Below are 72,089 nucleotides of genomic sequence, written 5' to 3'. Positions count from 1 at the left end.
ATGCGAGCGAATCAGATGAAATCATCCTTACGGTTACAACAAATCGTTAGACCGTCTCTCCGAAAAGGCTGTATAATTTTTCAACGATTTTTCAACAAATCGTTAGAGATGTACCACAGTGCAAGATTTTTTCAACAAATCGTTAGAGATGTACCACAGTGCAAGATTTTTTCAACGATCGTAGCTTTGATAAAGGAAACCCTAATTTGATTCAATTTTATGTATTTGTTAATGTAGATTTCATTTGTAGATGACGGATGACTTTTTATTAATGAATTGAATTGTTTCAAAAAAAAAAAAAAAAAAAAAAAAAACAAGAACTCATATGATCGACTATATTATTCATTACATATAATTTAGTGATCACAATAGTTAAAGTCAACATGGTGCAATAGCTAAAAGAACAACGGGGGAAGCTAAGTATATGAAACCGTGTAGGGCAAAGTGATCAACTATTAAAAAAAGATATTAAGTCGAAATATTTTTATACATTAGCTAAGAGTTTTATCACTATAACACCGATAATCACATGATTTTGCCATAAAAAATATGAATTAATACACAGGTTAAATGAATTAAAAAATGTGAATTTTTAATTAAAGGTAGGACAATTATTTGATAATTGACCAAATAGTGTATATGATAATTATTTTAAGATTAAGGGAGTATTTTAATAGTCATTAATCAAATAAAAAAATTACCGTAGTTTTTTTATTTATTTGCTAAATACTTTTATCTTTTTTTTTATTATTATTTAATTATTTATCTTATGAAGTAATCAAAATATGAAATTTCTTATGATTACCCCATAGCTTATGTGACCGATTACGCGTAAAAGAAATTTGGGAGGAAAAGTCAACCAAAATTATGCAAGGAAGGCTCTATTAAATTTGACTATATAGTTTACACAAGTAATTTTATGCCATGTAGTCAAAAGTCAACAAGTACTTAAGGTATTTAAGTTATAGAGAACCTTAATTGTGGTATTAAGGGTTCTTTTTCTTTGTTGCTTATTTGGACTTCGGATATCATAGTATGATTTTCAAATTTTCATTTTATTCTTTTAATAATTAATTATCGTAATCAATATACTTTATGTAAACCAAAGTTGACAAATAATACAACATTGAGCTATTGAATTGAGAACTTAAAATTAATAAAATAATACTCGAATGGAATAATTTGTATATCCTACCTTTCAAAACAATTAATAATATTATTATGATTTTTTACACTATTATCATATTAATTTTGACCATGTTTAATATTTAGTATAAAACATTAAGTATCATTATTTTTATTATTGTTGGATTGTGGGAAGTAAAATATAATTAAAAAAAAAACTAGTCGTCTTCTCTCTATTTTTTTCTCCCTAGGGTTCTTCAAAAAAAAAAAGTGTTTCATAGGTCGAAAATAGTCAAATTTCTTTGGCTATTTCCGACTCTTTTCCTTAAGTTTCTTTATGTTTTTGTTATTGAGTTTAATAAACCTACACTCTTTGAAGGTAGTAAGTATCACTATAGTGGATTTGAGTGTAGTAAGTGCCCCTATGGTGGGCTTTGTTTTTGTTTTTTGAGTTTAGTATGGTACAAGTTGTTTCATAGGTAAAGATTTGTTCTGTTCACCTTATTTCCACTTATTTCAGGGTTAATAAGTTCAGATAAGGGTTAATAAGTTCAGATAAGATAAGTTCAGGAAAAATAAGTTCAGATAAGTTTAGATAAATTGTGATAAGGGTTAATTAGGGCTGCCAAGTTTAATTTATAACTAAAATAAGTTCTAATAAGGGTTAATAAGTTCATATAAGATCAGATAAGTAAAAATCAGGTGATAGAACACACCCTTAATCATTCAATTACAATCAGATGAATCAGACGGAAATTTTCTTCATGGCTACAACAGATCGATAGATTTTCTCATCAACAAAGGCGGAAAATCACAGCGATATGAAAGAGGGTGTGAACAATGTACAATTTGCAACAACGATCGTAGCTATGCTCAAAAGATGTTTTTATTTGATTCTATTATCATACTAAATTGCAACAAATCTCTTTGTAGATGTCGTATGATTTTTTATTTATAAATCAGTTGTTTCAAAAAAAAAAAAAAAATATTATTGTTGGATTGATTTCCATTTACATTATTAAAATATATTTTTCTTTGTGTTTTTTGATAAAAATATAATTAAAATAACTTAAGGTCAAAATAGTACATGTACAAATTTCAGCTATTCATTTTAAAACATCTATTGTAAAACGAAGGAGCATATAACGAGGGGTGTCAATTCGGATGATCGGATCGGGTCTGATATGGTCGGATCGAGTCGGGTCAATTTTTAAAGTTAAGTCATACTAAATTGTTATGTTCACGCAAATCCAAATCTAAATCGGATATTTTTCGGATCGGTTTCTGATCGGGTCAGATCGAGTGTGCTTTTGACACCTCTATCTATAACACTGCATTTAGCCATTCATTGTGGATGATAGGCAAATGAAACAATAAATTTGTTAAAACATCTTTAATAATTAATTCAAAGAATTAGAAACTTCCATGCATGCTCACATTTTTTTCCCTTTTACATCTTTTCCATAATATGCCAACCCCTTTACCTCTTTCTATTAATGAAATATGCATATACGTTAATGATTAATTCACTTTGGCAAATATTTAGCTTTGATAAATGTTAGAGAAACGCTATGCAATCATTATTGTAAGATACATACGGAGTAATACGATATTGATTAAAACATACTACGTATCTCTTACAATGAACGTCGCTTTTGGCAAATGACTCGTATTCATGGGTGGATTATATGAATAATACTATTTTTTTTTTTTTGGGTGAAATAGAGCAGCAGAGCTCCAAAAACAAGAGGAAAAACAACGAAAGAAAACAGAAACAAAACAAACGAAAAACATAAAACACAAACTAACAGTCTAACCAACTAACAAGCTCACACCAATCCTAAGGAATTGGAACAAGCCTAGCCCTTGCCACCCTACTCAAATCCTCCAATAAAACGGCCTGAAGATCCTTCGGAACCGCCTCAAAAATCACTATCTTCTGATCGGAGTTCACTCCGAAATTAGCCAACCAATCAGCTGCTCGATTAGCTTCCCGATAGTAATGATCGACTGTAACCTCCCATCTCTGTCTCGAAATAAGAGCTTTACATCGTCGGATAATATGAATATAAGGGGAGTTAGATGGACACTCATCTAACAAAAGGCAAACTACAACCTCCGAATCCACCGAAAGCTGAACTCTCATATGGCTGCCATTCTACGCTATTGCAAGCCCTTTAAGCACACCAAGAAGCTCTGTTTTCGTGTTCGAGCACGAACCACAATTAACAGCAAAGACGTCGAACAACTCACCATTCTGACCCCGAATTAATCCTCCAGCCCCTGCTCTTCCAGGATTACCTTTCGAAGCTCCATCCGTATTCAAGCACACCCATCCCACACTCGGTAATTGCCATCTGATGAACTGTTCTTCTCTTCTCTTCTTACCTTCTCCCAACATTAAAGGAGATTTGTCCATCGCTCTTCTAATATCGCCTACTCGAGAGTGAATAAAAGTGATTTGATCTAGAGGAATGCTAGGAGCCCTATTGAAACACCGTTCGTTCCGCCACCTCCACAACCACCAGCAGGTGACATCAAAGTTAATTAGCCATTGATCCTCCAACTTTGTCTCATCTTCGTCTAGGTTGAAGAGCAACCAATCCTGAAGTGACTGCTCACGCAGCAACAATTCTTCCCTCCAACCCAGTTCGCGCCACACTACTCTAACAGCAGGACACCGCCTAAGAATATGTTTCGCATTCTCCTCTACCTCCCCACAAACATAGCAGCGAGGATCATCAGTAATCTTGCACAAAAATCTGTTTGCATTGGACATCAATCTGTCTTGAATCGCAAGCCACAAAAATAGCCTGATACGTTGGGGAACACCAGCTCTCCATATTGGCTTCCACCCTCGAACTTGATTAACAGTTGGAGTAGTAGCATTTTGCACAATCTGTAAGGAAGATTTAATTGAAAAAACCCCCGACGGAGAACCATTCCAATAAATCTCATCAATTTCCTCTTCATCCAGTGATAATTCATGAGAAGCAATATCACTTAGCACTTGTTTTGGGAGATAATCTGCGAATACTTCATATTTCCAACCCCTATTATGATCCCATAATTCTTTCACAGTGAGATCCAATATTTCCGGAGGTGGATCAAGCACAACCTTTGAAATTAGAGGTTCCTTATCCACCCAACGATGGTGCCAGAATAAGGTTTGGCTGCCATGTCCCACAGCCATTCCTATCCCCTTCTTCAGAATATCAATGTTATCAATAAGTCCCCTCCACGCATTAGACACATCATGTTTCTCCTTGAACATCTTAATATCATATCAACCCTCGCAATATTTATATCTTAGCACACGAGCCCACAAAGAATCAGGCTCTGCTAATACCCTTCACCCCAGCTTAGTGAGAAAAGTAGCGTTTGTTTGTCTCATAGAACGAATACCAAGACCCCCCCTCCAATCTAGGTTTCATGATTTTCTCCCAGGCAACCAAGTGTATCCTCCTTTTCTCCTCACTGCTACCCCACAAGAAATTCCTAACCTTTCGGTCAATCTCGTCACAAGTGGTGCGTGGAATTTTGGTAGTCTGCATCGTGTAGCATGGAATTGACACAAGGCATGCTTGAGCAAGTGTGTTCCTCCCTGCCATAGACAACGTTTTTGCTTTCCATCCTACTAGTTTAGAATCAATTCTATCCAGCAAATATTGATATTTTTCCTTTGAATCCCTACCATTAATGGTAGGTACACTAAGGTAAACACCCAAATCTTCTGTTTCATCAATACCCACCGCATTGCAAATTACGCCTTTGATATCCCCATGAGTATTACCAGAGAAGAAAACACGAGATTTCTCATAATTGACCTTACTTCCAGACGCATTATAGAACCTATCTAAACAAAATTTCATAAGTTGGGCTTGTTCCACACTCGCTTCACAGAATAAAATCAAGTCATCAGCAAAAGCAAGATTAGAGATAGCTGGCCCATTCCTACTTGCCCTCACAGGTTTCCATCCCCCAAACCGCACTTCATGCTCAATCAAGTGAGCAAGCCTTTCCATACACACAACATATAAATAGGGTGAAAGGGGATCCTCTTGTCTGATTCCACGGGTTGGAGAAAAATTTTCTGTTGGCTCACCATTCCATAAAATCTGCAAATTAGCCGAAGTAATCCAGTTCATCACTATTCTACCATGGACTGAGGTAACCTCAACTCCATCAGAGATTCTCTAATAAAACTCCATCTAAGCCAATCGTAGGCTTTCTCGAAATTGATTTTAACCTCCATATAGCCTTGCTTGCCTTGCTTCCTTCTAATCGTATGCAACATTTCTTGAACAATGATGATATTGTCTGTAATTTGACGCTTTGGAACAAAGTTGCATTGGGTGGGAGAAATAAGCTTTGGTAAAATAGGCTTCCACCTATTGACAATGACCTTTATAACAATCTTGTACACTATATTACAAAGACTAATCGGGCGAAATTGCTTCGGGGTTTGAGGAGAATCTGTCTTCGGAATTAGGACCAGGAAAGCATCATTCAAACCCTCCGGGAAATCCTTTCCTTCAAGCACATCTCTTACTAATCGGATCACACTCGGGGCAACTAAACTCCAATAATTCTGGAAAAAGAGAGGTTGGGAGCCGTCTGGCCCAGGGGCCTTAAAAGCCTTCATACTCATCAAAGCCTTTTTGACCTCACATACAACAAAAGGCCGGGTAATGCACTTCCTATCCTCTGTCTCAATTTCTGGAAAATAATCAAATAGGAATCTATCCCCTGTAAACTAATTCTGTTCTTCTTGAAATAAATTGCTCTAGTATTTGATTATCAAATCCTTCACCAAATGCGGATCATTGACCCACTTCCCATCTTGATCTTGTAAAGCCTAAACTTTATTCCTCTGTCTTCTGATAACCGTTGACAAGTGAAAAAATCTCGTATTTCGATCACCATCCTTAATAGCATCCATCCGAGATTTTTGGAACCACAAAAGCTCTTCTTGATTTAACACTTCATCTAATTCCCTCCTCAAACGACCCTCAAGCTTCAAAAGATGACGATCCCTTCCTTTAGCCAAAATTTTCTAAATTCCTTCTAGTTGTGCCCATAATTCTGATTTTTTACGAAAAATATTATGGAAGGACTCCCTATTCCATTTGATCAAGTCATCAGCAAGTTTCTTTAGCCCTTGGATAAGAGGAACCGAATTATTCTAAGAGGAACTAAGCAACTCTTCAAAGCTAGCATTATTCATCCATCACTACTAAAATTCGGCTAAATTGCGACCGTTTTTCTACGACCGTCTGAAAAACGGTCGCAAATTATGAATTTGCGACCGTTTTTCTATGCGGTCGCAATATTACGACTGCTTTGACAACGGTCGCAAATTTGCGACCGTATTGCGACCGTTTTTAGCTTTTTAGACGGTCGCTAGCATGTTTGAACAATTAAAAATAATTCTAAATTAAATTAAATCGTTTGCGACCGTCAAAGACGGTCGTAATTGTCATAATCTGTGACCGTCAAAGAGACGGTCGTAAAAGTCATAATCTGCGACCGTCAAAGACGGTCGTAAATGTCATAATCTGCGACCGTCTAAGAGACGGTCGTAAATGTCATAATCTGCGACCGCCTCTGAAACGGTCGCAGATTTCTAATTTTGCGACCGTTTTAACGGTCGCAATTGTTTTTTTTTTTTTTTTTTTAAAAAAAATAGGGTATAAAAGGGATTCCAACTCACACTAACCCTAATTTTTTTACACAGCCGCTGATCTTCCTTCATTTTCCTTATGTCTTCTCTTTCCTTCTCACGTTCCTCCTCTCTCTAATTCATTTCCTCTTTCACTCTCATCTCCTATTTTCTGACTTTCATTGCCGAGAAACCAAACAAAGCAACTAAATTTCCTCCTATTCTCCATCCCGTATTCTTTCCTCTTCTCCTTTTCGTTCTTTTTCCTTAGGATTTTCGCTCCATCTCTGTTTCTTTGTTTCTTCTTCATCTTATCTTTTTCTTAGGATTTCTGTCAACTAATGAAGTGTGGTGTTGTATTCTCGTCAAAGTTTGGTATTAATGGTCAAATTCGACCATAAAAATTCCAGATCTGGAGTTTTTATGGTCGAATTTGACCATATAAACCTAAAGAGGAAGAAGTTTTGTGAGAGGTATGTGTTTTTTCTCTGAATTTTTATTATATTTTGTTTATTTTAAATTTTTGTTGTTTTATTTTGTTCTCTTATTTCCATGATTGTTCAATTTTTTTTCCGATTTTTGTTTGTGTTTTTGTTTGAGTTTTGGTTCGATTTTTGTGTGATTTTCGACTTTTGGTTTGAATTTTTGTTGATTTTGTTCGAATAGTGGTTCAATTTTTGTCGAAATTGTGTGATTGTTCGAATTTTTGTGGGTTTTTTTGAGTTGAATTTTTGAAATATTGCTTAGTGTTTGTGGGTTTGATTTGTGTTCGTATTTTTTGTTGATTTTTTGTTTAATTTTTGTGCATTTTATTTGTGGCTTAAATTGTTTTGAGTAATTTATGTTGCTTTTTTTTGTTTCCGATTTTTTGTTTGATTTTTGATTGTCTCGGGGAAGAAAGGAACTGAGAGACAACTTCTTTGCTTTGGTGACAACTTCTTTTGGGTAAATTTGTTCGAAATTATATGGGTTGTTTTTGTTGGTTTAATCGGATGTTTGTTAGTTAAATTTATGGGTTAATTTTTTTTTGATAAATTTATGTTTTTCTGGGTTAAGGGTGGGTGTGGTGGTGAATATTGGTGGTTGAAGGTGGGCGGCTAGTGGTTATTTAGGGTGGGCAGTGGTGGTGGTTTGGGTGGGATCTAGTTTCGGTGGATCTGGGTCAAGGGTGGGTGGGTGATGGGACTGTTTTCTCTTTTTTTTTTTTTTTTTTTGTTTTTTTTAAAACTTTTTGCGACCGCTTATGACGGTCGCTAATTTCAAGATCTGCGACCGTTTCATAAAGCGGTCGCAATTATTAATATCTGCGACCGTTTTATTAACGGTCGTTGAAAATAGTAAAAACGGTCGCAAAAAATCTGCGACCGTCAAATGGTCGTAATTTTGTTTTTTTGCGACCAGGAGAATAACGACCGGCATGTTACGACCGTTGACGGTCGCAATTATGTTTTGCGACCGTTTTTGCTAGTTTCTGCGACCGTTTGAGGCGGTCGCAATTTGGCCGAATTTTAGTAGTGCATGCCGCTTGAAACTTAAAAGGTTTAAGCGATTGAGGGATAGGAGAGAAGCCAATAGTACTAATCAATAGAGGAAAGTGGTCAGAGCTGGCTTTAGGGAGAACACATGCAGCTCCTTCAGTAAAGTGTAGCATCTAATCTTCGTTAGCTAGTCCCCGATCTAGTCTAGCAGATTTAAAGGTGGATGGAGTATTACCCCTAAACCACGTATGTTCAGGGCCACTAGAATTCAACTCAATAAATCCAGAATTTTCTATCCAATGAGCAAATTCCCTGCAAAGACGAACCATCTCAGAGTTATTCACTCGGTTCCTTTCACTAACACTTCTTGTCTCATTAAAATCGCCAGCAATCATCCAAGGACCACTAAATCTGTCTTTCGGTTTATTCAACTCTCTCCAAAGTTCTTTCCTCACCACACTAACCGGACTTGCATATATAGCCGAGAAAACCCAAGGATCATCACCATGCTTCTTAATCTCCACAGTCAAGTGTTGGGTATGACTGTCTAAAGTTGTTATCGACACCTGTTCTTCTCTCCAAAACAGCCATAATACTACTTTTGTTACTTAGCAAAATAGATGAATTGTTCTTAAATACGAAGTAGCTCTATAATAAGAGACTTGAGAATTATCGATACTATTTCGTAATTGTATTATCTTATTATCTACATTTTACTCCTTCTGTTCCTAAATATTTCAAAACTTTTGAAAATTTGTAAGTAATACATGGAAATGAATGAACTAATAATGTACAAGTGGAGTTAATGGGGGAATTTTTATGTTTTTTGGGAGAGGGAACATAAGAATAAGCGTGGTGTCATATTATTAATAAAGTAAGAAGTGCTACAATACAAGTATAAAAAATTGGACAAAAAATGAAAAGATAAGTTCTGCTATTCATGGCTTTTTGTGGAAGAAATTGGATCAAGGGAATCAAGCTGGATTAATTGGGGGCAACTGTTTGACAATATACATACTAATTCAAACTTTGGCCCAAGTGATTAGAGGTGTCAATTCGAATAATCGGATGGAGTTTGGGTCGGGTCTGTTCGATTCGGATATGTTCGGGTCAATATTATTCTTTTAACTTGGATCGGGTCAAATTCGGGTCATGGTCTATCGAGTTCGGGTCAGATATGGGTCGGGTCAACTCCAGATCGGTTCATGTTCGGTTCGGATAAATTCGGATCAAGTTGAAAACGAGGTTAACCGGGTTAATTTCGGGTCGGGTGAATTTGGGTCGGGTTGATTTCGGTTCGGTCAAGTTCGGTTTGATGAAGATAAGGTTGATCCGTTGATTCATTAATTGGTCAATTTTGATTCAATTCCTTTCTGTGTTTGGCTGGATTCTAATCGAGTTGACCCGATTCATAACCAAATAAGGTTATTTTCAAATTAGAGTTACTATTGAGTTTTTACCTTATTATTGGGTCAATATCAAGTCATTCATGTATCATATTTTTTATCGGGTTGAAAGAAGAGGTTTTAATGTTCAAGTACTACAAATTATTTGTACCAAATTTTAGATGAGACGAATCTAAAGCTTAGAAAGTAATTTTACATAATTGGTATTTACATGAAGTAAACTTGTTACTCTGGATTATTTCTTTGTAGTAAAAAAAGTTCTTATTAATAATTAGTAAATATAGTAGTATAAGAACTTGAATAAAAAGATCAATAATTAATTATGGTCGGGGTTAAATTCGGATCGGGTAAAAATTAAATCGAGTTAAAATCGGGTCGAGTTAATATCAGTTCAGGTCAAAATAGATCGGATTAGATCGGTTATTAATCGGGTTAAGCTCGGGTGGGGTCAAATCGGTTCGGTTTGAGTTCAGGTCGGGTCAAATTAGATTCAGGTTAAGTTCAGGTCGAATCAAATTGGTGCCGGGTTAAGTTCAGATCGGGTCAAGTTCGGATTCGGGTTGAGTTCAGTTCGGTTACAGATCGGGTTTGGACCTTGACTTTCTAGGATCAGATCAGTTACAATTCGAAACGGATAGTTTTTTTTCAGATCGGTTCGATTTTGACACCTTTACAAGTGATGACCAACCGATTAAACCATAATCCCGAGACTAAAAGTTTGGCATCTAGTAATCCACGGATCTACAATAGAAAGGAGAATCTTTGCTGCATAGAAAACTAGATTAGAGTAACTCCAATGGTTATTAACTAAGATGAAAGTTCGTGTGATGCACAATTTTTTATACATAAAATATTTAAATCACAGGAAAAAATAATTTGCTATTGTTTGTTAAGGATAATTTTTTTAATTAATTTTATGTAATTTATTCCCCATAATAAATATTTTGATAAGAACATTAAAAAAAAATACACATAAATATATGTAACAAAAAATATATATACAGAAGTATTATTAAAAAAAAATAAAAAATAATCATGAATTTCATTTAGAGAAGCTATTACATGCGGATGCTCGCACGTAAATTTTTGTGCAGATGGCTTGACTGATATGTTTTACTTGTAAGCTGATATGTTTCATGTGTTGGCTATTATGTTTCATTTGTTGGCTGATATGATTTTTGTGTTGGCTAATATATTCTTTTTGTTGGTTGACATATACTTTTTTTTCCTTTTGTTGGATGATATCAGACATGATTTGGCTTATATGTTTCTTTAGTTGGCTGATATGTATATTTCAATTGTTGACTTATATGTTTTATTTTGTTGGCTAATATGTTTATTTTGTTGGCTTACCTGTTGCTTTTATTTGCTGACTTCATCCTTTTGTTCGGTGATATGCTTCATTTGTGGGCTGATATGTTTCTTCGGTTGGCTGATAAGTACCTTTTGTGGCAAATATATTCTTCTTGTTAGTTGATATATTCCTCTTGTTGGCTGATATATTCCTTTTGTTGGCTGATATATTTTATTGATGTCTGATATGTCTTGGCTGATATGTTCATTTTAATGACAGATATATGTCCTTCATTGGCTAATATGATTAACAACATACGTATATACTTTCATTTCCCCCCTCTCTCTCCTCTTTCCCTATCTTCCTCTTTTTCTTTCTCTTGTTTTAAATGAAATGGATTCTTTCTCTCTCCTCTTCCCCCCTCTTCCTCTTCTTCTTTCTCAAATTAAATCAGCCACAAATCCCACAGCACCCACCAACCACCGAACCACCGAAACCACCCAGGACCTTAACCTCACGCCACCGCCCAGCCAGCCACCACCCTGACCCACAACCCTAACCTTACGCCACCATCCAGCCACCAACAACCCAAGACCCCTCAACACAAGCCATGCAGGCACTCAAATCGCAGCACCACCACCACCCATTGATTAATCACGTCATCTTTATGGAAGAAATAGAAAAGGAATCGGATTTCTCGGCTTGTTGCCGACCTCCATACAGGCCCCAAACGAGGTGGGTCCCTCGTTGTTGAAATTGGGTTTCCAACTTCTTTGATTGATCTATTTGTAAAGAATCGTGATAAATTGAAGAAACCCAAATCAAAGCATCACAAATCTATGAAGAAGAAGAAGAAAACAAATCTCGTTCCCGCTACTGTTGCTACCATCACTACCGCACCCAATAGTTTGTGTTTCATTTATCTTCTATTTCGATAAAATCACCAACTTCGTTCACAGCCATATCTACTCAATCTAATAAAAGTAGACACATAAATGTTAATGAAAATAAAATTGATATAAAATTAATCTTTAAAATTTTATAACATAAATCAATATATTTAGCAATAAGTGAAAAATTGTTGCGAAATTGATCTAAAATTGTAATTGTACAAAAACAATTCTATGCATTGGAATTTTTTCAATGGAGTAAACTTTTCCTTCAATCAATTTTGGACAAAAGTGTTGAACAAAGTTGACTTTAGTGAACGTAATAACCCTGTAATTAAAAATAAAAAATTAAGTTAATTTAATGACTTGATTAAGCTACCTAAATCACAAAAAAAAAATTATTTTTATCATAAAATTAATTAATAAAACTAAAAAGGTTACTTCAATAAATGTAAACGACTTATATATAAAGATATAATACCCTTTCGTCCAATAAGACCATATCCAAACTTATTAAGCTATGTATCTTGTTTGCTGAAGTTAAGTATGTCAAATAGGAAACATGTGAGAAACTTGTACTCTGATTTTCCAATCATTTTGCTTAAATTTAAATCTCTAACTAAATTAGATCTGCATAAACAAAATTCAGTAAACAAAACATAAACATATAATCGTTAAGTATGCTATATAAACACAATGTAAGCAATAATTACAAATGTAAATTTAAACATGGATTTTAAAAATTAAGCTAAGAATTACCCAACCGTTGATGATCTAAAACTAACACAAAATTATTAACACAAAATTATGCTAACATTTAGTTTTGTATTGATACGAAATTTTTTTAGTGTCATATGATGCGTTAATTTATAGCATTAGGTATCACAAATTTTTATTTAATTATAATTAAGGTATGATTTTTAGTTTCTTATTATAAAAAATATCAAAAAATTTCTTATAATGATAGGTATCATTTTTTATTGTAGTCGTTTATCACTTAAATCTAATATTATTTCTGATATGATTTTAATTAATTAATTATTAAATATCTTTTTTGAGATTTATCTTTTCATATTTTTTTTTTTTGGATTTGTTGTACTAGAAGTTATGATTTAATAAATTTCTCTTTTTCTATTTTTTTTCTTTAATTTTTTGCCATTAATTTAAAAATTAATTTTATTTGTGGTTTTTAACCAATGTGGTATTAAAATTTTAGATATATCATATCTAATTCGTTACTTTCACCTAGGTAGCGATATAATTTTTTAATTCAAAAATAAAATATAAATCTCTTTTATCATTGGTCGAAATAATTAGATTACTTATATGGCACTCTAAATGCTCTTGAAAAATTACTATATAGCTACTTTATTTAAATATTTTCTAGTTTGGTGCCTGGGTGATGCCCAGATGGTATATAAGATTTAGGATAAACTTTTGACGTGAATGTTAAATACGGTCATTTAATCGCTTTTGATAATTTATATAGTAATGTATTTTTTGTATTTTTGCTTGTGAATAGATATCTATGTTATCATTGACTTGAAATTTTTATATGAACTTAAATTATTTTTACTGAATTGAAACTTTTTTAGCAAACTAAATTATTTTTAGTGAACTTCAATTATGTTATTATTAATTTGAAACTATTTTTATTAAACTTATTACTTTTACTAAACTGAAAGTATTTTTTACCAATATTCACTACTCCCATCGTGTTTTAATAAGTGTTACAATTTGACTTTTTTCACTATTCACATAATGGTTTTGACTTGATTAATTTGTTAATATATAAAAAAACTAATGTTAATACATTGTTGGATTCGTTATAATGTATATTTTCGTAATATCAATTTTCCTATGATTTTACTAACATATAATTAGATAAATTAATGGTCAAAGTCATGTCTCGACATGCGTGTTTGACTGTTTGGTCAAACTGTAACACTTATTAAAACACGGAGGGAGTATTATTTTTTAAAATAAATTAATAAATTATAAATGAATCTTATTTAAAAGAAATTTTAAACGAATTTTGACTATATAAAATATTAGAAATACATCGACAATAAAACTTTATAAGACAATTTTATCTTAAAAAATCTATCCAAAATTATCTTACTTAGCATCATATGTGACACAATAATACCTAATTTTCGTGTACGTGGCATGACACTTGGTGAAAACCTCGAATGCCAAGTGTTGCTGTTTCGTGGTTTGGCTGCAGGACCAGCTTTATTTATTAGTGATATGATATGATATTAGATTAGATTAGAGAACTTCTTGCAATTTAGAAAACTAGTTAGATTTATTAACGAAGACTAATGTAATTTTTTTAAAAAAATATTTGAATTTATTTAATGTATATCCTTAAATTCTTGTATTATGATTTATGTTACATAAATATATTTTTGTGTACTGTTAACTAATTTCTAATTTTGTTGATACAAATTCATGTTTTATATAAAAGAAAAAATAGCATTTACATAAAATTGTAAGGGGAAAAAAAACATTTTGGAGGGAAAACATGTCATAGATTTATACCAACTGTCCTATTTGGTGATCACTTTAATATATAGTAGATTCTCTTGCTGCTAGATTTACTATTGGAGCTAAAAATGAAGTTAGCTTGATCAAGCAAATTATTTAAATTGAAAAAAAAAAAGTAAGAAGTATATAAGTTCTTCAAAAAATATATATATTTTTTATTTTAATCTCTTGAAAACTGAAGAGTTAGCAAGAAGAGGAAGGAGTTTTCATATAAATAAACCTGTAAATAGTATTAAGTCTGGAATATGAAGTAATAAACATTAATTAAGTTTCCATAGTGTATTAAATAAGGTATATATAGTGGAGCTGAGTTAAACTAAACTAAATTGAAAAATAAAAATCAATCTAGAAGAACATAACATTATTTATTAGGGCTTGTTTGGCATCACTTTTGGTTTTCAGTTTTCTTTTTTTTGAAAACTAAAAACCAAAAACAGGAAACAAGAAAAAGGTGTTTCCACTTTTCTGTTGTCAGTTTTCACAATTATCTTGATTTTAATAAGTTAAAATAATTTTTGATTCATTATATGAAATATATCATATATTTTCAAAAAACAAAAAAAAACAGAAAACCACAATAATGTCAAACGAACCCTAAGTTAATAATTTTTATATAATAAACAATTTTATTGAATAAAACAAAAATTACTTAATGAAACAATCTCAAATGAATATTATATGTTCATTAAGATGAAGAGAACATGGATTTTAGACTACATTATATTTTGCCTGATGCTTGGGCCGTTATCATTTCATTATTATTATATATGATGGATTTCACATTGAATACTCACACACACACATGCATTACAATTACAAACCCTTCTCATTTTCATCCCTCCACCACCTTTCTATCTTTCCTTATTCCCAAAGCCTTTCTCATCACACAAACTCAAACAAAATGGCCAATATAATTCAATACATTCTCCACTTCACTATTTTTCTTTGTTTTTACCCTACAAAAATTACTTCAACAACTGTTTCCAAAGAACAAATTGCATGCACAATGTGTGAAGTTTGTGAGAACCCTTGTCAACCACCACCAGTAGTAGTAGAACCACCACCTCCGCCACTGGCCCTACCCGAATGCCCCCCACCACCCTCCTTGACACCCACAGTTCCAAAGGATAACCCACCACCTTACGGCGGTATCTCCGTGCCCACTATGAATTATTACTCTCCTCCACCACCCGTTGGCGGTGGAGGTGAACGTGGTGGTGGTGGTGGCGGTGTTGGACCTTACAACGTACCCTCGCCCCCGAATCCAATAGTTCCTTATTTTCCTTATTACTACTATGGTCCACCTCCTCCAAGAGATCACTCTAGTTCAACCTCTTTAAAATCAATGGATCACTTCTTTGTTACTTGTTTCCTCATTTTCTTAAATTTATTTTTGAGATAAAAGGCTAAATATGATTTCCATTTTTGATATACATAAATAGTATATCTATTATAGTTTTTTTCATTAATAATAAGGTGGTGAAGGTTGATAAAGCAGAAGAATTGAAGATGATTGATCGATCGACCTTGCAACAATTGAAGAAAAGAGATTGATGATGTATCAAGATCAGCATTTCTTTCTCTTAATTCAAATGTAGGTTTAATTATTTTCTTTTTAGTTGTAGTAATTATATACCGTCTACATAATTTACTAAATAGTATACTTGTTATATTATTATTTTTTTATGCTCTAATGTTGTAATATTTAGTCACCATTTCATGAATGAGATAATGTTTTGAAGGTGATATTAATTTGAGTAGCATGCATTGTAATAGTATTATACACATGATGTTGAAATTTGAATGCTTGAATCGCACTATGTCTTATTTGTGATCATAATTTCAATTCCTATGTTGATACGGAAACCCCTTATAAAAAACACCATTGGTATTTTGTCGATCCACAACTCACATCTTAGTCATAAAAATCGATATATTCGACTCAATAATTAAGTGAAATACATTTGATATCCATGAAAAGGGAAATTTTGATACCCGGCCATTAAAATGATTAAATGTCTACTCATACATATTAGTATAGTAATTGATTAGTGGACTATAATTTGACGGTGATTCAAAATAATGCATTAAGTAGTAGTCATCAATTACTTAAATAATTAAGCAAATTTGCAATTTAATTACAATAGTATGCTTCCATATGATGCTATTGTAAGATTTGTAACAGAATTTTGGATGTACATAGAATAATTTTATGTAAAAGTACAATAAGCTGTTAGATTATTGGAATCATTATGAACCGATTCCGAAGGTTCTGAATGCAAAAAACAAGAAGAGATCACATGGGGATGGGGTTAGCTAACTCAGCTTCAAACGTATGTATGGAAGGATATTAGGCGGCGCCGTAGCTAAAGGGTACAATTTTTGCATTTAACATTACGATACGTTAAGGTATGCTACATTATATTAAAACTTGAAACTTTGAAACTATATCCCCTTTGTTTTAGTATGAATATGTATGATACTCTAAAGTTTTACACATTCTCTTTTATATAAAAGGTAAAATTGGAAATTACCTGATTTTAAGTCTATATATATATATATATTTTTTGAAACCGATTTTAAGTTTATTTATGAATTAGTATCTTACTTTAGTTAATTTTTATCACATAAGTACATAACACCTTGAATTAAGTTTTGTTTTACAAGTGACACCTTAATGACAAATTCTGGCCAAAAAAAAATAAAAAAAAAAGTTTTTGGCGTTTGACTTTCATCTTTCTACCAATGGTCTATCTAAAGACTAATGGTCATCTACAATAGGTCACAACTTTAAATTCCTCCTACATTGGTTAATAATTAGTACACCCTCCGTCCCCAAAACTTCGACCTTTTTGGCCTAATTTTAGTCCCAAAATGATCGACCCATTTGCATTAAAATACCCATCAATTTACAATAATATTTGTGCAAAATTAGCTTCCCATATAAAATTTTGTTTTTTCATGTATTTTTAATACTTTAGCTCTCTATTTTCTTACAAACCCCAAGTAAATTTATCTTTTTTAATATGTTTTTATTTCTTTTTATTTAAGTTTCTTAATAACCAAAAAATCAACCCAAAAGAGTCGAAATTTTGGAGACGGATGGAGTAATGTCTATGTGGCTCATGAAGGGAAAAGAATTTGTAGAGATCCTAGGTCTTAATACTTGAAGACTCATTGACTCATATTCTCCGTAATTAAAAAAAAAAAAAAAAAAAAAAAATTGTACTCTTCAAGGCAATACGGGGATCGGGGTAATTATTTAGGCACAAATTTTGACAAACTAGCAAGTAATGAATAACTCTTATCATAAGAAGGATCAATGGGACGGTGATGTCTTAATTCCTTCCATCTCCTTTTGTTTATCACTTTTGTCATGTGTCATGGTGTTCCTAAATATTTATCACATTTTATATTTTCATAATTACTACCTTCGTTTCATATTATTTGCAACAATTACACATTTTTCCTTTCTATTTTATGTCAAATTGTTGCAAATAATATGAAACGGAGGTAATATTAAGAAATATAAAAAGACTTTTATACCCTCATTTTCTTTGTCCTTATTAAGTCATCTTGATATTTTACTCAAATATTTGCCATAAAATTTGTGTCAACTTTGTTTAATTTAATGTTTTACACTCTTAAATCTCTCAATTTCTCTTTTTCATGTACTTAAATTATTTTTTTAATTAAAAATATCTCTTTCCCATGCATTTTTATTACTTTATTGATTGAAAATTTCACTTTTCCATATATTTTCATTACTTCACATTCTCCACCTTAATTCCCGTGATTTTTCTTCAAAAGAAACAAACAAAAGAGGACGGAGGGAGTACAAGTAATATAGTACTACTATACACTTTATTTATTTATTCTTTTTTTTGAGGGAAACGAGTTAATAGGCTTATTATTGCAAATCAAGCTCCGCCAAATTTACGAGGCTTTGGGGGAAAGAGTTCATACTATAGACTTTACTCTTATACACCATTGCCTTGTTTGTTATGCAATTATAAACAACGATAATCTCAATAGATTTTAATAGCTAGTTATGAATGAAAGGTCAACTTTATTTGACAGGTTATTTGTAACTGGCGTGAAATGGTTTGGTTGCTAAATAAAACTTAATATTAACTTGCATTCACTAAGCCAATTACCAATGCTTTGTTGCCTTGTTGGTTATGAAGTTCTCACATTATTAGTAAGAGCATCTTCAATGATTATAGCTAGTAACTTACTTGTAATATAGAAATTCTTTTACCTATTAGCTTGACTATTGGAGCTAAAAAATGAAAATAGCTTGGTTAAACAAACTAGCTATAAAAAATATTAGCTTAAATTCTTATGTGGCATAACAAATTAATTTGCTGATTAGCTTATCATTAGAGTTGCTCTAACTAGTTGTATAGGCCAATTACTATTGCTTTTCAAGAACTCATGTGATTTTAGTCGGTTAATAATAGGGCTCCATTTTTTACTTTTGTAATATTTATATACACCACTTTGACCAATGTTTATGCTAAATAAATACTCCCTCTGACCCTTTTTTACATTCCTATTTGTAAAATTACACGAGAATTAAGTAACTTGGAATAAAACAAAGAACAATAAAACAAAGTACAATGGGAATTACAAGACATTAATTAATGTCTTTGAGTAAAACAAAGATTGAATAATATTTAATGCTGCACATGTCATGAATCCTTTGAAAAGAAAAAGGACCAATAATAATTTTTGGTGGAAAAAAAAAGGATCAATCATATTCATCTAAATTGATGCACATGGATTCTGGAAATAAGAGTGAGAATTAGAAAATAAGAGTGAGAAAATAGAGAAAATATTAATTACAAAACAGAAAAATAGGGATAATTTGGGATATTTGGTAAAAATTTACTTACTAAATACTAAAAAAGAAAAGTAGGAATGTAATTTTGAAATACTCAAAAAGGAAAACAGGAATGTAAAAAAGGGACGGAGGGAGTAAGATCAAATATTAAAATGTGTGTAATTGTTAGATTCATTTTAGTGTATAGTTTTCAAATATCAAATATTGATAATTTATATATTTATTGCTAATTGAAGACATTATTGGACAAAGTAATGCATTAACAAGTATGTTGTTCAAATATCAAATTTTTATAATTTACATTTTTTTTTTTTGACACGACAACTTTCATTCTTTGATAATACATGAATACTTCTTTTTTTTTTTTTAACAATTTCTTTTACAAAGAATTAGATATTTAGATTATAAATTATCTCAATTTCATTTCAGTATCAATATATTAGTTCTTAGTATGTCTGGCTTAAGGAGGTATATAAAGTATTGGAATAATTTAATTGTTAGAATCAAGTGTTGAGATTTTTTTTTTTTTCAATAATTCATATCAAAATTGGTTGTTGTTATATTTTTTTTAGCAACATTTAAAATAGTAAGTTGGCTAATCTATAAGGCGATGGAAGCACATGAAACAATCGTTGTCTAACATATCTTTGAAAAACGAACAATTTTAAAAACTACTATGTTTCATAGGCAATAATCTTATTGACGTCATTTTTTTGGGCAACATTTAAAATTAATGTTGCCCTTTGTAAGAAAAAGGCAATATTTTGTGATGGTGTGGTCTTATATATTCTAGAGCAATATTTTTTAAACTGTTTCATAGTAATATAATATAGATTGTCAACATCTAGGTAACAAAAATGAATTGTTGCCTTTTATTATAAAAGATAACAAATGTCAAAGTGTTGCAATGTTATGTGTTGCCTATTCTCTTTTTTTTTTTTTTTTTTTTTTTTTTTTTTTTTTTTTTTTTTTTTTTTGCAGTGCATCCACCTTCATCCCTCACCAGACCTAGTCAACACCACCTCCAACCTCAGTGGAGCCATCGAACACCCTCATCCCTCACCAGACCGCCGAATCTCCCACCTAAACCACTGAACAATCGCCACCCCCTTGAAATTTTCCTCTGCCTAGACCCAAACCCTAACCTCACAACCCTCTTTTTCCTCTAACCATTCTTTCTCCGGCCTAGGTCGTTTGGTCCAAGAGGGGTGGTGGGTTTAGGGTTTGAGGTTCGATTCTGGTGGGGAGGATGCAGAAGATAAGGAGAGACAGCGAAGGAGAGGGCGGAGAAGAAAAGGAGAGAGGGAGGATCGGTGATTCGGTTATCAGGGTTTGGGGTTTTCGACGGTATAAAGTGGTCGTGGGGTTGGGTTCGACGGTCTGAGGGTTTGGGTTCGGCAATCTAGGGTCTGGGGTGGTTAGGGTTCTAATTTCGGCGGTGGGGGATAGGGGTCGGGTAGTAGATCGCCGGCAGTGAAAGGGGTGGGGGATAGGGTGGCTGGTTGGTGGAGATGGTGGTGTGGGTGGATGCCTGGATGGGTTGGTAGTTGTTATTTTATTTTTTTTTAAGTGTTACTTTTTAAAAAAAAAAATAACCATAGTTAATTTTAATTAATTATTTAATGAAATAAGGTTATTTGGGGGGGGGGGGAATTCCTAACTAAGGTCATTTTGTATAATAATAATAATAAAAAGGTCACAATTGGTGCATAGTAAAACTTGGGGGTAACCATTAAGAATTTCCCATTTATTAACTTTTAAAAATATCGTGTGTATAATAATTATTATACATCCATTAATTATAAAATAGCCTAAAGTGATCAAAAGTTACCCCTGAAATGAATAAAAGTTACCTCTAATATGCATAAAAGTAACCCAATACAATTAAAAATTATCTATACTTTATTAGTAAAGAATCACATTTTAATGACTAAAAACTTATTAGTGATTGAATGTAATTAAATTACCTTTATAAAACTTTTCTTGTTGTGCATTTATATAAAATTGTATTATGTTTAAAATTACCCAAAAAAGGCAAAAAAGTTACCCTAAAATTAACTAAAAGTTACCCTTATACTGCTCGATGTACACTAATATTAGTGAAAACTGGGTGTATACAAAAGTTTTTCATTATTTATTTACCCTGGAATTTAATTAGGGTGCGTTCTATTCATCTGATTTTTACTTATTAGAACTTATCTGATCTTATTTGAACTTATTAACACTTATTAAAACTTATTTTAGTTATAAATTGAACTTTGTAGCCCTGATTAACCCTTATCACAACTTATATGAACTTATTTTTCCTTATCTGAACTTATTAACCCTGAAATAAGTGGAAATAATTTAGGTAAATACGGAATAACAGCTGAAATAATATTTCCTGCTTCGTATCAATCTAATATATATACTACCTCCCGGTTCATATTACTCGCAACAATTTCCTAAAACGGCCGCTTCACGTTACTCGCAACAAAGTGATTTCTTTCCTTTTTTAGTAAGTTTTTTAGTATAATTTTACAAAATTACCCTTACTTTTTTTAAAACACCCTGATTAAAAAAACTGATTTTATCTTATTAACTTAAACTTTAACATTAATTAACTTAACTATTTTCACCAAAATCAATCCTCTTCCATCTAAATTCATCTATCATCCCAATTCCCAGCCACCTTCTTCCTTCAACCACCTTCATCATCCTTCATCTTCTTCCTCATCCCCATTATTTTTCACTCTCTTCCTTCATCATCAAATTTCTTCATCTTCTTCCTCATTCCCATTATTTTTCTCTCTCCTCCTCCAACTCCATTCGCAAGGTTTTTCCAGATCTGAGGGTTTCGTGGGTTCGTGGGATCGGTGGGTTCGTTGGGTTAGTGCATGGGTGCAATGACTTGGTGGTTTTGCGAGATCGGTGGGTTTGGCTGCTGGCGGTGGTCGTGAGTGGTTTCAATGGGTTGGTGGGTTCAAGGGTTCGTGGTTTTGTGGGTTGGTGTTGGTCGTGAGTGGTTTCTCTGGGTTGGTGGTGGTGGTGGTGGGTTCAAGGGTTTTTGTGGTTGTGGGTTTTAATTTTCAGATCTGTGGGTTTTCGTGGGATTGGTGGTGATGTTGGTGGTCTTGGTTTTCGTGGGTCGGTGGTGGTAGTCGTGGTCGTGGTTTTCGTGGGTTCGCTGGGTTGGTGGTGGTGGTGGTCGTGAGTGGTTTCGGTGCTGTTGGTGACTTGGTGGTGGTGGCGGGTGGGGCAGTGTTGTTGGTGGTGGGGGGTTAATCATTTTAATTATTGTTAAATTTGTTTTTTCTTTTTTTGGGGGGTTGGATTAATAGTTAAGTAAATTCCCTTATTTTTTAATAACTACACTTAAAATCTTTTGCCTAGGTTTCCGCAAACTTGTACTTTGTTGCGAGTAATCTGAAGCGGAGGTAGTATATATAAAGGGGAGTTTTTTTCCCGAGTTTTTAGAGAGTCACGTAGGATCTAATTTTCTTAGTGCGTTATGTAGGATTATAAATTTTAGTAGAAGCCAATTAAATAAGAGATTGTTAAAATATTTTATAATTAAATAATTCAAATGCTACGTAAGCAAAATTGGCGAATGAGATTTTTAAATTTAATTTAATTAAATATAAAAATATTATATTTTAATATTAGGAATTTTATCTAAATATATAATCAATGTTAGCACATTAATTTAAAAAAATTGTTTTAAAAATTCAAACAAACCGTACATTGCACGGGCTTCATCTAGTATTTCAGAAAGATAAAATAAAATTTCAAGCTAATAGATAATTAAATATCGATCCAAAAAAAAAAAATATGCTCATTTAATCAGATAAATGGAAATTAAATCTAATATAGTATACTTGATACTAACTAGCTAATCGTAATGTTAGTATGTGGTAGATGTAAGGTAATAGACATATATGACTTGATTATTTGCATGCAAACAATATATATATATATATATATATATATATATATATATATATATATATATATATATATATATATATATATATATATATATATATATATATATATATATATATATATATATATTTGTTGGTACTACTACAAGGAGTTTCCCAAGACTCGATCCCGAGACCTTGGTTAAGGAGCAAGAGGCCCTTTACCACTCATGCTAACCTCAGTTGGTTGCATGCAAGTCAAATTAATCAGATAACTGCAACATTATATAAATGAATCATAAATCAGAATCGAATAAGAGGAAAACTTCAATGGAAAGAATTAAGATGCTGGCACAAAATTTGAATGCTAAATCAGCCATGTATATTGATAGAATGAACCTTGATATGATAGGCAGAACCTACATATATGTATACCTCTAATTAATATTTGTAAACATTTGACAAAATTTCCCTAATATATGTACTGTACTTAAGATTTGATTTGATCTGGTCTTACTGTATCAGTTGATCAAGCTAAAAGACTAAGTCTACAAATCAGTACTCAGCACTGTGCCAACAGAAACAACAGCACCAGAGAAATCATCCTGAATCATGAAGAGAAAGGGATAATCAGCCACAAATTTCTGCTCTGATGGTGTTGTTGCTGGGAAACGATGTGCAGGGCCATTGAGAGTTGTGGAAGTCACAACAGAAAAGATGTTCCCCTCGCATTAGTTTCAATTCGAGTCTTCTGGGTAACATCTGTGACATACAATAGTTCCGAAAGAGGAGAGTCAATAAACCTCATGAGCTCATTCTTGCCTGCCTGAAATGGTAATGTCAAGCCTAAATGTTGCATTTTACTTGACAATGACATCTCACTTTCAATGTTGAAAGTTGGGAATGAAAAATCTGAGATTTCCTTTTTATGTCTATTGACCTTCTTCTGGAAAACTTTTGTGCCCATTTTCATTTCTTCTAAGAATTGTGAGAGGCTTATCTTTCTTCTTCCAACAAGAGATCTCCCATTGGAAAGGTCAGTTTTCTCCGACGGAACAAGGATGTAAATTGAGAAGCTTCGAGGATCTTGTCCTGCTGCTATTTTTTTGCCTCCTTTTATTGGCATTCTAAGAACCTCAGAACCCTCAAATTCTCCACAATAATACAGTGAACGTTGCGCTCCTGAAGGATCCATTAATGTTTCATCTGAATTCTCCAACTCAAAGTGTAATGCATTCGCCAAAATCACAATCGTGTCATTGTAGTACAAGGTTTCTGGCAGAATAGTTTTGATCATCCCTTCAGTTTTTGTCCTGCTCCATGAGTTGACTTCTTCCTTCACTTGTTCAGCCTTCAAAACACAGGCGCAGTAACATTACATTAATAAGGAATTCAGCATTCCATATGAGTGCAATTCATACATTTACAATATAATTTACTAGAATCAAGTATTAAGATGAGTAAATGTGTGCACTGGAGACTGAAACAGAAAGTTTGGTATGCGTACATTGTACAACAAATCAACACTCTTAACATCAGCATCATGGACATTTTCAAGCAGCTCCTTATATGACTGAATTAGTGGACATTGTTGGTCAAACCAAACGCTATTACTGAATGAGATACTAGGCCCCTCTCCACCCTTGAATGGCCTTACAACATCAAGGAGCTTCATGGAAGACTTGTTCAATTCCTTCTCTTTCAAACAAAGCAAATTAACAAATTGATCACGGGTTAGTCCTTTGGATCCTGGAATAAGCATGTTTAAAACAGCACTCGTCGAGACAGGAGAGCAGAAAAGGTTCTCTTGAGGTGTCTTATTTGAGACATCTAGCAAGATGTGCCTTGCTACATTGAAACTGAAATCTTTTTTGCAATTCTTGCTCGAATCTTTAGGAGATATGCTAGCCAAGTCGACAGTGAAGTTGCGTTTGCTATGTTTGGTGTAATTGCGCTCCTGCTGCTGCCCAACTGAACGCGTAGCAAAAGTCCCCTGCAGTATTTGGTAACATGATGAACATCTAGAATCTAGAAAAGCCATAGACAACGCAACAAGTTTATGCAACGAGTTTAGAGCCCTGCCCATTAGCCATATAGCCGATGCATTCATCAGCCTTTGAAATTAAAGCCATTTCTACCACCATTCATCCATAGAAACAGTTAAGATTAATAATTAGATTACTCCAACTACTCAACTAGTATCATGAAAGGGAAACTGTTTTTTTGGTCATTCTAGAAACTAAAGAATTGAAATGACATATTATAACTATAGTACTGGATTAATTTGACCACTTATGCTCATTAATCATGAACTTAGAGCTCAGTCAAATATGTTTCTGCTATAACCTGTTATGATCGAATCAATCTACACAGAATATTATTGGGTATGTGTCATTTGAAATTTAAGCATAATTCTTCCAACAATATATACCTATGACTAATCGACTATGTATGTTACTCGAACTCATATACCCATATTTAACACGGGCATGTATCCAAGTGTTTGACTCAACTAATTTTTGAAGATTTTTCTAGATTTTAGCACAAATGAAGTGTCCAAATGTTTTACCACTGTCCAAATGTCTAGGATTCGACACGGATACACTCGGGACAAAATTCCAAGTCACATTATGTAATCACTGTTAATTTATTAATACAAAGTTCATCTAAAAGAAGCAACATATTCCCATAATTCAAGAGTGCATATAAAATTCAATTATACTCTCCTTTTCATAGTATCATCATGCATTATAAAACCCAGAAAATTGATTACATTACTAATAAAATTCAAACTAAAAATTACAAGTGCATTCAAAAAAATGATCGAAATTAATGATTCTTATCAATAAATTATGAAAGAAATAACGCTCAAAAGTCTGACCTCGAAACAAGGATGCAACAAATATCATTAGATTATAAAGTAGAAAGAAAGACTTACATAAAACTTGGCATTGTAATTATTTCTGAAAATGTTGCTTGAATTTCGGAGAAGAAATAAAAGAGGAGAAGTGCTCAAAACTCTTGCAAAAGACAGAATCATTCTTGAGGAATTAATTGGAGAAAGTGGTAATTGCTGCATAATTGTGTTTAATTCGCTTAATTATTTTGTGTTTTTTTATTCCTAGTTTATGAATTAAGTTCTTCAATACTATGCGTCTTTATTTCAAGGTTTTCTTCTTCCCCAATCCACTTTGTGTTCCTGTATATTTTGCTCTCTCTCTTCTTCTGTTTCGGTGGAAATTTTTTAATTTTCAATTTGTCACGATTTATTGAAATTAAGCATAATTTATTTGCACTGGCGGACCTAGAAATTTATAAACGAGAGTCCACAATAAGCTTCCAACTTTAGCATACCAACGTACTTCCTTCGTTCCAAATTACATGACATGTTTGCTTTACTACGTTTGTCAATGCAAAAGTTCAATTTAATATATCTTTAATTGACAAATTCATATATTTTCTGATATCTCATATCTCTAACATTAATTATATTATTGTACAAAAATACTAAAAATTGACTATTAAATAAGTACACATTGAATGAATCTAACAAGATTTCACATAATTATGTTTTTTATACCTATAAATCACAAATGTTAGTTAAAACAAAGTTAATAATGAATGGTGTCAAAAGTTAAAATGTATCATCTTATTTATAACGAAGGAAGTACAAAGCAATAAAATGTCCAAAGTACATCAAAAAAAATCACCGGAGTCCAACAACCTTTACCGGCGGCAAGGAGGCATCGGAGGGCGACAGCAAGGTTCGTTAAACTGAATCCCAATTGGCAAGGTACGTTTTTTTTGCTTCAATGGTATATTGGTATCTTGAGTTGGAGATAGAAAATTAAAAAAGGGCTTTTAGGCTTTACGGAGTATAAAAATGAAAGAATATGGTAAGTTTAACTCCTCTACACAGAGATTCACATGATAGCTATTTTTTTTTTTAATACTTCGTATATAAAAAATAATTAACTAGAAGTGTTTTCACGTTAATGTTGCTTTGTACTTATGGATATCAATATTTGGGCTTTAAACGGGAGTGTAGATTCATGGGCTTTTTTTTTATTATTGAAATAGGCCTATACATTTGAATTTTTTTTTCCAAAAAATGGAGTTATTTATCCCTACACCCTAGAGTAAAGAGCTCTACCTACACCCCCCATCAAAACCCCCTACCTCCATACCCACTACACACTAATAGATTTTACCCCCTAATACAAAAATAAAATTAAAAAAATCAAAATCTTTATTTGCATTTTCTCTTTCCTCACCCATTTCTTAGCCATTTTCTCTCTCCTCACCCATTTCTCAGCTAATTTCTTTCTCATCAAAAGCTTTAATGGAAAATAATTTACAAAATTATCACAAATTATCACAAGAATTTGTTCAATCACTTTGAAATTCATCAAAAAAAGGCGAAATTCGAAAAAGAGTAAGTTATTTTGTTCAAATTTGAAACAAAAAAGAGTATATAACCTAGGTTTTACTAATTTTTTGTTGCGATTGCATTTCAAGAACATAATTGAAAAGGCAACCATGAAAAATATATCAATGTAAGTATAATACTATAGTTCCAGTAATTTTTGTTCAAAAACTAATAAATTAAACCAATACATTCTTCAATTTTTTTATTTAATTTTTTTTTTTTAAATTTTGGCATAATAAAGGAAACCGTTTCAGAGAAGAAAAACAAAGATTTTTGAGAAATGTAAGTATTAATAAATTTAGTTTGTACTTATCTTTTTTTTATTTATTTATTTTTATAAATATTCATTTTCATTTTGATAAATGTTTATTTATATATTAGTATACTGTTATTAACATATTAATAGATTAATAATATAAATGTTCATTCATATATAATAGTTTATTTATAAGTTCATTTATATTTAAATGTTCATTCATATATTAGTATATAATCATTCACGTAATAATAATGTTCATTCTTTATCATAGTTTGGAGTGGAAAAATATTTTAATAAATGTTTATTTTTATTTTGGTAAATGTTCAATCACATAATAGTATATGGTCATTCACTATTTCACATATTAGCATACAATTATTAAAATTTTGATAAATGTTCATGTTTTCATCATCTTCTTTAAATATTACGTGTTCATTTCAATTTTGAATTTCAATATATGTCTTTTCTCATATTATATGGATATATCATATTAGGACAATCACATATTGATAGCTTCAAAAGTGTTTATTTACGTATATATTTTATGTATACGGTCATCGATTATGATCTTTCATGGTCATTTTCAAACTAATATATGTTCATGTATGTTAGTATGTATCAATAGATGTTCATATCCAATTGAATTACGTAAATATGTTCATTTATGTATTAATAGTTGTTCATTTTCATATTAATAGATGGTCATTTCCACACTAATATATGTTCATTTATATATTAATATATATTCATTTATATTCTAATAATTGTTATTTTTCATATCGATCATGTTTTATACTCATCCATGTTTATATTCATATGAAAATTGGTTCATTTTCAACATTTATTCTTGCTTAAATCTACAATAAATTGTTTATTAGTTAAAAAAGAATCGTACATAGAGAGTTAGACCGCACAATAGCAAGGAAAAAAAGAAGATGACAAAAAGAAAGAAACCAAAAGGGCATAGAGTTGCCAAGCAATGTGAACCAATATCACAAGCATGAATTTTTCTATTTGGATTGAGAAGTTTATTGTGTTTGATAATATATGTACAATTGTATTATACATTAATTTAATATCCAATTGTTCAATTTTTTGTGGTATACAATTTCATTTCATTTTATTAAGAAGGAAATGAACATTTTTTTTTTCTTCGAGTACTGATATAAATAGTCATCTACAAACACAAATACAAACAGGGCCGTCCCTGGGGCAGGGCATTAGGGCCCAAGGGATGAAGGACCCAATTACAATTGGTTCAGTTTTAGTTATGGCCTTATAGGAATTTGAATAAATTCTTAGTTTTTTATTTTTTATTTATTTATTTATTTTTGATTAGATGAATAATAAATGCTCTTGTTTTCATGTATTCCATTATGGATTCAATGTTATGTCCAAATCTAGCTAATTTCTGTAATTTTAGAATATTATACTTTAATATGACATATTTTATAATGGTTTTTATTTCGTAAATTTGATATTTTGTTTTCTGTTTCAATTACGTAAATTTTAATTTTGATATTTTTTGTTAATTTAAAAGTTAAGTTACTCTAATATGTTTTTTTATTGTACCATACTCCATCGATTCCCTTATTTTTAGTCATTTACTATACCTATGTAAACAAAGAAAAAGTGATAATGACGACCATATATGTGGATAATTTTGATAGATAGAGAATAAGAAGTTTATTAAAAAAAATTAAAAAAAAAATAGAATTGGGCCTCATAAAGTAGAGTTGTGGGTGAAAAAAAAATTAAGTAAAGTATAAGGACTACCATAAAAGTGAGTAGTTCACAATACAACAGAAGAAATGTTTAATAGTCATCTTTGGATGCTTAAATTTAAGTTTTAAATGTGTATTTTTAAATATTCAATAGCTATAATAAAATTAATGTAATATTTTGAAGAAAAAATATTCTATATATAATTTTTTTTTTTTTTTTTTTTACCTTACTGTATAATTTAGGGCCCAATTTGTTATTTCTCCCATAGGCCACCAGAATCTTAGAAACGGGCCTGACACAAAAATATAATAATTTGAATATTTCATGTCGTATTAGCATAATTAAACATTTAATAATTATTCTAAAGAAATGAACATTTAATGATATATAAGTGAACATATACAATGATGAAAATGAACATCTTATAGGTGATCCAGAACTGAAAAAACAACCAAGATGACGTCATTAAAAAGGAGTGGGGGTGCAGGCAACTCTGGCTACCCGGGGTGTAGGCAAAAATTTGTACAAAAAATGGGGATGCATGTACTCACCAAGTGAGCTATATAAATCCGCCAATGTTTATTTGGATGTTTTTGAGCCCACTTAGGACGCATTTGAGATTTGTTGAAGTAGAAAAGAGTTTATAATCTCCTTTATTTTGTATACAGGTAAACTAAGAAAAAAACTCGAATTTTACTCAATTTGAGTTGAAACTTTACCAACTAAACATATTTGGTAAAGTTTGCATTAGACATAATCCATATTTCAATTACACAATACTCAATAATATGAAATGCGTCATGTATCACATGAAACAGTTTGGAAGCAAACATTACCAATTACATACACAAATCAAAGACATACTAACTTTAAAATTAAGTGAGTGTTCATTTTTATCATCTTCGACATGTTATAGCTAGCATGTTTACATATCACCCTAAATCTTAGCATGATTTGGCCAATTGATCACCAAAATTCACGACGAAGTTCCCTTAGGACTCTACCATGAGGAGAATCAGGATCACCCCTAATCTTATTCCACTTCCATATCTCAACAGCCCTCAGTAACGAAGCCTCGGCCGTATCCTGCTGCTCGGGTGTAAACAGGATCAATCCGAGTTCCTTCCCGTAATACGACGTCGGACTATCCGTAGCCTGCGTTACAGGCTTCCTCGTATCAGCAAAATCCACTTCTGATAAAGGAGATGCCTTGTGGTCTTTGAAGTAGTTCTTGTTGTCTTCCTCTTGGGCTCGATTTTGGGCTTTTCGAGCGTCTGTGTCATCTGATTGGGCCGGTTGGTTTGACATTTTACGCCTCTGTTGAATGTTGGGCTCTGATGAGTGGCCCACTTCTGTGTGTCCTATCTTTTGGGATGAAGAAATTGGTGACTTTGGTTGGACTGGTGGATCAGGTTCATCGGTGGCTGTTCGAGGCGGTGCGGTGGCAGCCTTGAATTTCACTGCCTCCTCTGCATCTTTTCCCTATGACAAGAACATAGATTAGATTGTCAATTTTTGTTCATTGCACTTGAAATTGACTAATTTATCATATTTATGTCTATGTGATGTCAAATATATTACATTATGAAAAACATTGGTGTATTTAATGGACTAATACAACTATTAGCAAAAATGCAAAGTAAACAACACATAAGTCATCTAATTGAAAAAAAAAAAATAAAAAATAAAAAAAACTATTACTTGATGCATAAGGGAAATATGATGGGGCCTATTCGGGTAGTTTTGCTTGGCCCCAGACTCTATTGTATAAAACCGTCCTAAAATAAGTAGAGGTGTCAATTTGGATGATCGGATCGAGTCTAATGAGGTCGGATTAGGTCAACTTTTAAAGTCGAGTTATACTAAATTATTATGTCCACGCGAGTCCAAATCTAAATCGGATATTTTTCAGGTCTTAACACCTCTAAAAATAAGTGACATGTATTGACTTAAACAGTTTTTCAAGATGCAATTTCATTAATTGATATATCTTTTATTTTTAATATTACAATGGAATGAATTGATAAGTCTATATTCTCAAAATATAGATTGTAACAAACATATATACATAGTAGCAGGACATTTGTTCTTACCTCAAAGTCTTAAATACAGTCAAAATACATTACAAAAATTAAAATAAATCATGATTTTAACTCGGCTTCTTAATATCGACTTAAATCGTATGTGAGAATGCTACCTATCGACTTAAATCATATATGACCTACTAAAATCTAGGATGGGTGTCTATTGTAATATATTGTATCGTTTACCTGTCCAAATGTCAAATGCTAATACTAGTCATAAAACATGCTAAACAAGACATACCTTACTCTTAAACACCTTTATAATAACATTAATAAGCATAATACAGAATATGTAACAGAATTGATGATTTTATAAATTGAAAGAAGAGATTAAGGAAAATGTGCATACCTTAGGAGCCTTACTATCTTCACTAATTAATCTTTTAGCAAATGTCCAATTTGCCCCTAAGTTGTTCTTGCTAATTACAGCAGCTCTTAATCTCGATTGCAACATCTTTCTATTTCTGGAATTTGGTTCTTTTCTGTTTGAATAAAGGTGGCTAGTTTTGATGTTTATAAGTTGAGCAATGAGCTTATTACAAAACATGAAAGATTTTAAAGAAATTAATTAGTGGATTTAATGAAGTTCTAGAAGGTGTAATTAAAGATACTAGAAATAATCACGCTTTTGACACGAGAGACTAGATGTCAATCGTGGCATTTCATTCTGGTGACTTCTGGAATATGTCTTACGTGTCTTCTAAATATTTTGGGCTCTAGAAATTTCCAGAATATGAAAACATACAGCCTGGTCCATCCTATGACTGAGCTTTGTATTATTTTCATGTTTTCGGCTTGGGCTTGGGCTTGTATCTTACAATGCCCTTGTTATAAATGGTTTTTCAATTTTTATTTTTTTTAATTGATTTTTGGGTTTTACATTTTTCATTTAGTCAAACAGTTAAAAATTTTGTTTGATAAAAGGAATTTTCAGCCATGTGAAAAGCTAGCTTTAAGTTAAAACGAAAAAGTTGCTTGGGCATAGCTTTTAACTTTTTGATGTCAAACAGATAATGTAGATCAAATTAGTTAATGTCAATAGTCAGTCAAATCAGTTAACCGTCAATAGCCAATCATTAAATATTTGTGTTTGTTTTGGGAGTGAATACCTTTATATTATACGAGTATTGTTTTCTTCCTTACGAATAAATCTCAAGCAATAGTGCCAAAACATGGTAAGAAATAGTGTCAAAATACAAAATGTAACCAACTATAAAAATCTATTTATCTATATATATACTAAAATAACAACCGCTGATGTCATTATTGCCTACGTGTCACTTTTTTTTTAATTTTTTCCCTCCAAAATGTAAGGATGATGTCATTTTTTTTTCAAGCTACCCTATTTAACATAGCTTTAAAAATATATTCCATTTGAATTTTTAATTTTTAAATTTTGGGTTTTCAACACATATTATGTTATTTAGTTATTTACGAGTTGTTAACAATAGTTAATAATATAATTTAATTCAAATTTCTTAATTAAAAATGAAAATTATGCACTTTTGAAAATTATATATTCATATTTCATTAGAAATTAGTTAGGAAAAATGAGAAAGTTATTTTCTTTCACTACGTGTTAAAAGTCTATGATTCAATTCTTATTTTAAAACCGTGCATTGTACGGGGTTAATCTAATATATATTCAAAGTGCAAACATTATTCAAAACGTGGTAATAAATATACTTTCCATTCAATAAAAATAAATAAATACATAAATAACAATTGAAAAATGAATTTTATATGCATCTACACTGCTGGATACAGTTCATAAGAGATTATGAATGGCTTTGATGATGTTTTGGTGGGCCAATTCATTGCAAATTGACTCAAACTTAATAAGGTCAACCAAGCTAGCTAGCCCAGTTCGTACAAGGCTCATAAACTGGAATTTGACCCACGTGGCCACAAACCATCCTCTTAATGGGCCCATTTAGGTCGAGATATTACGGGCCGTTACCGGGTAGCCCGGAATCGTTTAAAATTACACTTAAAAACAATATTTCTACCGTAAATATCTGATGCATGTTCATAACTGAAAAGACCAACCAGATGTTCTTATTCATTTGGATGTTTGAATATAAACCCAAAGGTCCAAATATGAAACGTTGCTTTCTTTCATCGATATTTGTTCTCTTTTCCGTTTTTCTAAATTTATACATTTAATATTTGAGTAGAATTTTTATGTATTTTTATTTTTCCCACTTCTTTTTCATACCCAAAATGACCAATTTAGCATTCATTAATCAGAGTTTGAACGTTTACTGTGATGAGCGTGATCCAAATGAAGATGTGCTTAAGCTAGACCATTTTGTTTAACTGTCACACTTTTCTTTCACACTTTTTCTTTCTATGAGTGTTTATTTCATGTTAAGCCATATCACAATGAAAATGAACTTACATTTTAGAGGACGTGTTCGGCGCTAGCGTTTGAGTAGTTTTTAGTGATTTGACTAGGTCAAACCACTACTTAACAAAAAACATAAGTGTTTGGCAAATTAGTAGTTAGGGTAGCTTTTAGTGATAAAGGTACTTTTTATAAAAAGTTAGAAATACTAGCTTTTAAAATTAAAGTTAGTTTTTGAGGTAGCTGTTGAAAATTTTATCTATAATATTAAATATAAAATATTGATTTTTAAATGTAACAGCTAGTTAACCACTACTCTACCGAATACTCATATCTAAATTTTCTATCTTCACAGTTGATAGCTTAATGACAGTTAAAAGCTATCTACATAGCTGACAGCTACCGTCACAGCTAACAGCTACCTTCACAGTTATATTTTGCCGAACATGCCCTTAGACTATTCGTTTTAATTGTCACACTTTTCTTTCACGACGGTTTATTTCATTTTAGGCCATGATCACAATGGAAATGTGCTTAAATTTCAGACTACTCGTCTTAAATGTCACACTAATCTTTCATGATAAATTTATTTTATGCCACATTAGTCATGAAACCCTTAACTCATGCAATTAGTGAATATTTGGAAAATAAGGATGTGATCAAAACACGTCAGGCAATATTTGCGAACAATAACCTAATTCATGTTTGCGGATGATATGAAATGAGTATGATCACAATCAAAAGGTTGAAAATACGTCCGCCGCTTCTATTTTTGTACAAATTTTCACAACATACAAATAAAGCAAAAAAAATTTGCAAAAAGGAAAATAATGATAAAAGAATAATATGATCAAGATACTCAAGCCAAAAATCCTTTGATAATTCAGCAAATTGCCAAAATAACACCACACTATCTACTTTTACAACAATGCCCTAATTATAAATAAATAACAAATCCGAAAAGGAAAAAAAAAAAAACCCTTAACCCCACAAAACTTGAAGCCTATTTCGGCAGGGGTAAAATTGGAAAAAGAAAAAAACAGGACATTGGAAATAAAGATAAGGGGTAGTAGGAAAGAGTAAGATTACGTTGTTGGTCCTAGTCAGAGAAAAGGGTATTATCGGAAAACATAAAATATTCTCTCTCCTAAAAAAAAACTAAGCATAAACAGAGCCATAAGACAAAGCCATCAAAAGCATAGCCGCTTGTTCAACTTCACCTAATTTATCTCTTAATTTCTCAGCACTTTGCCTAAATCCTCCTGAAGCCATTACTTTAATCTTAAATGGTGGCATTCCATTACTGCTACTTCCACTACTATTACTACTGCTTCCACTACTTTTGTTGCTGTTGTTGTTACTCATGTTTTTGCTGATTTTCTTCTTTTCTACTTTGCCTTTGTCGAGCCCGAGAAGCGCCCTTCGTCGCTTGTGGTATTTGATCCCGCATGCATTGCATAACGTCTGCGGAGTACAAACTCAAATGATTAATTACATTAACACGACTAGGTAATGCGAAAGTGAAAACAAGAAAATGGGTTTAACTTACTTTAGGACCAGCAGGGCCGCCTCGCCATAGAGGGGTGGTGGTTGTTTGACAATCCGTGCATCTTTTCAGCAACTCGCTGCTACTACTCTGTGATTCCGATACTGAACAAGGTTGCTGTAAATTTAAACACATAATCAAAATTAGACCAAGAATACAAATTACACGAAATAAAACTATCACATTACTTTATAATCACAAAAGGGTAAATGAAAGGATTATGAAAAAGAATACTCACTTCTTCCTTTAGATCTAACATCATTTTAATTTTGAATTTGAGAGAGAAAAAGGGGAAATCAGAGGAAGAGAAAAGAAGATTGAGATGAAATTGAAAAATGAAAAACGAAGAGTGATCAAATGAGGGGAAAAAGAGGGAAAATGAAGGGATGATCAAAATGAAAATGGCGGGATAAAGGAAAGAGAGAAGAGGAGGCGGCGGGCGGGGAGAGAAAACAGCGGAAAGAAGAAAGACAGAGAGTGGGTATTTAAACAAGTGAAGGAGCACTGTTTATTTTGCTGTTGGTCGCCGAACCCTAGCATGCTCTCTTTTTAATTGAGTACTTACCAAATTACCAGATTACCCTTGTCATATTTTATTTTAGGTTTACGTTCATTTATGATACTCGCTTCATTTGATTTTTTACGGTTTTAAAAATATATATAACCACTATCTATCGATTACGGAGTACTTTGTAGTAGAGGACCTTTTTTTATTCTTATGTTATTCGTTACGGAGTATAACATAACTGTGACTTTTACATTGTTACTCCTTCCGTTTTTAAATGTTTGCTCCATTTCTCTATGCGTAGAGTTTCTGGAGAAATTAATAAAATATAGAGGTAGTGGGGTTAGTGGAACGTAAATTAGAGGAGAGAGAATCTAAAAGTAATAAAATTATGTCCACTAGTTGAGGGAAATGATTTAAATATTATAAAAGCTTTCTAAATAAGGAAATAAAGAAAGTATTTAAAAACGGTCTTAAAAGAAAAGTGGAGCAACTATTCAAAAACGGAGGGAGTAATACAGTTTTTTGACTATATATACAGTGATAATTCGTATATGCTTAAGGAACAAATTAATCATGTGAACATTATAACTTTTACGTTGTTCTTTGACTACCTAGGGTGATCTGATAGAGTACTCCGTATATATACAAGAATAAAATAATCATCTGATTTAGTTATTAGTCATATTAGATCCGTCTTGATTTGTTTTTTGTATTTTCTAAAGATGTACTTCGTATTACTATTTTATTATGTTGCAATAATACCATAACAACGAAGTACTTGACCATGAATACTTTTAGTTTACATAATATTTCAAAATCATAAATATTTTACATGATAGTCCAAAGTAAGTTATTCGTGTTTTCATAATATGTTAGTGAAAATATGATCAAAGGAAATTTTCTTTTAATCAATAAAAAAAACTTTAATTTAAAACTGCAGAATTGCTCTGTATTTTTGAAAAGATTATTAAAATAGATGTTCGTGCTGGTGATTGTTGTCGATCATAATTTTTTTAGACATGGAATTTAAAAATTATTAAAAAAAGGACTAGTGAAATAAACTAGTATAGTTGTAGTAAGGTGGGTGGTGATACAATCAACAATCACCAAACTTCAGTCAAATGTAAGTTTGACTAGTGATGATATCAGGGATTAGGTTATAAGGGATTTGCTAGTTTGCTGCAGCTTTGCATGATTCACTATCTTTTGGAATACAAGAATGCGGCTACTGTTGCATTTCTTGCAAAGGTGGTTATGTGTTTAACCCTCGTACCCTCCTTTCTATGGACTATATTTTATTTTATGTTAATTTGATATACTCTGATTATAGTTTAATCTCTGAGATTAATATTTTATTTTATCTCCTTTCGTCACTTTTATGCATTGATTTCTAAGAAAAAACAATATATTGTGAAAGGAGATATATTTTCAGATTAATTTCAGAGATCAACTTGAATTTTTTCTTTTTAGATGAGTTGTATATTTTGGCTTTCATGTTTACCCATTGACTCGACTAATGATATACTTGTATATAATTAAAAATAAGTAAAATAAATAATATTCTATAAAACCTAGATGATGTTACATGATTATTTTTTTAAAAGTATATATCAACAAAAAAAAAAAAAAAAAAAAAAAAGGAATCAGTTTATATAAATAGAGCAAAAATCAAAGTGTGCATGAATATAAGATTACTCATTCATGGAAGTATATGCCTTCATGAACAACTTTTTTTATATATTCAAGAACAAGCATGTGTATTCCATACAGAATATTATTTAATTCTCCTTCCGTTTCATATCTCATATTTCCTTTTGGGTGTCCTAAAAGATAGTTCCCATTAATCAAAATATAGTTCTTGAACACTCTTAGTTAAGAAAGCGAGAATCAATTAAAGAAAAATTTACCGAGAATAGGTATGGTGATTAAAATTACTTTCTCTAATTTTTTTATTTACAACACCTTTATGTCACGAACTTTCATGAAGATTTAGGTAATGTAAACGAGCATGTTAATCAAAATGAGAGTAAGGGTATGTTCACATTTACTGAACTGAACTGAGCTAAAATGAATATTTTATGAGAAAGGAAATTAAGAGTTGAATTGAACTAAACTGAAATTAAGCTGAAGTGAACAGACCCTAAAGCATAACTCAAGTAGTTAGAGCTTTCTTTCCAGTTCTAGGGGATCCTAGGATCGGTTCTCATCTCCCACCATTGTAATTCTCTAAATACTAAAATAAAAAGCATATTAATCAAAATTATTTATATACTGAATAGCTGCAACATTCACCCCTATATACGAATTTTAAGACAAAATTTCATAATGGTTGATTATTGAATCAAAGAATAGGTAATCAAGGGTAGGAGAAGGTAATTAATAAATTAACCACCAACAACACCCACCCCACCATCTTTGCCCAACAATAGCCATCCCAAAACCATACCATCCCCTCACAACTCGTACTAGCCTGAAATCACCCCCACTTACCTTAATGAACAGCCCTAACCACCTCATCTTAATTTGAACAACCTTAAAACCACCCCCTTTTGGCCCCAACCACCTTGAAACCCCCTACACTCATCCCGAATAACCCTAAAATCACTCCTTCTTAGCCCAAACAATCCAGCTCGAACCACCTCAAAACCACCCACACTTACCCTTTACCACCCCAAAACAACCACCCTCACTAACCGCCGTGATAAAGTATAAAGTTATTGATTATGGGCTTCAATCTTCAGCTTAACCTTTTGGTTAAATTGGTCATATAACATAGTAACAAGAGTTAGCATGACACAACACGGAGGCCATGGGTTCAAATCTCATCCAGCACCTACTTTCAAGTGAAATATATTTCTCGCTGGGTGTATAAGAGGGCCCATGCCGCATCCACACTTCAAGTCCAAATGACTCTCATGTGAGGGGGCGTGATAGAGTATATAAATTGATCATGGGCTTCGATTATCAGCTTAAGTTTTTTTATTGAGTTGGTCCTCTAACACCCTGGAACAACCCACACTCATCCTAAACCACTCCAAAACAACCTTACTTATTACCTTAAACCACACCAAACCACCATTATTGTTCACTTTGATCCACCCTAAAACCACCCTAAACTAGCCTATCCACCCCTCGAACCATCAGATATAAACGGTTTTTTTAGAGAGAGAGGGGGGGGGGGGGGATAACAACCTGTTTGGCAAAAGTTACAACTAATTTGTAGCAACCCGTTTTTAATTTAGAGTTGATAAGGAAGATGGAGAGCTTTCGAATTATCATCACATATCAATGTATCATATATGAATATAATATCATGTAAGACACCTCACATTCAATATATTCTAGAGAACAATCGTAACAGAAAAATGATTGTTTATACAAAGGGCAGGGACACCAAACATACATTGACAATCATTAATTCAAATTATGATATAATAAGATTCCCTACACGAGAGATCCCTTTTATTATTAGGACATGATTGTTTTTGTTTTGTTAATTGAATTTACACAAAATGTCAACACTTGTTTCGGATCTTTGCTAAGCCTTTCCAGCTTAGAACCATTAAATTAAAATTCAAGTGAAATTGAAAATATAAAAAAAATTTGTGAGAAAGGACCTTTAAAGTAGTTGACCTTGTGAGGAAGGCTCTTTTATGAAAAGAAAGGTGGCGTTAAATGTCTATATATGGAGATTGGGTTGTGAGAAGGGTCCGTTGACCAAACTCCAATGTTGACCAAAATTTTCCGGCCAAAAAAAGTCATGTGCACAGCACGTGACCACTTTAATGGCCCTTTTTTACCTTTCCCTCTTCTTCCTCAATTTTTAGTTTTTCCCCATTTTTCCCTCTTATTGAACCTTAATTTGAGAACAATATTAATCCCAAACTTCAATTCTTATCCCATAAATTACAATTGAAGGCATTCAATGTGAGTCGAACAAGGGTAAGTTGACAATCCCACTTTAATTTCAAGTTTACTTTACCAAATTGAAATTTATCTTTGTTTGTTGTACCAAATTCAATTTTTAGCCTCGCTAATGTCCTCATGAACGTGAGCGGCAAACCTGTCATCATCACTTTGATCATCTTCAAAATCCAAATCACTCAATACCACATCATCATCTTCCTCTCCATCACTCTCAATAGCAGGTTTTCATCACTATATTCTGGAATAGATTCAAGAGAGACAGGTGGTTGTTGAGTGTATTTGAGGACCAACTTCCTTTTTTTTTTTTTGGTTCTAGGTTGAAGAAGGGTTGGGTATATTTATCAATTGAGGGAAAAGGGGAAATCGAGGGAAAAAGAGGGAAAAGGAAGAAAAGAAAAAAGAAAAAAAAAGGTAACTTAAGTTGTCGCGTGCTGTGCATGCGACTTTATTTGGCCGGAAAATTTTGGTCAACGCTGGAGTTCGATCAACGGACCCTCCGCACAACTCAATCTTCATATAAGGACCTTTAGCACCATCTTTTTCATAAAAGGGACTTCCTCACAAGGTCGACCACTTAAAAGGACCTTCATCGCAAATTTTTCAAAAAATAAAGATCGAGTACTTGGCTCAATTTGATTGAAATTTCATCCCAAAAATAAGGCAAAATCTTGTTTACAACTTCTTATATTAGTGATATAGACACATTTGGGTAGGGTTGCTTCTACATTTGGATCAAGTTCTTTTTCGAACCCGGCCTGATCCAAATGTTTAAGTTAACTCAATGGTTTAAAAGTGTTATCTATACAAGTATTTTTGTATTTAAATGGTGATTCATTCACGTAAAATCTTAAGTTTTTAATAACTACAAACTAATTAAAGACATATATTGTTATACTTCATATGTATATTGAGGGATTGAGGGTGGGATTCTAGGAGACACAGCACAATGACCCTATAACAAAGATAAAGTCACACTTAATTAGAACATAAATAGATTGTTTGTGTGGTGGTATCCTATTCCTTTAGGTTTAATTCAAGCTAGGTTAATATATTATAACTACATTTAAGTATATATAACAGTAAACGAGTCAGAAGGCAAAGGTCTTAAGCAACTACTTTGAATGATTGAACTAATCATAAACAAAAATAGAAATAGAGGAGTGGTGATATGTCAACTTTAGATATGACTGAATTGCCATTTTCCAGCTTTGTCAGTCATGTAAATATATTTATTTTCTTAGTTCATTTTTGCTTTGAATGATCAACAAACTTATCTCATCGTAACTAAATCCACGTTGACCCGTTATTTGATAATTTTTGGGTTTTGGTCGAATCATATTTCAGGTTGAAATAGTTCCATTCAATTCGAAAGTCAAAACCTAGGCCAAAAGATTTGGTCAAGAGTTGTATCTCCTATATGTATTTGTATTTATTTGCTTTGCAATGAAAAAATATTATATTTATTTGCAATGTTGCGACATACACAGTGAATCAATTGTGACCTATTCCATCATGGTATCAAGAGTTGGAAAATCCTAATATGAATTTTTGCTTTTCGTTAATTTTTTACCCATAGTGCTTTAAGTTTATCCTCTTCTCCTATCCTCAAACATAGAAAATATTTTTATATCATACTCCGTAAATTTTTTGTGATAATTTCACAAAACAACTACTCGGTCAACCACCAAAATGACTAGTCAAAATGAAATGGAAATTACACAATACATTAAAAAAAAAGGTCATCCAAAAGGGAAAAAAATGAAAATCATTGAACTCTCAAATACCTCCATATTTTCGTGAGGTAGTACATTCAATTTTTAGTTATCTACTCCATATCTTTGTACTTTAAAAAATAAAAAAATTCAAAACAAAAGACGAATGATAGGAACAATTAATAGAAGAGACAGTGACAGAAAAAGGGGCAAATTTTGGCCCATAATATCTGGTGGTGGTTATGGAAAGACAGACAAATAATTTTTAATTACAAACTTTTGTCTTAAAATACCAGGCAGATATTACTCACATAACAGCCCCATATACACTAACCATACATTCAAGATTAATCCCCTTGTTCCTTTTTCTACCACGATTTTCTTTTAATATACTTGTATTTAAAAAAAAGTGGTCCAAATTAAATTTGAATATAACTATATAAACCCTTTTAAGAGATTATATTAGGTACTTAGGTTTCCAATAGCCAACATCTTACAACTTAAGTTTTCCCACTAATATTAGTGTTACTAATACATGATCCAAGAGTTTTGGGTTATAAGAAATGCCTAAAGTTCTAGGTAATTCTTATACTGTAATGTTTAAAAACTCCGATAAAATCGAATTTATTAATTACGGGGTTCATGATTGAATGAATATTAATATGATATATAATGTGTTAGAATTTTTTATTTTATATAGATTATGAAATTATATTAAAAAATAATTTTTTCTTTTAGGAAAAATTGATTCTAATGATCCTATCTTTGTCTGGTTCGCTGTTAATAATCCCACCTTTAAATTATTATTTAATAATCCCACCTTTATAGGGGATCTTCTACTATTGGTCTCTAACCTGTTGATAACCGGTTTTAATAGGTTAAGATGCCACGTGTAACTTTGTGATTGGTTATAATATAAAAAAAATAAATTAAATAAATTCAAAGTTTTTTTTTTTTTTTTTAAAAAAAAGAAAAACAAACTAGCCATCCCAAACCCCTACGTCACTCCATGCCCATCTCCTATCCACCCTCCGGTGTCCTCCATTGCTTCCCCATCACCACCACCGCAAAACCCCCCTTTCCACCCCCACCCAATAAACCGCCTCCCCTTCCCCTAAAACCACCACGATTACCGCCCCCCTTTCCCACGATTACCCTTCATTTTACTTTCTTTTATGATTATTTCTTCCCACCATTTTTGATTTCTGGGTTTTAATCAAACCTTCCAATTTTTTCAAAATCTCAATTTTTATTTTTTATTTTATTTTATTTTTATTTTTTTATCAAAATATCAATCAAATTTGATCAGGTTTTTCCTTAATCAAATGAATTCCAACCCAATATTTTGTTACCACCTCCATTGTTGTACTCATTGGTGTTGCTTTCTTGCTCATTTCGAAGGAATCCAACGGTAGAAAACATTCAGAGTCGTATCAAAACTTCCTAAAATTAAACCTACGTTTTTGGCGCCAGGGAAGGTGAAAGGGGTGTTTTCTGGGGTGGCCGGTGGGCGGTGAGAATCATGGTGGTTTAATTTTAGGGGAAGGGTTAAAGAGGAATGGTGGCCGAAAGCGTAGATGGGGTGGCTGGGTTCTCCCTTTTTTTTTTTTTTTTTTTTTTGAAAGTTTTAAGTTTTTATTTTTTTCTTTTTATTTTTTAACCATTTACATAATGACACGTGTCACTTTAATCACACACAAAAAAATTTAACCTAATGTACAGGTTACAGGTCACAAGGGACCAATAGAAGAAGATCCTCAATAAAGGTGGGATTATTAAATAATAATATAGAGGTGAGATTGTTAAGAGCGAACCGATCAAAGGTAAGATTATTAGAATCAAATTTTCAAAGGAGATTTTATATACCCGTTAAAAAAAAACCTATATCTATGTTTCAACTTTTTATAGAAGGGAGTAATAATATGTTACAAATAAGATAAATTTTGTGTGATTTTAAACACTATTGCAATCATCAGCAAATTTAGTAAGATATACGTTCAATCTTATATTACACATATTTACAAAAATTAGGATAATTGTCTATTGATGAGAAGAGTTATCTTTCAATCTGTGGAAGTAGATCATATAGCACAAAACTTAGCAATATATGTGTTTTAGCTAGCTAGTGCTACAAGATTGAAGGGGTGTAATTTATTTTTGTCTTTTGGTTTTTTTTTTTTTTTCCTTTTCTTTTCCAAATTTAATGATTTTGGACAATAAATTGATCGATTATTCAATTACCTTCATTTTTATATATTCAATCATTAAATTGCCTAATACTTTTTAAACTTTTACCCTAAAACATAATGAAAGCTAAATTTAATAGATATTGATAAATAATTTACGAAAAATACATTGTTTGAGCCTTTTTCAACATTAATTGAATTTTTTTAACCTTAACATTTAAATTATTTCGTGTTTCAAATGTGTTTTTTTTTTTTTTTTTTTTTTATAATTTTTTATAACAGGCCTAAAATTTAAAATAGCTAAGGCCCTAAATTGTTTAAGAGGCCTTGTTAACGAGGCCGAGTCTCATTCGGCGATGCCTCGTTGCAACAACTTCAAAAAGAAAAATTTGCTTTGCGTGCACCTTCGCGAGTAGAAGAATGAACAATGCTGACATGCATGCAGTCTATTATGGCGCCTGAACATGAATTAGGTTTAATTTGACACTATCCCGGCTCGGGTCATGTTGCTCGTATATGGACATAAATTTTGATATCTAGCATGAACGCGATTGATTGACCCAAGACCATATGACAATTGTTTGATTTTTAGCCAAAGATTAAAAAATAAATAAAAATAAAAATTTAAAAGTGTTTTGATAATAAAGCACGATCTAACTCGGCCAGCCGGCCCAATCCAACTCTTAGTGGCGGGTATGAAATTGACATAACACGATTGATTAGAGCTAGCTCATGTGACATCTTGCTATTTTTAACCAAAGACTAAGGCCGTGCATTGTTTGGTTGACAATGGAAAAAATTCCCATAAAAAGTTGTCATTTATGGAAATTATTTTTCAAATGAAATTCCTAGGAATTTTTTTAACTTGTTTGGTTGTGACAATGGGAAGTAGGAATTTCCATGAATTTTGAATGACCAAGTGGGGGTAGGTAATTTACTTTCTATATTTTGTGGGAAGTGGAAATTCCCATGCATTCCAACTTTCCCCATTTTTTCTTCTCGTATCAACTAAACAACTACCCAAATTATAAAATTGAAAACCCCATGAATTTTCACTTTTCCCATTTTATTTTTTCAACCAATAAAAAAAAATTGCGTCCTTGATGCAGCAGTGTAGCACAACTTGACACCACCTAATACTTTTACCAATGTCCATGAAATATGATTTTCCATGTAGACTTTTTTTGTCAAGACAACCTAACTAGGCATTAGCCATAATAGTACCACGGAGAAACGTAATTAACCATTGTGAATTTGTCATTCCGCTCTAGTGTGAGAGATAACTCACTTGGTTGTAGTCTCCTTTTCGAGTTTAAGAGATCTTCCATGCATGTCATGTAACTCATGTTGAAATCCTCTTTATATTATCTTTTCCATGACTTGCTAATGTTTCTCTTTACCTTCAAGTAATGTTATTGTACTTTTATCTCTACTCATGAATTTAGAGATGTCAGGTCGGATTTTGTTCGGAGTTGAATTATCATTCTAATTATTAAGGTCATACATATCGAAATCTTATTCGGATCACTTGGTGGTTAATCAAGTTTTATTGGGCGGATCGGCTATTAACAACCTCTACCCACGTAGAGTAACAATAATTATTGAATTGTCATAAGAATGTATAGGATACAACATAACCGTAGGTGTGTGAACTACTAGATTTTACGTCTAAGAAAGGCAATTACGTTCATACATTAGGTTCATGTACATTCTATGTTATGGCTGTGTTCACAATGCCAAAACAATAGTTCAGTGAATAGTATGTACTACGTACTTTTATTTAATAATCACACACACAATAATGATTTAATTATGAAATGAAATCATATTCACACACCAAAAACATGAAGACAATAATGATTTTATAGATACTTGGATAGCTCAACGCCGCAACAGTACGTGAAAGGCTTAACGGCTGAGCCCCACAGAATCCTAAACACTTGCCACCAAGCCAACCATCATATAAGGTTAGAACTGGGCCTGTAACACTGTAACTATATATATTATCTACGGCCCAAATACATCTACCACTATTTTAGCGGTCGAATTGAGGGTGTTGTCAAAACAATGAGTAACTTATAAATTAACGCTCATATTATATGTCGTTAATTTAACAACTATTTCTTCTGTTCTTTTTTACTTGGTCCGCTTTTACTTTTATACTATTCATTACCTTTTTTTTGACTGTCTTTTGTCAATAATATGTAAGGGAAAACATATTCATGTGTGATTTTTTTGAATTCGACTAAATAAGAACTATCATAATATATAACTTTTATAATTTTAACTTATAGAGAATTAAAGTTATTGATCGTTAGAGTTTTGCAATAGCATGCGTGATAAAAGAAACATGTCAAGTAAAAAAGAACAGAGAAAGTAATTAATAGTAGATAAAAATTAGTTGTTAAATTAACGGCAAATAGTATGAGCGTTTGAAGTATAAAAATACAATAATCCATACATCCATAAAAATCATTTTAAAAGTAATCAAAATTTTACAAAAGCTACTTGCTATTTTTGAAAAGCTAATATTTTTAAGTATGGGAAAACTATTAATGCCTCAATACACTTGTTAGTTATTAGTTTGTTACACATGCTAATTCTAAAAAAATTAATTAGTACTTGTAAAATATCAATCAATAATCAATCAATAAATATATACTAAAGGTGAAATCTAGAATGACAATTGTCATTTTCAGGTTAAAAATATTCCAGGTTTTTTTTTTTCTTTCCTCTTTTTTTTTTTTTTTTTTTTTTTTTTGCCATTTTTTATGACATTTATTTTATAACCTATAATAATAGTTATTTCCATTTTGACAACATATTTAATCTAATTATACTCAATTTTTTTGTACATATATTTTACATTCTTGGAAACTTTTAATTACAAAAATACTAACATATATTAAAAAATAAGGTATTGTAATATATTATTTTCCAAGATTTATTATAATATTTTTACTATCAATTTTTTTCTTCAACTTTTATCATTTGACAATAAAATTTATTTTAATTAAAAAATTATTTTGGTAGCATACTTTGTATAAATCTTAAAATTACATAACGTTTATAAGAACATGATCATTTTTATTATAGTATAAATAACATATATTGGAAAATTAAATCTAATTACTCTAAATAATTATGTGATTATTTAAAAAATAAAAGCCTTTACTACACACTAAAAATATATTTAAAAAAAGTTGAAGAGGGAATACTAATTATCCTAAAGTATAATAAAATCAGTTAATTTTTCATATAATGCTGGTCAAAGTATGTCAACAATTTAAGGATAAATGTATATGAGTTCGTATATGACCTAAGCTAATGTTTTAATTCTCTTATATAAAACCTTATAACTTTTAAATTTTTATTACTATATTATTTTTTTTATACAATTCAATAACCTTTACTTATTTGGTATTGGTAAAAACTAAAATTCAAGTTATTTTATTACAAATAATTTTTTTGGATAAATTATTGTTGAATCAAAACCATTATTTATAATTTATTTGTTGTAAAATTTAATATATATATATATATATATATATATATATATATATATATATATATAATGAAACTTTAAATTAATACGGAGTAACTATTTAACAACATATTTCATGGTAAAATTTGTTGTTACACTACTAAAAAAATCTACAATAAAATTAGATTATAAATAGTGAAAAAGTCAAACGTGTCATTTATTGTAACACAAGTAGAGTAGATGCTACCACAAGGTCCTCAACTACCGAATCACTACCATACTCGTTACCTTGCCAAACACTTATTTTGACCTAGTGTTTGACTACTTAGCCAAAAAAACTACCACCAAACACGACCTTAATTGAGGTAGTCACATTTACTAGTCCTTGTACTTGTCCTAATTTTCTTTTTTCTTATGTACTTTTTTCCCTCATTTGAGTCACATAATTACCCAAGTAATTTTCTCTCAACTTTTTTTAAATTAGATAATATTTTGTAATGACTATATATAAGGCGTGTAAAGTAAATAAAAATATTATGAGTAAATGAAAAATAACTAACAGGATTTTAAATCATTATATTATTTTTTTTCTTACATATAAATCATCAAAATTAGTCAAAGGAATTTTTTGATTAAAAAAAATAGTTATTGTAGACACCTGATTATGTCTCCCCAAAACCAAACCAAGTGATGAGTATATTTCACGTCTTCGATTATCTAGTAAGGTGAAATGTTAAAGAGTCTCGTGAATTTCTCTTTTTCCACTCCCTTTTCTAAAATGTTTTAAATAATTTCGTATTTTCAAAATCGTTCATTTTGTATCCTATTTATGAAAAACGTCCAATCCAGTTTATTTGGTCCATAATCTAGGTCCAATAATTGTGTAATTGGATTAGGGTTGAAAAGAGCTTTCAAACGATATATTATAAGCCCAAATCCGAGTTATAACGAGGAAGTTATGGTCAAAATATTAAACTGGACCCAAACCGAGCTTTATATGCAGATCCAATAATCATGTAGATGGTACATTAATATTAATTATATTTATAAAACCATTAGGATTTATCTTAAACTTCAATTATCTAGAAGATTGTTTTGAGTCCTAAAGGCATTATAATTGATTATTAGCTTCTAGAATCTTCTAGAAGGTTCTAAATTATCCTGTTTTTGAAAAGATAATGATTAAGAATTTTATATCGGATAAAACAAATGTTTTTAATAGATTTAATTCTGATTCAATAAGGATAAGTACTAATATTCGATTAACCCAATTTGATCGGAAGTCGGATTCCGTACGAATCTTATCTTCTGAAAAGTATCACGTAGCGATGGATCCATCGCACAGCGATGAAAATATTGCGTAGCGATATCGCATCGCCATGCGATGAAACATGTTTTATTCCGAGTCGGATTCTGACTCTTTTCTGATCTTTTCGGTCGTTGTTCTGTATAAATAAGGGACGATTCCTCCGTTTTCATTCACCAACAATTATCATATCTTCTCCCTGTCTAAGCTAAAGCTTATTCTTTCTTTTTCTTTCTTAATTTTTCTAATCTCTTTGATTTTTCTTGATTTAATCATCATTTCCCATTCACGAGATTCGAATACTCCTAGCCAAGCTCGAAGTTGCCTTATACCTCGACGTGAAAGGTTGATAATTCTGAGGAATTAGTCCCAAATCTATATTTCAATTATTATTTGATTTGTTTGTTAGATTTAATTCTTCTTGAAGTTACTAACGTGTGTATTCTTTTAATAGAAAGAGGCACGATGCTTCAAAGTAAGTAATTTAATTACTCTTTTGATATAGAAATCATGCTTAGATTATTATTTTGATTCCTAGTATCATGTTAGGATGCTTTTATTGCTTTCTAGCATCATATTAGGGATAAAGTTTTGATTTTATTTAGTGACATGTTAGGATTTGTTATTAATCTTGTTAGTATCATGCCTAGGATTTTGCTAATATTATTTTGAGAATATTATGATGATGATTGTTATGTCAATATTAATATTATGTTGCTTGATTATTCATGATATTATTTTTATTGCTTGATCACACCTTTACTGCGGGTTTAGAGGGTGTACTTGAAATCACGCTTAATAAGATAATTAATAATATTATTTAGGCTAATATGATTTTAATTCAATTGATCACCAATAATAGGTTTAATTGTGCATTAATAATCAATCAACGTAGACTAAATATACTTAGGATTAATTTAATGGATGTATGTTGATCGGAAAGCGCCATAAGAATAAAGTAGAGGCCTATTTAGGGCGGTTTATTCTCTTTTAGGTTGGATTCGTACCATCATCTCCGAATATCCAGTCATGGTTCCGGACCACTATGAAGTTAGCAATTTCTGTGATTGGATCGTGAATGGGGTGTAACCTTCACACCCGAGAACGGTTTACAAGTTCCTAAAACTTGTTGGCGACTCTTTTGCTCAATCTTTTTTCTCTTTGGACGCCACCATGCTTAAATGCATGATCACAGTGAGCTCAAAGTTGTTGTTTGAAATATTCCATAAAGTCATAAATAATGGTATGTAGTATGTCAAAGTGATTTAGGTAAAAAAAAAAAAAAAAAGGAATTGAAACATACGAGTATATTTTTTGTGTACAAATGAAAATAGTCATGGAACTTGCTCTAAATCCAGCAAATATAATAATGTATGTGGGAAAACAGATTTCCACACACTAAATTAATTTTGGACTTTTGGTACATCTTGTGAGGAGCACAAAATTGTGTATTCACAATAAAAATAAATTGTGTCAAAATCAATTTTTGGTTTGGCCTACAAACTAATATGCAGCTCGATTACCCTCACAAAAACAATGTTCGAGACTTCAACACCCATGGCCCGGCCAAAATAAGCCTTATCAAGGCTACCTCTCTCTACAACATCATGTTCAACGGTGCGCACACATCCCTTTGGTGGTGCTACCTAACCAACACATTAAAACCGTATGTTTCCGTTAATTACTTGATTGAAGACCTTTCCTGCAGCAGCAGACGCAGCTAAACTCAAGTTATTGCCCTGCAACGTACTTTCTCCAATACTCAGCCGCAAAAACAAGAAAACAATCCAATGTCGTGATGAATTTCAGCATTTCTTCGCTATATTATGTCCTACCATATTGTAGATGCAAAGCAAATGCGTCAATCATCACCAGGCCAATATCCCCCTTTTCACCAACAAATTATGTGTCATCAGGTGGGGGAAGGGAGGGGGGGGGGGGGGGGGGGGCAGGTTCCGGCGGTCGGGCTGAAGGGGATGCGCCGAGGTCGGGCGAGAGCGGTGGCTGCACGATTGGGGAAGGTGGTGCCGCTGGCGGTAGGGGTAAGGTGGTAGGTTTTTTTTTAAAATTTTTTTTTTATTATTTTTCTTATTTTTAATAATTATTGTGGTGACACATGGCACTGTGGCCTCCAGTTAACGAATTTTTAGATAAAACTAGTTTTTGGTCCCGGGCGATGCCCCGGATTATTACATGGGATTGAACATTAATATACGCTGTAATATATGATTTAGTTTTCTTGTAACTAAATTTGCATGTGTTCATATTGGCATTTGTTACCTATTAATATTTTGTATTCAATACATTACATAAAAAATCACTTAGCTTGGTGGTAAGATACCATGTTCTAAATTAAAGGTTGTGGGTTCAATTCTTGTGGAGAACATTTTTTTTTTATTTTGATGAGTGCATAACATGGAATGAAAAACAAATGGAAGGGAAGCACGTGGCGTAATGAATGGTTGAGTAGGTGACGTGGCGTAGTGAGGAGGGTTTACGTGACACGTGGACGTCCTTAGGAACGCCTTTTAATATATTAGTATAGATTTGTTAAAGGATGGTAAAATCCAATTTCTAAACTTTTTTATGGTGTGAAAATAAAAGTTTATTTTTTATTTTTTATTTTTCTTATGGTGTTAAAAAACAATTTTGTGCTTTTTTGGGTGTTAAAAGTCAATTTTTCCCAATAATTAAATTAATTTATAAATATAAAAAATAAAAATAAAAATAAACCACCACCACTACCTCTTCCAACAGCCCCCCACCCCCGTGCCGGCCGACCCAAACGACCAGACCTCCTCCCTTACCCCCTTATCCCCGCCGTGACCACCTACCCCTCTCTATGAAAAATTGAAAAGATTTCAACTCGTCCCCTGATTTTTGCACTTCACACCCACAGTAATAACAATAAGCCCCAACACCCACATTTACAAAACAAGAATGGTGTTCAAAATCCGGCAGAATACACACTCTAACAAGGGCCACCTACCTCTACTGGATTGATGAGCGATACTTTTAGCATAACCTATACTCACAACAATATGCATTGCTCTCAACCTCACATCACTACTAAAATTCGGCTAAATTGCGACCGTTTTTCTACGACCGTCTGAAAAACGGTCGCAAATTATGAAATTTGCGACCGTTTTTCTATGCGGTCGCGATATTACGACTGCTTTGACAACGGTCGCAAATTTGCGACCGTATTGCGACCGTTTTTAGCTTTTTAGACGGTCGCTAGCATGTTTGAACAATTAAAAATAATTCTAAATTAAATTAAATCGTTTGTGACCGTCAAAGACGGTCGTAATTGTCATAATCTGCGACCGTCAAAGAGACGGTCGTAAAAGTCATAATCTGCGACCGTCAAAGACGGTCGTAAATGTCATAATCTGCGACCGTCTAAGAGACGGTCGTAAATATCATAATCTGCGATCGTCAAAGAGACGGTCGTAAATGTCATAATCTGCGACCGCCTCTAAAACGGTCGCAGATTTCTAATTTTGCGACCCGTTTTAACGGTCGCAATTGTTTTTTTTTTTTTTTTTTAAATAGGGTATAAAAGGGATTCCAACTCACACTAACCCTAATTTTTTTACACAGCCGCTGCTCTTCCTTCATTTTCCTTATCTCTTCTCTTTCCTTCTCTTCCTTCTCACGTTCCTCCTCTCTCTAATTCATTTCCTCTTTCACTCTCATCTCCTATTTTCTGACTTTCATTGCCGAGAAACCAAACAAAGCAACTAAATTTCCTCCTATTCTCCCTCCCGTATTCTTTCCTCTTCTCCTTTTCGTTCTTTTTCCTTAGGATTTTCGCTCCATCTCTGTTTCTTTGTTTCTTCTTCATCTTATCTTTTTCTTAGGATTTCTGTCAACTAATGAAGTGTGGTGTTGTATTCTCGTCAAAGTTTGGTATTAATGGTCAAATTCGACCATAAAAATTCCAGATCTGGAGTTTTTATGGTCGAATTTGACCATATAAACCTAAAGAGGAAGAAGTTTTGTGAGAGGTATGTGTTTTTTCTCTGAATTTTTATTATATTTTTGTTTATTTTCAATTTTTGTTGTTTTATTTTGTTCTCTTATTTCCATGATTGTTCAATTTTTTTTCCGATTTTTGTTTGTGTTTTTGTTTGAGTTTTGGTTCGATTTTTGTGTGATTTTCGACTTTTGGTTTGAATTTTTGTTGATTTTGTTCGAATAGTGGTTCGATTTTTGTCGAAATTGTGTGATTGTTCGAATTTTTGTGGGTTTTTTTGAGTTGAATTTTTGAAATATTGCTTAGTGTTTGTGGGTTTGATTTGTGTTCGTATTTTTTGTTGATTTTTTGTTTAATTTTTGTGCATTTTATTTGTGGCTTAAATTGTTTTGAGTAATTTATGTTGCTTTTTTTTGTTTCCGATTTTTTGTTTGATTTTTGTAAATTTGTTCGAAATTATATGGGTTGTTTTTGTTGGTTTAATCGGATGTTTGTTAGTTAAATTTCTGGGTTAATTTTTTTTTGATAAATTTATGTTTTTCTGGGTTAAGGGTGGGTGTGGTGGTGAATATTGGTGGTTGAAGGTGGGCGGCTAGTGGTTTTTTAGGGTGGGCAGTGGTGGTGGTTTGGGTAGGATCTAGTTTCGGTGGATCTGGGTCAAGGCGGGTGGGTGGGTGATGAGACTGTTTTCTCTTTTTTTTTTTTTTTTTTTTTAAAACTTTTTGCGACCGCTTATGACGGTCTCTAATTTCAAGATCTGCGACCGTTTCATAAAGCGGTCGCAATTATTAATATCTGCGACCGTTTTATTAACGGTCGTTGAAAATAGTAAAAACGGTCGCAAAAAATCTGCGACCGTCAAACGGTCGTAATTTTGTTTTTTTGCGACCAGGAGAATAACGACCGTCATGTTACGACCGTTGACGGTCGCAATTATGTTTTGCGACCGTTTTTGCTAGTTTCTGCGACCGTTTGAGGCGGTCGCAATTTGGCCGAATTTTAGTAGTGCATTCTATAGCAAAACAACTGCCATTAGGATCAAACAGAGTCTCTTTATTAAAACTATCTCAAAGTTGAATAAAGCTAAAACCTTACAATTCTAATGAAGAACAACTTCAGAGATTCAAATAGTCAACATAAACACTGAAATGTCATAATGAATATTATCCATAATTTACATTCATAATTAGAAAGCCATTGTTGTTGCCTTGTTCAATTGCTCTTGGAATCTGACTCGCCTAGCATCAAACTCTCTTAAGATAAACCAGCCAAAGCCTTACTATCAGGTGTTCCTTCAGCAGTGTTGGTCCTTAAATCTGTCAAGAACAAGAAGAAATTCAGTGGCAGGTTAACAGCAAGATGGTAAACTCAAAACCTCCATATAATATATAGCCAGATTTCTAAATATGTAATGCAAGAATTAGAAGCACAGGGAGAGTACCTGAATGTTCCCTACAAGAGTTGCAATATCTGTTAATCTTGTTAACAACCACTTCTCGCAGATTCTTTCCAGTATTTCCAGTAAGGTCTTTTCCCATAGAATCTACGCGTGCAGCAGTACTACATGTGGAAGCAAGCACACGGCTAGCACCTGTTATCAAAGCCGAGGGAAAGGTTTGCAATATATCCGACTTCTGAAGACAGCCAAAGTGTAGCTGTGTGGAAAGTCCATCCAGATTTCTCCTTCTGGATCCCAGGAGTTGGACACTGCACGCTGTCATCTTCCCCAGCAGCTCCAATCCTCCGGCTGCCACCATCAGCTTCGCTGCAACAGTTGCTCCGACAATAGCAGAGAGATTCGGCGCAAGAAACACCATCTTGCTATCCACAAAATCAAGGATCCTTTTCCTCAGTGAAAAAAGATCCAGCACTTGATCACAGGCTTCATCAACAATTTCAAAACCAGCCTTCTTAACAGCGCGAACATTGTCAATAGGGTGTGTGACGAGGGACTTAGCTTCAGGAAAGTTTCGACCGTAATTGTCACGGATGAAAGCATACAGAATGTACACACTATCCTCAATATCTAGCATTAGTCGAATACAATAAAAAATCAGCTGATATTCAACTTTTTCCGCCAAACCTACTCCAGAATAAGAAGGAACCTCGTGATCTTTTAGCAGCTCTTCAAATTTCTGCCACAATCATCAATTGAATTATTGAAATCCTCATAAAATTATCTACTACAAAGTTGAAATTGACACAAATATAAACAAAACCACATGAACTTTAAGCAGCACTTAAACTTTTTTGCCAAATTATCAACTGAAATTTTGAAATTATATACTACGAAGTCAAATCGTTGAAAATTGCACAGAAATAATGAAATCATCTACTTTCATAAATCTTAACCCTAAAAACAAATGAAAACCCTAGAACATTTGTTTTCAATTTTCTGATTTTTTGATGGAACATTTGTCAAAAACCTCCGATTTTATGCTGTTAAATACTTAAATTAAGCGGTCATCGAAATCCTTACAGCATTTCAAAAAATTCAAAGCCATGAACAAAGGGATTGACTCAAAAATAAATTAAAAAAAAGGTGCAGGAAAGATTACCTGTATAATCTCAGGGTAGCAAGATGATCCACAAAGTGCTGATACATGATTATCATCATTGTCCTCATGCTTGCTTTCGTCAATCGCCATTGTTAAACCTGACTTCTGTTTAATCTCCTCCTTAATCGCCTTTGCTAAACCGACGATAGAGTTTTGTGTCTAGTTGTGGTGTCGCCACATTTATTTATACGGGGTAAGACTTAAGAATCATTGGATTAGGAAAGTTTACATATAATAGAGTTTTATATTGGTTATCTTTGTTATTGGCCAACATCATCAATACAATTTAGGTTATTATCTTATAAATATTTTACAATTAATCTCGTTTATTTGTAATAGTAAAAAAGTGATTTAATGTTATCTGTGTAAAATTAACCCTAATTCATCTTATAAATATTTTTATTATTTTACAATTAATCTTGTTTATTTGGCACATCTTCTTGTGAGGAGCACTAAAAATTGTTTCTTCACAATGAAAATAAATTGTATCAAAATCAATTTTTGGTGTGGCCGACAAACTAATATGCAGCTCGATTACCCTCACAAAAACAATGTCCGAGACCTCACCACCCATGCCCCGGCCAAAATAAGCCTTATCAGGGCTACCTCTCGCTACAACATCATGTTCAACGGCGCGCGCACATCCCTTTGGTGTTGCAACCTAGCCAACACGTTAAAACCGTATGTTTCCGTTAATTGCTTGATTGAAGACCTTTCCTGCAGCAGCAGACGCAGCTAAACTCAAGTTATTGCCCTGCAACTTTCTCCAATACTCAGCTGCAAAAACAAGAAAACAATCCAATGTCGTGATGAATTTCGGCATTTCCTCGCTATATTCTGTCCCACCATATTGTAGATGCAAAGCAAATGCGTCAATCATCACCAGGCCAATATTCCCCCTTTCACCAACAAATTATGTGTCATCCAATTCTGTTAGTTATCTTAGAAAAATGGCATTGTACTCGTATTTGCTTCTCCTCCAATACTAAACAAACAGCTAGTTGGTAAAATGCCGTATTTGCTTCTCCTCCAATACTAAACAAACAGCTAGTTGGTAAAATGCATAATAGACCCCCCAAAAAGATTAAGTATATATATTCTTCTCTTTTTCTCTGCAAACACAACGTAATGTAGGAGGTATTATGGTTTTATAGTCATTACAAAATACAATTGAAAGGGACCAAAAGATTCGCAAACAATTGATACTCCATTTGTTACATTTTGTTGTTACTACTAATAATTTTTAAGAAAACAAATGGGTAAAAAATGTGCCCATTTTGTTTGCATCATTGGGGTTATATTGTTTTTGTAACTAATTGGATGAAGTCGATGAGAAAGAAAATTGGGAGAAAGAAAATTGGTGGAATCAAATTTAGCGAATGTGAGAGTAAAGTGATAGTTTCTCATTGAGGCAAACAAAAGAGGATTGACGAAGTACTAAAAATGCTTTAGAGTTGGCACATTGTCTAGCAAGGCTATGAAGCAAAGTGTAGCTTTACATTTTCAAGTATGAATAGGCATACACTCTTCCCATCTAACTACCGGAATAGAATTGGCAAACAAGCTATGCGTACTCGTTTCGGTTCATTTTATATCTATGGATCAATATTTGGTAAGGTTGAGGTTTTTTCAATCAAATGTTCGGATTTATTGACAGTTCAATACTTCAATTTAGATGATATAATATAAAAAAATTTGCCAATTGCAACCATTTAAAGTTTGTATTTTGCAAATTGCAACTATTTAAAAAAAAATTGCAAATTGCAGCCCAAAAGTTCTTATAAATTGTAAATTGCAGCTCGATTCTACTTTTTCATCGGTTTATGCGTCAAAATATATTCGGTTAGGGTTTTAGGGGCTATTTTAGCTCTTAAGTATCCGAATTGAGCTCAAAATTAGCAAAAAAATAACGTAAGTGCCTTGTTTTGCGTAACAAAAATGTATCGATTTGAGGGCAATTATTTTTTGCTGTAATTTGCAAAATAGTAACTTTAAATAGCTGCAATTTGCAAACAGTAACTTTAATGGCTACAATTTGCAAATTTTCCTATAATATACTACCTCCGTTTCATATTTTTTTTTGTAATTTTAGGGTATTATTTGCGAGATATAAAATATTCTAAAGTTGCTAAAAATATGAAACGAAGGTAGCAGATGTAAAGAAAAAAATCTACTCCAATGCATATCTTGTTTCATATGGTTTGAATCGGAGCGGTTAATTCGGTCCAAGTAATCGACAAAAGACTGGCAAAAAACAATCACCATTCATTTGTCAATTACCTACAACCTACAAGTTCACATGACTGAACTCTTCTTCAATTTCATGTTACTATCATCAGTTCATCACATGTATTCAAAAAGTTGCTACTCTGAGCTTCAAAGATACACTAAAGTATACTGCAAGTAGTTCATACTTAAATAGGTAAGATCACATTAGTCAAACTAGTACTCCCTCTGTCCCATTTACTTGCAACATTTTGATTTAACACGCTTGTCGATACATTTGTTTGACCGTCGATATCTTTTATTACATATTTATAAAAGCTATAAAAATTTTATATTATAAAGCTATACATTAAAATAGAGCCAACAATATCTTATATGATTACATTAACTTTTATATAATAACTAAAAAACATGGTCAAAATGAGATGTGTTAATAGTGCAAAAAGTCAAAATGCTTCGAGTAATTTGGGACGGAGGGAGTATAATATTATAAACATTTTTAACAAAACATGGAATGAGATAAGACTCAAGCATCATCATCCATACATTTCTGTGAACGCATCTAGCGCGAAAAAAGTAAATAAAAACTTATACAAAGGAAGGCAATCTCTTGAGCAGATTGCCAACAATATGGCAGTGCACAAGATTTGCTAAGCAAGGTTGTTCAAACAAACAAATACAAGTCTCAATAAGACGTACGTACAAACATGTCAGCTCGGAGCTGTTATTTCATCCAAAAGGATATTTGATTAGGTTATCACCCCTACTAATTACGGAGTATATTATAAAGATCAACACGAACAAACATCAAATCGTCGAGTTCCCTCTAAGAAGATTTATTTGAACTTGTGATACTTTTGACTAGGACCGGAGAAGAGACGAGCAAGTAAAGCAAAGAAAGAACCAATCAAGCAAAGGAACCATGAAACCACGTAGAGTGCTCTATCTTTGAAGTTCTTCTTAGGAAGATGGCTCATGTCGGACACAAGCAATGCCCGGTAAACAGCCTCTGTTAGGGCGTATGCAGTAACCGGGTCACATTCTTCAGCTAGGACTCCACACTCAGTGAGGCAAACAATGTCATAAACTCCACTTGTTTCAGAAATTCCCAAAAATTGACATATTTTGACTCGACCATCAAGACGTTCCTCAGCTGTTAGTTTGTCACCGTGAGTGAGTACTAAGATTGGGTTCTGATCTACGCAAACAAAAGCCAAATCATTCGTTAGTTCATATGAACAATTCAATCTCTTTGTACAATGCTCCTCAATTAGTGAATTTTTAAACTATTCGTTTTTTGTGTTCTACTCTAAGGGTCTGTTCACTTCAGCTTAATTTCAGTTCAGTTTAGTTCAGTTCTGTTCAGCTCCAATCAGTTCAGTTTAGTTTCTAATTTCCTTCTCCCATAAAATATTCAGTTCAGTTCAGTATATGTGAACAAACCCTAAAAACGACTTCCTTCGTTTGAAGTGTGGATGAACAAGGTGAAGTTGCAATTCCTAGAAGTTACAATTCTTCCATTTCACAGATTTCATGTTGACCAAACAAGAGATCTAAGCATATTTCCTAGGAATTTCTGTTGACTATGTCAAACAAGCGCGCAATCAAATAAACAAGCACTAAGACATTTATTTTGAAAAGGATGGTAGTCATTTCATGTTTTGGTCATTTTACAATATGGAAACACTTTTATTTATTTTAAAACATGTAGTCGAAACCACATTATTGTAATCATTTTCTTATTTCATGTGTACCATTACATTAGGGATTCATGAACTATTTTACTATTGTTTTCTTTCAGGATTCCAACCCTTTTTTCCCACTTACTGATCATATCCTTCGTTTCTACAAAATGTAAAGTGTAACCATCAATTTAAAATGAATGACACACTTACACAAGTCAATAAAACAAAAGAAATTTGCATTTTGCAACTATTGCAAAGGCTTAATAACTAGATATGTTTAAACATTCACTAATTACTATAGAAGGATAAAAGTCCTTTTAAACATTAAAGATCCGTAGAGATGTGAAGTAAATCTTTCATCCTATATCCGGGTATAATTTTACACTCTCTCACGTTCTATCCTCTATGTAAGAGGGTGTTCTATATTTTTGTATAGGACGGACACCTTGATATGGAGGGACAAACTTGCTAGTCATTTAAGAAGAGGTTTCTCCTGGGTTTCCTCGAGTTTTAATGATTATACAAATCTGCTACTCATTTAATGTGATTTTTTTTTTTGCACCAAAAAAAAAATGTGATTTTTTTTTACAAATCTCATCAGAACGCAGCAGAACAAATAAAGAACTAAACATCTCTTCAAAAAAAAAAAAATAAAGAATTAAACATAATTACGAGTTTATGAAAGTCTTATGTTAAAAAAACAGCAAGGAAAGCCACAAAAGTGCATGATCTTTTTGTCTAATTAAATAGAATTCATGAAAATAAATCAAGAGATAAAAAAGAATAACAAAGAAACTTACTGCCTCTTTTCAAACCAGGGTGGCAAAACACATCTCTTGTTGCCTCCAAATGTTTTGAGTCACCAGCCTGTAAACGATCATAAAGATCAGCCATATTTGCAACCACAATTGCGCAGTTGACTTGCCTCTTACTATACTTTCTTGATGTTGTTGTTGATCCAACAGTAATGTTGTGAGTATCATCGCTTAATCTGCTGCAAGGCTGATTGTGCTTGACCCCTTCAGAGGTCCACTGGGACAGCTCGATGAGGGTCTCGTCTGCTCGATCATTGTAGTCAAACCCCCTTGAATCGAACACACAGAACCCTGCTCTCACTGATCTTAAGACGTTGTGTTCCTCCAAAAACATTGTTGTTGATTCAGAGTTTACTGAGCTTCCTGTTTTAAAACAATAACAATGAATTGAAGCCTTATATTAAGAAAATTTCATGGATGAAAAGTTTGGAAACAGGAAAAATCACAACAATTGTATATTGTCTGACCTGATGTCTGAGCGAAGGGTATGATCCCAGCTCTTCCAAGCACACTATACATAAGGTTGATCAAAGAGCTCTTCCCTCCTGCAGCAAAGCCAACCAAGAGAATGGTAACGGTTGACGGGATCTCCATATCTTCCTTCTTAATCCCACCCATAGGAACCCACATATCTCCAGCCCGGTAAGCCACGAGCCTGTGTCGAAGATCATCTAGACCCTCAGATGCTACCATTGCTAGCCTCTCCATTTCTCTCATCACCTTAAGCCTTGGAGTCAAACTCCCTACGTCGGAGATGCTACTAACCTTCAAGCTACTCATTTCTTCTGCTGTGGCACACGTTCGCCACCAGCAAAACTCAGATGATACATCCTCCGATGTTACATCCTCATCACAGACTTGCTTGTCTCTCATATTTTATGATTGACTGAATTTTCTTCAATTTTTTTAAAAAAAATTGAAGAGGCCTAGTTTGAGCATATAATAATAGAATGTGTTGCAATTATATAGGCAAGAATTACAACACAAGAATATGAAAGAGACAAACTGTACTCCAAAAATCCATTTTCCTGGAAGCTACGCTAGTTGTCTTAAGTTGTGTTGTGCCTTTAACGCTCCATTATAAAAACTGAAACTTCAAACAAACTCAAAATTTTCAACAGAACTGAGTGTACATGTCTTACCAAAATGCCCCTAGATAGCTTGTCTCATTCATACATGAACGGGGCATCGTTGTCTTTTCACAATATGACAGTTATAATAATATCACATTCAACTTAATGTCTACTTAGCGTTAATTTTATATCATCTATTCATTAGTAGTATAGAGTATTTTATTGAGTTCAACATTCTTTCCAATTATTAATAATTATCCAACCACATCAAGATATTCTTATCACGAATATTCAATGTAATGAGTCTAATGACCCGTTCACCTTTAACTCTGGCACCTCAAAGAATACAAGTATATCATAATATCATTTTCAGACTGACTTGTATAAGATGAAATAAAAGAATGCAGGGCACATCGAAATGATGGAATCAATGATTAAGCAAACATGGGAAAATAGTTAGATATAATCAAAGCACAAGTGTACAATGTTGGTTTCTGTTCATTTTCTGCGGGTATAGAATAGAAGTAATAATAAAAGCAATGCATATAAAATTGGAACTTCATCAAGAAAACTCAACTGAACAATTATATGACCGAACTTCATTCAACATCCGACTCCTTACAGACTCGACAAATATCTCTTCCTTGTTTAGCATAAATAGAATAGGCCCTCAAGAAGAGGGCTTCCCATCTGATAAAGACCAAGTACATATTATATGTGTATAAAATAGAGATGGAAACCCCTTGATCAAAAAAATACACTTGGTCCATCCTTATTATGCAGCCTAACTATATATGACTCGAAAAAAACGCACTTAATGTATATATAGCTGCATGACTACCCCTGCTTGTGTTGAATTGACTTGACTAGGACACTGCAAAATATTAATTCCAAGAGGACTCGCTGACTTGTTGATGATGGGTGTACTCCACAAATGTTGAAGTGCTTAGCGAGCACCTCAACCATAGTTGTGGCTGGACCGGACTGGACCGACAATCTGGATAGACTCACAATATATCAATCCTCAAACTAGGGACCTCAATAGACTCCGCTGGCACATCCTGCAAGTTTTATACCAACATATCAAAAACAGGACTAGGTAAACTGAAGGTAGCTAGGACTAATGTAATTATCATTTCCATACTCTGGCCAAAGTGTAAAAATATGTAGCAGATAATTCTGCGCATATAGAAAAAGCATAATCTTCCAGAAAAAAACTCGTTAAATGACCACCTAGAGTTGGCTAGAGTGTAGTAGAAAAATGTTTGATAGGGTGCCCAAGGACCAAGAACTGGAAAGTAATTTCACCCACCAAAAACAGAAACTACTTCCTCTCAACAATTTTACAATACCAGCACACAGCACAACCATAGTTCAAGTCCACACCTCTATTTTTGGGGGTCTAAAATTTCATGTCCACCACATTGAGATTTAAATTAACTTCTTTTAATTTCTGCCTAAAATTATTCAGCTAATTAAAATAACCAAAATAGAATTTGGATAGAAATATTTGCTGAACATGCTTTTAACATATCATTAGTTATCAAAAACATTATATATACACATTCAAATATGATTTTAATAATGCACACATACCACTAAGAAGAATAGATAAGACATGGAATCAACATAGCAAGTGTTTTAGAGCATTGAAGAAGATATGCAGTTCGTACCTTTAACCAAACTTGAATCCACCCTGTGGAACAGCAATATCATTCCCACCAAACTCAAACCCATTTTGAGCACCATCAGCAGAAGGCAATGCTTCATCTTCATCATCAATCCAATAGGTCTCAAGGATTTTAACTGACTTCTCATAAATTTCATTGTTATCATGACTCTGCAAGTTTTCTATCTTATCTAGACCTTCAGCTTCCTCAATCATCTGAGCGTAAACATTCACACCTTCTGCACCCAGATTCTTCTCAGCTTCCCCAATCTTCAATATGTTCTCAAGACCTTCCAAGCAAACAGTGACAATTCTTGGATCAGGGCAAACTAAAAGATCACATAGTGGCTTGACGCATCCCTGGCTCACCAAAAACCTGCATCACAGAAAAGATCTGAGCTATACCATCCCAGCATATAAAAGTACAAGCAAAACTATGACAAATCAGACTATAAAGTCATACTTTATTTGATCAGGGGAACCTCCTGAAGTAGCATTTGAAATAGCCCAAGCAGCCTCCTTCTTGATATCAAACTCAGCATTTTGGAGAAGATGGACAAGAGGACCAATAATGCCAGCTTCAATGACAAACTGCACCAAGGAAATGCAAGATCGTCAAAATAAAAATTAAAAAAAAAAAATAATTAAAAATAATAATAAAAAAATAAAAAAGGGACTTGAAAAAGTACGAACTGGACTTACCTGTATTTGCTCCTTAGTTCCTGCAGTGATGTTGGAAATGGTCCAGCAAGCTTCTTTTTTAATACTCTTCTTGTAACTTTGGTTCAGCAAGTTAAGAAGGCACGGAAGAGCCCGATGATCAATGATGCACTGCAGAAAAGTAAAAAGAGGAAAGAGAAATGGAGGAGGCAACCAAATACAGGAGAGGGAAAAAATCATCAACAACAACAAGGCTCTTACACTTCATCCAACTATCTATAATTCACAAAGCTGTGATAGCACACAGATTTAAGAAACAAACTTTCAAGCTGAGTAATTTAAAAGCCTCAATATGATCTTAATCCTAATAAAGACGGGGGGGGGGGGGGGGGGGGGGGGGGGGCAACCCCATTAATAGAAAGCTAAGGCTAAAAAACTCAAGCTAACTATAATGCTCTTCCTATCATATTAAAAGTGGAGAGAAAGTTCATCCAGATTGGCATATATTCAACATAGCATAACTAGTACAGAACTTGCTTATTAAACTGAGCTCAGACAATTAGACATACAAAGGAAACTAAAATCTCCAAAATGGAATCAGAAATCAAATGAACGAAATAAAAGTCGTGAAGTTGTCAAATAACTAATCAGCTATGAAGGGCTACTCCAGAAACCTATGGCTTCCAACTTCATAAAAAGCACCAACTAATTCAAAAAAGCAACTATCCACTACTATTCCACTGTTCAGCCAAGACTAGGTTTTTCTTTTCTCAGCTAGTGTAAAAAATTGAGCTATAAAATAACAATATATACATGCACACATAGGAAAATTTAGATGGTAAAGCCTTGATAAAGGATACACTCAAGTCAATATATTCAGCACAAGTTTTATATGCAGAACCAACCTGAGTCTGCATGTCATCACCAGTAACAATATTTCCGACAGTACGAAGTGCAGGAATCAGCACAGATGGAGAAGCATGACTGTAAGAAGAATGGCATTATTAAACAAGGGAACTTAAAACTGGAATTTGAGTACATCAAGATACGAAAAGAATACTCACAGTAAAAGCTCCACAAGCCGGGGGCAGACTCCAGCTTCAATAACAGCTTGAATCTTGTCATTGGTACCATCAGATAGATATGAAAGTGCCCAACAAGCATCTGTAAGTATTTCATCGTCATTTGAATGAATAAGCCTCTCAAGAGTGGGAAGAGCAGGTTTTGTCTGACCAAGCAAATATAAAAGTGAACAAAATGTCAGATACAACAGAAATTTGGCATGCAAGCTTACAGAGTACTATCTAGCAAACTAATGAGGAAAACCTGGTCAAATGATGGTTGAGGCTTGCCTCTGCAGAAGTTTGACAAGGTCCATGTAGCATTTCGCAACATAGACAGCTTGGCATGCTCATTGAATTGAGCCATCAGTGGCAATAGAGCACCATGGGCAAGGACCAAATCCCGACATTTTGGTGAATCACCAGCAATATTCCCCAAAGCCCAAACAGCCTAGAATAAAAAACAGAGCAGATTAGATACCATTGAAAATGGAATATATTGATTAGGCATTCATAGAAGATCAGAAAGAAAAGGAAAGAGTGTCAAAGAAAGAAAGTGCTTAATCCATCTAAAGATGAAACATTCTTATTTTTATGTTTGTCAATGCACAACTTCAAACATTAAAAAATTGAATTATCAATAAGTAAATAATACTTCCTCCGTTTCTGTTTAATTGCCACGTTTTCTTAGTCACGTTTGCCAATACACTTATTCAATCATTAATATCTTTAATTATCGATAATAAAAAATTATTAAAAGTTGATATTTTGAAAGTATATAATATGACGAATCTAACAAGATCTCACATGACTATATTTTTCATTACATATAAAGCACAAAACACAGTCAAAGGGCGGTGTGTGAATAGCGCTAAAGTCAAAACGTGTCAGCTAAAAAAAAACGGAGGTAGTATTTTTAAACATACATCAAGACGAGTTAGACAAAATCCCACTTGACTATAATTTTCCTTAAAATAAAATCATTTTTTCAAAAAAGGAGAATGTACAGTGTGTTATCAGTGAAAAAAAAAAACAAAGAATTTCATCTAAAAAAGTGGATGAAGTATTAAACAAGCCAAATGCTTAACTCCGGTTCGGCCCAGACACAGTAAAACCTTTTCAGGCAGTAAAACAAAAGGCTGATCTTCCACTAATCATATATAACTCCCTAGCAAACTACAACAAGCAAAAGACTTGTACGGGGTTGACTTTCATAATCTTATTTTATACATCCATCTTGTGTAAACCTTATTTAATAATTGTATTAGAGGAGTATCAAAACATACAATTAAAAAAAAACAGATGGGATTCACATAGTTGGAACAAAATTATATTTGCACGGGCCTTTACGCCAAGGTTTTCCCCTCACTCCGGAGGCCCAATCCCCAAAACAAATATAGTAGACTACTTCATTATCCAATTATATATATGTACACAAGCATGTGTTCAAGACTTTAAGCATTGATTATACAAACCTGTTCACGAACGTCATCACTTGGTGAACCAAGAAGCTTGACAAATATTGGAACAGCGCCATGATCAATGACAACCTTAGTGTTCTCCGATGTGCCAGATGCAATATTGGTAAGTGCCCAAGCAGCCTCAAACTAAGAAGGTACATTATGTTAGCGTAAGACGAAAGTGGCATTACACCCAATAAATTTATTGCTAAAAATATTGATTTTCATTCTTTTCCGATCAAAAGAGTAAATTCACTTAAGCAAACCTGAAGCTGAGGGTAATCATCTCTACCCAAAAATTCAACAAGACGGGGAACAACTCCCGATTGAACAACCTCTTCAATAGGTGGGTTACGCTCTGTGAAACAATCATGTAGAATCCCGTAAGAACGACTGACCTCAACCGACACTTGTACTCAATAAATCATAGAAGAAAACAAAGCCAAAAAACTTGAAAATTTAAACCTCAGAAACTACTATATCATATTTGTCTCAAATATATTAATATTCATTAATTCCTGTACTGCTGCATAAATTAGATACCAGTATGTGATTCCAAGAAATGGAATGGAGTGTGGCGTTTAACAACTATCTAAACTATCCAATGTGTTTAAATTAAGCACTATACAACTATGCATCTACGAGACTTTGCCTACATTAAGCACGAAAAGGCGATGCCATTAATCGAGGGAACCATATATGCATCACAAGATACTTCATCACACAAAAAAAACAATCAGATGCTTCAATATATTCACATAGAATTCAACAGAAGATAAACCTATCGAAAGCAGCTTTCGGAAGTGAGTAGTGGCTTCAAGCTGAGCAGTCCCATCATCTGAACAAACACCAGCAACCATCTGTGGCAGACTTTCAATCTACAAATCCAATCAAACAAAACTCACCATATCAAAAACCTAAGCAAAATTAATCCCTAAAATAAATCCCAAAAATGAACTAGTTAATCAATCAACTCAAAACCTAAATAATTAAACCCTAATAATACAATCAAATGAAAAATACATAAAAATTAAAAAAAAAATTAAAAAAAAAATCAAAAGAGGAGTATGATTGTACCTTCTTATCAAAAGGAGCAGCAGAAGAAGGCAATTGCTGAGAAGCAGTAGATTGAAACCCTTCACGACGCTTCTTCTGCAAATTCTCTTCTCGACGATTCTTACGAATCTCAACCATGTTATCCTCTCTCCGACGGCGACCCTCCTCCGCGTCGACCGCCACCTTGTACCTGCTACGGCGGACTTCAGTCCTAGCATTTGGCCTCAACGACATCGTTTCTTCCTCCTTGACTCGATCGAAAATCAACAATCAGTCAATCAATCAAACACCCGAAAAAACCCTAACCCTAGGAGAGAGAAAATAATCGAAATCGATCAAAAACTGAACAAGGGTTTTGAGAGAGGGTGAAGGAATTGGAGAAAGAATGTTGAAATGAAGAAAGCGAAAGTAAGGGGTATTTATATATGGAGTTAGAGTATAATACCAGATGAAAATGAAAGAGGGTAGTATAATTATTATTTTATTTTAAGGGGGTTGGATTTGGTGGTTAATTACAGGGTGGTGCCACTCAAATTTGAAATTTGAAGATAGGTTTGTAAAATTAAAAAAATTAATTTGGAATTGTTTTTAGGAGATTGATTTTGTTACCGTTGTGTTTGCGTCAGCCGTCAGATTGATTTTTTTTTTTTTTTTTTTTTTGAAGGGTGGGTTTGAAAGGGATGCTTTTGTATTGGGGGTTTGGCTGGAATTAAGCTGGCCATGTACTTTGGGGATACTATACCATTGTTTGGATCGGATGATTGATGATGCTTGGGAGGTGAATGGGCTTAATACAATGCAAACCCCGTTTTTTAAGCACTTTAGTATTGGTTCGGATGTGAAACTCTAATGCGGTAGTATTCATTTATGAGTATCATTATAGTAAGAAGAGGGTTTTATTAAAGTCAAAATCTTATACTCCCTCTGTTCCTATTTTTTTTGTCCTATTTGATTGTGCGCGGTCTCCAAGATATGTCTTAAAACGTCTCTATCTTTATTTCTATATACGTAAAAATTATAAAAACATGATATTAATAAAATATACAATGAGACGAATCTAACAGGACCACTGATGACTATATTATCTTTTATAAATTAACGGTAAATTATGGTCAAAATTTTCAAAATTTGACCTAAAAAATGACAATGGGGCAAAAATAAAGGGACAGAGGGAGTATAGGTCAACATGTCTCAAACTAAAAGGCAAGAACCCTTTAAAATAAAGGAAGGGTGGGGAGGGGGCAGGGGGTGGGGAAGAAAATGCATACTTCCTCCATTCTATTAATATTGCAACAAGGATGAAATTATGCATCTCAAAGCACATTTTATATGCTAAATATCTATAATTGTGTAAAAGTAAAAATTATAAAAAGTTGGTATTGTGAAAGTATTTTATAAGACGAATCCAATAAAATCCCACATACTATATTTTGCTTAACGTATAAATCATATTATATGGTCAAACAAGAGTGATGAATAGTGCAAAAAGTTCATTATTGCAATATTAATCGAACGGAGGAAGCACAAAGAAACTATTACATGATATATACTCCATAACTTTAATTTTCTTTCATAGTTAAGAGAATTATCTTGTGGAATAGTTTTATTTGATGTTTTGATAAAAAAAATTTGTCAAATTGAATTAGTTCTTCAATATTTTAATTGAATTTTGGTTTTTTTTTTTCTTTTCACAATTGTATCAATTAACTTTCCTTTATAAATCTCGGAGATTTGAACTTAGTTGGTATTTGTATTTCTCTCCAATAATGTTTGTACAATAATTGAATACAAAGAATGTCTTCGACTTCATGGAAAGTCAATAATTTTTTTGGTGAGATGAACTTTGCATTCTTACTCGAGTAATATCAAGAATAAGTAGGATAAGATACTTTTTGCGTTGAGAGTGGAGGATAGCTCAAGCGGTTAGAACTTCTTTCTCGATTCTAGGGAGATTTTGGGATCGATTCTCACCCCACCCTTATGGCTCTCTAAACACCAAAAAAAAGATACTCTTTGTGTTAACAAGATATGTAACGCGTCAACTAGAAAAGGTTAAAATATTCTCAATATTAAGTAATAACATATTTCCTTTTGCGTAGATTTTCGAATCATGTTAATTATACCTTGGACTTGTTTGGCGTTGTTTTTTTTTTTTTTTTTGTAAACAATAAACCAAACATGAAACAAGAAAAGGTGCTTTCACTTTTCTGTTGTCAATTTTTAAAATTATCATGATTTTAATAAGTTTAACTAATTTTTAATTCATTATATGACATACATCATATGATCTATCTATATCTATATCTATATCTATATCTATATCTATACTTAGTATTTAAAAACTATAACCAAGAAACTAAGAAAGACACATGTCCTCATCCATTCTATTACACTTCTCTAACCATAGTGCCACATGTCATCTTACACTATTAATTTTTTATTGCACCATTTTTTTTAATTCTTTCATTAAGTTTATACTTAATCTTTCATACACACTTCATCTCTTCATCTTCATCTCTCCCCTTTAATTCAACCTTTTCCTATTCTCTCTTTAATTTTAGCCCTTCCACCTTCTATTTAAGCCTCTTTTTTGATTAAAGTTCCATAATTTTAATTTCTTTAATCATGTTTCCGATTACATATTATACCCTATAATGACAAACTGATATTTCTTCACTTATCTCTCAATACAACTTTATATGAATAACCCGTGCATTGCACGGGCCAGAAGGCTAGTTTAAAAAAAAAAACAAAAAACCACTGCGATGTCAAACGAACCTTTATTTTATTATTTTTTTTTTTTTACGAGAATACGTAGAAAAGCTTCGGCATGTTCGTCTTGTTTTGGTGAGAAATTAAAACCAGTTATTATTGTATATTTTCTCATCTAGGACTCTTTGTAGGCATTTGGCAATCAAATTTTGTAATTCATTATTAACCTATAACGGATCTAAAGGTTGGTATTAATTTTGACGGATTAACACTTGCCAAAAAGGGTTTCATTTTGTTAAAATGCGTTGAATAAACTTGATATGAAGGAAGTTTTATAATGGATCAGACTGGAGCAAAGAAACTAGTTCGGTCTTCAAATCGCGAGATTTAAAAAATCAGTCTTCAGTTCTGTGCGGTTCAAAACCCTTAAATACATATCTTGGACCGGATTTTTTTATAAAAATATTATGAATAAAGCTGCTATAATGTTTAATTTTTATCTTTAATGTGCTATAAAAATGTTAATATTATGAGCTATTTCATTTGTTTCATAATATTTACAACACTTTGACCAAAATGCTTTCACACGTTCAGTCAAAGTGTTGCATTTTTATTTATTTTTTATTTTTTTGGTGAAGGAGAGGGACGAAGCCCCAAGCAAACAAACATTAACAGCAGAAAAACAAAGCAAGCAAAACAGAAAGAAAAGAAAACAAAAAAAGGAAACTAACAACAATGCCATAAGGGCACAAAAACTAGAAGATCTTAGTCTGAGGCACTATACGATGTAAAGCCACACCTCCCAAGTCCTCCAATAAAATGGTATGAAGAACCCTCGTGATCGCCTCTAAAAGCTCAAGGTTTTAAGTTGTCGTTACACCATAGTTCGCAAGCAAATCTGCAGCCCGATTGGCATCTCTATAACAATGCAAAATCACAACCTTTTAATCTTTATTAGAAATCAAGGCCTTGCATTTACTAATCATGTGAATATAGGGAGAGTTAGTGGGGATATCGTCCACCAACGAACATTTGGGCTACTACCTCCGAGTCAATCGAAAGGTGCACTTTACGATGTCCTCCATTCTAAGCAACCATCAAGCCTCTCATAACATCCATGAGCTTAGCCTTCGTACAAGTACAAATCCCACATTTTAAGGTAAAGCACTCAAATAACTCACCATTACTACCTCTGTCAGCCCTCCAGCCCCTGTTGCACCCGGGTTGCCCCTTGCTGTGCCATCAATGTTTAGCTCCCAACCAACATTTGGTTTCACCCACCTGATGAAGACTTGCTCTCTCCTTCTTTTTTCTCCTTGCTGTAACAACAACTTACCCCTCTCAATTGCTTCTTTGATCAGTCTTACACGAGCAAACATAAAGCTGATATAATTGATAGGTATATTCAGCTCATCAATAAAAGACCTCATTTTTCCATCTCCAAAGCCACCATCATACTACTCCAAACACCCTTGGCCATTCTTCTCCTCGCACTAAGTCTCCTCCCTCCAGATAAATTAGTTGTACTTAAGTTAGCTTGCACACCGAATTTTCTCCTCGCTTTTTTTAAGCAGTGGAAGTATCATATTTTAGACATTCAAATTATTCTTAAACAGGGGAGACTTTACTTTCACATGCATGAAAGCAAACGAAGCGACGGGGGTAACCAAATATAGCAGCTGCTAGTCCCTTACTTTCCTTAAAAAACAGGAAAAAAGGGACAGTTCGATACAAATTCTCGCGCAACAAGGCAACTGAGAAACCGAATTCGCCCTAACCTCGAATTCGGATTTTCGAAGGACGCGACCCCCAACCCACGGGGGGAGCACATCCACATCGGAGGAGCGAAGCTACGTCTTGTGAGTGAGAAACTTGTTTCGAACGACGACTGCTATACCCTTAGAGCAGAGTGAAGCAAAAATTATTCCTTCGCCCGGGAGGCTGCGGTCAAGATAAAGAATAGTACGACATTCTCGTACATTAGTCGGTAGATCTTAGACCTTCTCAAAAAAGGAAAGGAGTGAAAGCGGTTAAGAATTCTTTCTATTCTAATAGAGAAAATCAGTCCTTAAGCTTTAATAAGCAACTTCATACCTCTTAGCAGGTCGGTCAGTCTCCTTAGTAGAGGAAGAAGAGTCCATTGATCATCAGTAAACCATGAATTTTCTTCTTCTTATTTTTTTTTCTTTTTGGCATAATGTGGTAAAAATTATTACATAGACAGAAAAAATTGAAAAACGGTTCAAATAAGCTGTCTAAGTCTGGTCCAAGAAAAATCAATCTTGTTCTCCAAATCTTGAATTTTAAAATTTTCAGTGTTCAGTCTAGTCTGGTCTTGTTTTGGATGAAAATAGTATAGTGCACCAGGGTGCACCATGCGCATGGTGCACCCGAAAAGAACATTAGACATATTTTAAAGAACATGGGCAAAAAAAGAACATGCTAGTGTTTGAAAAAGAACATACCTGT

At 32.9% G+C, this 72,089-nt stretch overlaps 4 protein-coding genes and 1 pseudogene across 4 annotated transcripts; all 5 read right to left on the bottom strand.

The window, feature by feature from the left end:
• Positions 1-23,701: 23,701 nt before the first annotated feature.
• On the bottom strand, positions 23,702-25,263 carry LOC145570928 (serpin-Z2A-like; annotated as a pseudogene).
• A 5,268-nt stretch (positions 25,264-30,531) lies between these two features.
• Positions 30,532-32,104, bottom strand: LOC145570927 (uncharacterized). Its single transcript, XM_081630045.1, has 3 exons — positions 32,000-32,104; positions 31,892-31,906; positions 30,532-31,048 (listed from the first exon to the last, which is right to left on the bottom strand). Exons 1-3 carry the CDS (start codon positions 32,102-32,104, stop codon positions 30,533-30,535), a joined length of 636 nt encoding a protein of 211 aa, XP_081486171.1. The 3' UTR covers position 30,532.
• A 2,740-nt stretch (positions 32,105-34,844) lies between these two features.
• Positions 34,845-36,004, bottom strand: LOC145572077 (GATA transcription factor 16-like). The gene is made up of 3 exons (XM_081631098.1): positions 35,782-36,004; positions 35,547-35,660; positions 34,845-35,461 (listed from the first exon to the last, which is right to left on the bottom strand). Exons 1-3 carry the CDS (start codon positions 35,803-35,805, stop codon positions 35,156-35,158), a joined length of 444 nt encoding a protein of 147 aa, XP_081487224.1. The 5' UTR covers positions 35,806-36,004; the 3' UTR covers positions 34,845-35,155.
• A 21,940-nt stretch (positions 36,005-57,944) lies between these two features.
• On the bottom strand, positions 57,945-60,873 carry LOC145572076 (uncharacterized). The gene is made up of 3 exons (XM_081631097.1): positions 60,397-60,873; positions 59,915-60,292; positions 57,945-58,627 (listed from the first exon to the last, which is right to left on the bottom strand). Exons 1-3 carry the CDS (start codon positions 60,800-60,802, stop codon positions 58,266-58,268), a joined length of 1,146 nt encoding a protein of 381 aa, XP_081487223.1. The 5' UTR covers positions 60,803-60,873; the 3' UTR covers positions 57,945-58,265.
• A 654-nt stretch (positions 60,874-61,527) lies between these two features.
• On the bottom strand, positions 61,528-67,279 carry LOC145570381 (importin subunit alpha-like). Its single transcript, XM_081629438.1, has 11 exons — positions 66,930-67,279; positions 66,634-66,730; positions 66,119-66,210; positions 65,868-65,999; positions 64,658-64,843; positions 64,396-64,559; positions 64,237-64,315; positions 63,374-63,502; positions 63,135-63,262; positions 62,676-63,047; positions 61,528-62,063 (listed from the first exon to the last, which is right to left on the bottom strand). The coding sequence occupies exons 1-10, from the start codon at positions 67,140-67,142 to the stop codon at positions 62,678-62,680; spliced, it is 1,590 nt and encodes a 529-aa protein (XP_081485564.1). The 5' UTR covers positions 67,143-67,279; the 3' UTR covers positions 61,528-62,063; positions 62,676-62,677.
• Positions 67,280-72,089: the final 4,810 nt, after the last annotated feature.

Source organism: Chenopodium album, chromosome 12 (genome assembly GCF_948465745.1).
Source record: "Chenopodium album chromosome 12, dcCheAlbu1.1, whole genome shotgun sequence".
Taxonomy (NCBI): Eukaryota; Viridiplantae; Streptophyta; class Magnoliopsida; order Caryophyllales; family Amaranthaceae; genus Chenopodium; species Chenopodium album.
Note: the sequence above shows the minus strand (reverse complement) of the source record. Positions and strands in the feature narration are given on the sequence as shown.

What these genes read in the sequence shown, in the direction of transcription:
- LOC145572076 (XM_081631097.1), bottom strand. Translation starts at nt 60,802, where the DNA reads ATGAGAGACAAGCAAGTCTGTGATGAGGATGTAACATCGGAGGATGTA. An exon ending in ACCCTTCGCTCAGACATCAG is followed by an intron (nt 60,293 to 60,396) that starts GTCAGACAATAT and finishes GTTTTAAAACAG; the next exon opens with GAAGCTCAGTAAACTCTGAA. An exon ending in CCCTGGTTTGAAAAGAGGCA is followed by an intron (nt 58,628 to 59,914) that starts GTAAGTTTCTTT and finishes TTGTTTGCGTAG; the next exon opens with ATCAGAACCCAATCTTAGTA.
- LOC145570381 (XM_081629438.1), bottom strand. Translation starts at nt 67,142, where the DNA reads ATGTCGTTGAGGCCAAATGCTAGGACTGAAGTCCGCCGTAGCAGGTAC. An exon ending in ATGATTACCCTCAGCTTCAG is followed by an intron (nt 66,000 to 66,118) that starts GTTTGCTTAAGT and finishes GTACCTTCTTAG; the next exon opens with TTTGAGGCTGCTTGGGCACT. An exon ending in GTGATGACGTTCGTGAACAG is followed by an intron (nt 64,844 to 65,867) that starts GTTTGTATAATC and finishes TTTTTATTCTAG; the next exon opens with GCTGTTTGGGCTTTGGGGAA.
- LOC145572077 (XM_081631098.1), bottom strand. Translation starts at nt 35,805, where the DNA reads ATGATGTTAGATCTAAAGGAAGAA. An exon ending in TGTTAGATCTAAAGGAAGAA is followed by an intron (nt 35,661 to 35,781) that starts GTGAGTATTCTT and finishes TTAAATTTACAG; the next exon opens with CAACCTTGTTCAGTATCGGA. An exon ending in GCGGCCCTGCTGGTCCTAAA is followed by an intron (nt 35,462 to 35,546) that starts GTAAGTTAAACC and finishes TGTACTCCGCAG; the next exon opens with ACGTTATGCAATGCATGCGG.
- LOC145570927 (XM_081630045.1), bottom strand. Translation starts at nt 32,104, where the DNA reads ATGTTGCAATCGAGATTAAGAGCTGCTGTAATTAGCAAGAACAACTTA.